Source organism: Equus caballus, chromosome 16 (genome assembly GCF_041296265.1).
Source record: "Equus caballus isolate H_3958 breed thoroughbred chromosome 16, TB-T2T, whole genome shotgun sequence".
NCBI classification, from domain to species: Eukaryota; Metazoa; Chordata; class Mammalia; order Perissodactyla; family Equidae; genus Equus; species Equus caballus.
This window is the reverse complement of record NC_091699.1, coordinates 665,182-733,641: the sequence shown is the minus strand read 5'-3', so window position 1 is coordinate 733,641 and position 68,460 is coordinate 665,182.

Here is a 68,460-nt window from a genome sequence, read left to right as displayed (position 1 = left end):
ACGTTGTGCCTTTCAGCTCTAGGGCAAAGTAGCACACCCAGAGCAGAAGTCCTACTTCAGCCATATCAGGCCTGCAGAGAAACTGCGTTTCACAGGCCTTTGGAAGACATGTTCCCGGTAGGCTGTAAGAGCACTGTGCGGAGCGAGTTGTTTCTTAGCTTCCCAAAGAGCTGGAAGCAAGATGCTGTGGGGCCCAACTCGCCCTTTGGAAAGAAGCCTGCACGTTGTGCCTTTCAGCTCTAGGGCAAAGTAGCACACCCAGAGCAGAAGTCCTACTTCAGCCAGATCAGGCCTGCAAAGAAACTGCGTTTCACAGGCCTTTGGAAGAGATGTTCCCACTGGGCTGTAAGAGCACTGTGCAGAGCGAGTTGTTTCTTAGCTTCCCAAAGAGCTGGAAGCAAGATGCTGTGGGGCCCAACTCGCCCTTTGGAAAGAAGCCCGCACGTTGTGCCTTTCAGCTCTAGGGCAAAGTAGCACACCCAGAGCAGAAGTCCTACTTCAGCCAGATCAGGCCTGCAAAGAAACTGCGTTTCACAGGCCTTTGGAAGAGATGTCCCCACTAGGCTGTAAGAGCACTGTGCAGAGCGAGTTGTTTCTTAGCTTCCCAAAGAGCTGGAAGCAAGATGCTGTGGGGCCCAACTCGCCCTTTGGAAAGAAGCCTGCACGTTGTGCCTTTCAGCTCTAGGGCAAAGTAGCACACCCAGAGCAGAAGTCCTACTTCAGCCAGATCAGGCCTGCAAAGAAACTGCGTTTCACAGGCCTTTGGAAGACATGTTCCCGGTAGGCTGTAAGAGCACTGTGCAGAGCGAGTTGTTTCTTAGCTTCCCAAAGAGCTGGAAGCAAGATGCTGTGGGGCCCAACTCGCCCTTTGGAAAGAAGCCTGCACGTTGTGCCTTTCAGCTCTAGGGCAAAGTAGCACACCCAGAGCAGAAGTCCTACTTCAGCCAGATCAGGCCTGCAAAGAAACTGCGTTTCACAGGCCTTTGGAAGAGATGTTCCCACTGGGCTGTAAGAGCACTGTGCAGAGCGAGTTGTTTCTTAGCTTCCCAAAGAGCTGGAAGCAAGATGCTGTGGGGCCCAACTCGCCCTTTGGAAAGAAGCCTGCACGTTGTGCCTTTCAGCTCTAGGGCAAAGTAGCACACCCACAGCAGAAGTCCTACTTCAGCCAGATCAGGCCTGCAAAGAAACTGCGTTTCACAGGCCTTTGGAAGACATGTTCCCGGTAGGCTGTAAGAGCACTGTGCAGAGCGAGTTGTTTCTTAGCTTCCCAAAGAGCTGGAAGCAAGATGCTGTGGGGCCCAACTCGCCCTTTGGAAAGAAGCCTGCACGTTGTGCCTTTCAGCTCTAGGGCAAAGTAGCACACCCAGAGCAGAAGTCCTACTTCAGCCAGATCAGGCCTGCAAAGAAACTGCGTTTCACAGGCCTTTGGAAGAGATGTTCCCACTAGGCTGTAAGAGCACTGTGCAGAGCGTGTTGTTTCTTAGCTTCCCAAAGAGCTGGAAGCAAGATGCTGTGGGGCCCAACTCGCCCTTTGGAAAGAAGCCTGCACGTTGTGCCTTTCAGCTCTAGGGCAAAGTAGCACACCCAGAGCAGAAGTCCTACTTCAGCCAGATCAGGCCTGCAGAGAAACTGCGTTTCACAGGCCTTTGGAAGACATGTTCCCGGTAGGCTGTAAGAGCACTGTGCGGAGCGAGTTGTTTCTTAGCTTCCCAAAGAGCTGGAAGCAAGATGCTGTGGGGCCCAACTCGCCCTTTGGAAAGAAGCCTGCACGTTGTGCCTTTCAGCTCTAGGGCAAAGTAGCACACCCAGAGCAGAAGTCCTACTTCAGCCAGATCAGGCCTGCAAAGAAACTGCGTTTCACAGGCCTTTGGAAGAGATGTTCCCACTAGGCTGTAAGAGCACTGTGCAGAGCGAGTTGTTTCTTAGCTTCCCAAAGAGCTGGAAGCAAGATGCTGTGGGGCCCAACTCGCCCTTTGGAAAGAAGCCTGCACGTTGTGCCTTTCAGCTCTAGGGCAAAGTAGCACACCCAGAGCAGAAGTCCTACTTCAGCCAGATCAGGCCTGCAGAGAAACTGCGTTTCACAGGCCTTTGGAAGAGATGTCCCCACTAGGCTGTAAGAGCACTGTGCAGAGCGTGTTGTTTCTTAGCTTCCCAAAGAGCTGGAAGCAAGATGCTGTGGGGCCCAACTCGCCCTTTGGAAAGAAGCCTGCACGTTGTGCCTTTCAGCTCTAGGGCAAAGTAGCACACCCAGAGCAGAAGTCCTACTTCAGCCATATCAGGCCTGCAGAGAAACTGCGTTTCACAGGCCTTTGGAAGACATGTTCCCGGTAGGCTGTAAGAGCACTGTGCGGAGCGAGTTGTTTCTTAGCTTCCCAAAGAGCTGGAAGCAAGATGCTGTGGGGCCCAACTCGCCCTTTGGAAAGAAGCCTGCACGTTGTGCCTTTCAGCTCTAGGGCAAAGTAGCACACCCAGAGCAGAAGTCCTACTTCAGCCAGATCAGGCCTGCAAAGAAACTGCGTTTCACAGGCCTTTGGAAGAGATTTTCCCACTAGGCTGTAAGAGCACTGTGCAGAGCGAGTTGTTTCTTAGCTTCCCAAAGAGCTGGAAGCAAGATGCTGTGGGTCCCAACTCGCCCTTTGGAAAGAAGCCTGCACGTTGTGCCTTTCAGCTCTAGGGCAAAGGAGCACACCCAGAGCAGAAGTCCTACTTCAGCCAGATCAGGCCTGCAGAGAAACTGCGTTTCACAGGCCTTTGGAAGACATGTTCCCGGTAGGCTGTAAGAGCACTGTGCAGAGCGAGTTGTTTCTTAGCTTCCCAAAGAGCTGGAAGCAAGATGCTGTGGGGCCCAACTCGCCCTTTGGAAAGAAGCCTGCACGTTGTGCCTTTCAGCTCTAGGGCAAAGTAGCACACCCAGAGCAGAAGTCCTACTTCAGCCAGATCAGGCCTGCAAAGAAACTGCGTTTCACAGGCCTTTGGAAGAGATGTTCCCACTGGGCTGTAAGAGCACTGTGCAGAGCGAGTTGTTTCTTAGCTTCCCAAAGAGCTGGAAGCAAGATGCTGTGGGGCCCAACTCGCCCTATGGAAAGAAGCCTGCACGTTGTGCCTTTCAGCTCTAGGGCAAAGTAGCACACCCAGAGCAGAAGTCCTACTTCAGCCAGATCAGGCCAGCAGAGAAACTGCGTTTCACAGGCCTTTGGAAGACATGTTCCCGGTAGGCTGTAAGAGCACTGTGCAGAGCGAGTTGTTTCTTAGCTTCCCAAAGAGCTGGAAGCAAGATGCTGTGGGGCCCAACTCGCCCTTTGGAAAGAAGCCTGCTCGTTGTTCCTTTCAGCTCTAGGTCAAAGTAGCACACCCAGAGCAGAAGTCCTACTTCAGCCAGACCAGGCATGCAAAGAAACTGCGTTTCACTGGCCTTTGGAAGAGATATTCCCACTAGGCTGTAAGAGCACTGTGCAGAGCGAGTTGTTTCTTAGCTTCCCAAAGAGCTGGAAGCAAGATGCTGTGGGGCCCAACTCGCCCTTTGGAAAGAAGCCTGCACGTTGTGCCTTTCAGCTCTAGGGCAAAGTAGCACACCCACAGCAGAAGTCCTACTTCAGCCAGATCAGGCCTGCAAAGAAACTGCGTTTCACAGGCCTTTGGAAGACATGTTCCCGGTAGGCTGTAAGAGCACTGTGCAGAGCGAGTTGTTTCTTAGCTTCCCAAAGAGCTGGAAGCAAGATGCTGTGGGGCCCAACTCGCCCTTTGGAAAGAAGCCTGCACGTTGTGCCTTTCAGCTCTAGGGCAAAGTAGCACACCCAGAGCAGAAGTCCTACTTCAGCCAGATCAGGCCTGCAAAGAAACTGCGTTTCACAGGCCTTTGGAAGAGATGTTCCCACTAGGCTGTAAGAGCACTGTGCAGAGCGAGTTGTTTCTTAGCTTCCCAAAGAGCTGGAAGCAAGATGCTGTGGGGCCCAACTCGCCCTTTGGAAAGAAGCCCGCACGTTGTGCCTTTCAGCTCTAGGGCAAAGTAGCACACCCAGAGCAGAAGTCCTACTTCAGCCAGATCAGGCCTGCAAAGAAACTGCGATTCACAGGCCTTTGGAAGAGATGTCACCACTAGGCTGTGAGAGCACTGTGCAGAGCGTGTTGTTTCTTAGCTTCCCAAAGAGCTGGAAGCAAGATGCTGTGGGGCCCAACTCGCCCTTTGGAAAGAAGCCTGCACGTTGTGCCTTTCAGCTCTAGGGCAAAGTAGCACACCCAGAGCAGAAGTCCTACTTCAGCCAGATCAGGCCTGCAAAGAAACTGCGTTTCACAGGCCTTTGGAAGACATGTTCACGGTAGGCTGTAAGAGCACTGTGCAGAGCGAGTTGTTTCTTAGCTTCCCAAAGAGCTGGAAGCAAGATGCTGTGGGGCCCAACTCGCCCTTTGGAAAGAAGCCTGCACGTTGTGCCTTTCAGCTCTAGGGCAAAGTAGCACACCCAGAGCAGAAGTCCTACTTCAGCCAGATCAGGCCTGCAAAGAAACTGCGTTTCACAGGCCTTTGGAAGAGATGTTCCCACTAGGCTGTAAGAGCACTGTGCAGAGCGTGTTGTTTCTTAGCTTCCCAAAGAGCTGGAAGCAAGATGCTGTGGGTCCCAACTCGCCCTTTGGAAAGAAGCCTGCACGTTGTGCCTTTCAGCTCTAGGGCAAAGTAGCACACCCAGAGCAGAAGTCCTACTTCAGCCAGATCAGGCCTGCAAAGAAACTGCGTTTCACAGGCCTTTGGAAGACATGTTCCCGGTAGGCTGTAAGAGCACTGTGCAGAGCGAGTTGTTTCTTAGCTTCCCAAAGAGCTGGAAGCAAGATGCTGTGGGGCCCAACTCGCCCTTTGGAAAGAAGCCTGCACGTTGTGCCTTTCAGCTCTAGGGCAAAGGAGCACACCCAGAGCAGAAGTCCTACTTCAGCCAGATCAGGCCTGCAAAGAAACTGCGTTTCACAGGCCTTTGGAAGAGATGTTCCCACTAGGCTGTAAGAGCACTGTGCAGAGCGAGTTGTTTCTTAGCTTCCCAAAGAGCTGGAAGCAAGATGCTGTGGGGCTCAACTCGCCCTTTGGAAAGAAGCCTGCACGTTGTGCCTTTCAGCTCTAGGGCAAAGTAGCACACCCAGAGCAGAAGTCCTTCTTCAGCCAGATCAGGCCTGCAAAGAAACTGCGTTTCACAGGCCTTTGGAAGACATGTTCCCGGTTGGCTGTAAGAGCACTGTGCAGAGCGAGTTGTTTCTTAGCTTCCCAAAGAGCTGGAAGCAAGATGCTGTGGGGCCCAACTCGCCCTTTGGAAAGAAGCCTGCACGTTGTGCCTTTCAGCTCTAGGGCAAAGTAGCACACCCAGAGCAGAAGTCCTACTTCAGCCAGATCAGGCCTGCAAAGAAACTGCGTTTCACAGGCCTTTGGAAGAGATGTTCCCACTGGGCTGTAAGAGCACTGTGCAGAGCGAGTTGTTTCTTAGCTTCCCAAAGAGCTGGAAGCAAGATGCTGTGGGGCCCAACTCGCCCTTTGGAAAGAAGCCTGCACGTTGTGCCTTTCAGCTCTAGGGCAAAGGAGCACACCCAGAGCAGAAGTCCTACTTCAGCCAGATCAGGCCTGCAGAGAAACTGCGTTTCACAGGCCTTTGGAAGACATGTTCCCGGTAGGCTGTAAGAGCACTGTGCGGAGCGAGTTGTTTCTTAGCTTCCCAAAGAGCTGGAAGCAAGATGCTGTGGGGCCCAACTCGCCCTTGGGAAAGAAGCCTGCACGTTGTGCCTTTCAGCTCTAGGGCAAAGTAGCACACCCAGAGCAGAAGTCCTACTTCAGCCAGATCAGGCCTGCAAAGAAACTGCGTTTCACAGGCCTTTGGAAGAGATGTTCCCACTAGGCTGTAAGAGCACTGTGCAGAGCGAGTTGTTTCTTAGCTTCCCAAAGAGCTGGAAGCAAGATGCTGTGGGGCCCAACTCGCCCTTTGGAAAGAAGCCTGCACGTTGTGCCTTTCAGCTCTAGGGCAAAGTAGCACACCCAGAGCAGAAGTCCTACTTCAGCCAGATCAGGCCTGCAAAGAAACTGCGTTTCACAGGCCTTTGGAAGAGATGTTCCCACTGGGCTGTAAGAGCACTGTGCAGAGCGAGTTGTTTCTTAGCTTCCCAAAGAGCTGGAAGCAAGATGCTGTGGGGCCCAACTCGCCCTATGGAAAGAAGCCTGCACGTTGTGCCTTTCAGCTCTAGGGCAAAGTAGCACACCCAGAGCAGAAGTCCTACTTCAGCCAGATCAGGCCTGCAGAGAAACTGCGTTTCACAGGCCTTTGGAAGAGATGTTCCCGGTAGGCTGTAAGAGCACTGTGCAGAGCGAGTTGTTTCTTAGCTTCCCAAAGAGCTGGAAGCAAGATGCTGTGGGGCCCAACTCGCCCCTTGGAAAGAAGCCTGCACGTTGTGCCTTTCAGCTCTAGGGCAAAGTAGCACACCCAGAGCAGAAGTCCTACTTCAGCCAGATCAGGCCTGCAAAGAAACTGCGTTTCACAGGCCTTTGGAAGTGATGTTCCCACAAGGCTGTAAGAGCACTGTGCAGAGCGAGTTGTTTCTTAGCTTCCCAAAGAGCTGGAAGCAAGATGCTGTGGGGCCCAACTCGCCCTTTGGAAAGAAGCCTGCACGTTGTGCCTTTCAGCTTTAGGGCAAAGTAGCACACCCAGAGCAGAAGTCCTACTTCAGCCAGATCAGGCCTGCAAAGAAACTGCGTTTCACAGGCCTTTGGAAGACATGTTCACGGTAGGCTGTAAGAGCACTGTGCAGAGCGAGTTGTTTCTTAGCTTCCCAAAGAGCTGGAAGCAAGATGCTGTGGGGCCCAACTCGCCCTTTGGAAAGAAGCCTGCACGTTGTGCCTTTCAGCTCTAGGGCAAAGTAGCACACCCAGAGCAGAAGTCCTACTTCAGCCAGATCAGGCCTGCAAAGAAACTGCGTTTCACAGGCCTTTGGAAGAGATGTTCCCCGTAGGCTGTAAGAGCACTGTGCAGAGCGAGTTGTTTCTTAGCTTCCCAAAGAGCTGGAAGCAAGATGCTGTGGGGCCCAACTCGCCCTTTGGAAAGAAGCCTGCACGTTGTGCCTTTCAGCTCTAGGGCAAAGTAGCACACCCAGAGCAGAAGTCCTACTTCAGCCAGATCAGGCCTGCAAAGAAACTGCGTTTCACAGGCCTTTGGAAGAGATGTTCCCACTAGGCTGTAAGAGCACTGTGCAGAGCGAGTTGTTTCTTAGCTTCCCAAAGAGCTGGAAGCAAGATGCTGTGGGGCCCAACTCGCCCTTTGGAAAGAAGCCTGCACGTTGTGCCTTTCAGCTCTAGGGCAAAGTAGCACACCCAGAGCAGAAGTCCTACTTCAGCCAGATCAGGCCTGCAAAGAAACTGCGTTTCACAGGCCTTTGGAAGAGATGTTCCCACTAGGCTGTAAGAGCACTGTGCAGAGCGAGTTGTTTCTTAGCTTCCCAAAGAGCTGGAAGCAAGATGCTGTGGGGCCCAACTCGCCCTTTGGAAAGAAGCCTGCACGTTGTGCCTTTCAGCTCTAGGGCAAAGTAGCACACCCAGAGCAGAAGTCCTACTTCAGCCAGATCAGGCCTGCAAAGAAACTGCGTTTCACAGGCCTTTGGAAGACATGTTCCCGGTAGGCTGTACGAGCACTGTGCAGAGCGAGTTGTTTCTTAGCTTCCCAAAGAGCTGGAAGCAAGATGCTGTGGGGCCCAACTCGCCCTTTGGAAAGAAGCCTGCACGTTGTGCCTTTCAGCTCTAGGGCAAAGTAGCACACCCAGAGCAGAAGTCCTACTTCAGCCAGATCAGGCCTGCAAAGAAACTGCGTTTCACAGGCCTTTGGAAGACATGTTCCCGGTAGGCTGTAAGAGCACTGTGCAGAGCGAGTTGTTTCTTAGCTTCCCAAAGAGCTGGAAGCAAGATGCTGTGGGGCCCAACTCGCCCTTTGGAAAGAAGCCTGCACGTTGTGCCTTTCAGCTCTAGGGCAAAGGAGCACACCCAGAGCAGAAGTCCTACTTCAGCCAGATCAGGCCTGCAAAGAAACTGCGTTTCACAGGCCTTTGGAAGAGATGTTCCCACTAGGCTGTAAGAGCACTGTGCAGAGCGAGTTGTTTCTTAGCTTCCCAAAGAGCTGGAAGCAAGATGCTGTGGGGCCCAACTCGCCCTTTGGAAAGAAGCCTGCACGTTGTGCCTTTCAGCTCTAGGGCAAAGTAGCACACCCAGAGCAGAAGTCCTTCTTCAGCCAGATCAGGCCTGCAAAGAAACTGCGTTTCACAGGCCTTTGGAAGACATGTTCCCGGTTGGCTGTAAGAGCACTGTGCAGAGCGAGTTGTTTCTTAGCTTCCCAAAGAGCTGGAAGCAAGATGCTGTGGGGCCCAACTCGCCCTTTGGAAAGAAGCCTGCACGTTGTGCCTTTCAGCTCTAGGGCAAAGTAGCACACCCAGAGCAGAAGTCCTACTTCAGCCAGATCAGGCCTGCAAAGAAACTGCGTTTCACAGGCCTTTGGAAGAGATGTTCCCACTGGGCTGTAAGAGCACTGTGCAGAGCGAGTTGTTTCTTAGCTTCCCAAAGAGCTGGAAGCAAGATGCTGTGGGGCCCAACTCGCCCTTTGGAAAGAAGCCTGCACGTTGTGCCTTTCAGCTCTAGGGCAAAGGAGCACACCCAGAGCAGAAGTCCTACTTCAGCCAGATCAGGCCTGCAGAGAAACTGCGTTTCACAGGCCTTTGGAAGACATGTTCCCGGTAGGCTGTAAGAGCACTGTGCGGAGCGAGTTGTTTCTTAGCTTCCCAAAGAGCTGGAAGCAAGATGCTGTGGGGCCCAACTCGCCCTTGGGAAAGAAGCCTGCACGTTGTGCCTTTCAGCTCTAGGGCAAAGTAGCACACCCAGAGCAGAAGTCCTACTTCAGCCAGATCAGGCCTGCAAAGAAACTGCGTTTCACAGTCCTTTGGAAGAGATGTTCCCACTAGGCTGTAAGAGCACTGTGCAGAGCGAGTTGTTTCTTAGCTTCCCAAAGAGCTGGAAGCAAGATGCTGTGGGGCCCAACTCGCCCTTTGGAAAGAAGCCTGCACGTTGTGCCTTTCAGCTCTAGGGCAAAGTAGCACACCCAGAGCAGAAGTCCTACTTCAGCCAGATCAGGCCTGCAAAGAAACTGCGTTTCACAGGCCTTTGGAAGAGATGTTCCCACTAGGCTGTAAGAGCACTGTGCAGAGCGTGTTGTTTCTTAGCTTCCCAAAGAGCTGGAAGCAAGATGCTGTGGGGCCCAACTCGCCCTTTGGAAAGAAGCCTGCACGTTGTGCCTTTCAGCTCTAGGGCAAAGTAGCACACCCAGAGCAGAAGTCCTACTTCAGCCAGATCAGGCCTGCAGAGAAACTGCGTTTCACAGGCCTTTGGAAGACATGTTCCCGGTAGGCTGTAAGAGCACTGTGCGGAGCGAGTTGTTTCTTAGCTTCCCAAAGAGCTGGAAGCAAGATGCTGTGGGGCCCAACTCGCCCTTTGGAAAGAAGCCTGCACGTTGTGCCTTTCAGCTCTAGGGCAAAGTAGCACACCCAGAGCAGAAGTCCTACTTCAGCCAGATCAGGCCTGCAAAGAAACTGCGTTTCACAGGCCTTTGGAAGAGATGTTCCCACTAGGCTGTAAGAGCACTGTGCAGAGCGAGTTGTTTCTTAGCTTCCCAAAGAGCTGGAAGCAAGATGCTGTGGGGCCCAACTCGCCCTTTGGAAAGAAGCCTGCACGTTGTGCCTTTCAGCTCTAGGGCAAAGTAGCACACCCAGAGCAGAAGTCCTACTTCAGCCAGATCAGGCCTGCAGAGAAACTGCGTTTCACAGGCCTTTGGAAGAGATGTCCCCACTAGGCTGTAAGAGCACTGTGCAGAGCGTGTTGTTTCTTAGCTTCCCAAAGAGCTGGAAGCAAGATGCTGTGGGGCCCAACTCGCCCTTTGGAAAGAAGCCTGCACGTTGTGCCTTTCAGCTCTAGGGCAAAGTAGCACACCCAGAGCAGAAGTCCTACTTCAGCCATATCAGGCCTGCAGAGAAACTGCGTTTCACAGGCCTTTGGAAGACATGTTCCCGGTAGGCTGTAAGAGCACTGTGCGGAGCGAGTTGTTTCTTAGCTTCCCAAAGAGCTGGAAGCAAGATGCTGTGGGGCCCAACTCGCCCTTTGGAAAGAAGCCTGCACGTTGTGCCTTTCAGCTCTAGGGCAAAGTAGCACACCCAGAGCAGAAGTCCTACTTCAGCCAGATCAGGCCTGCAAAGAAACTGCGTTTCACAGGCCTTTGGAAGAGATTTTCCCACTAGGCTGTAAGAGCACTGTGCAGAGCGAGTTGTTTCTTAGCTTCCCAAAGAGCTGGAAGCAAGATGCTGTGGGTCCCAACTCGCCCTTTGGAAAGAAGCCTGCACGTTGTGCCTTTCAGCTCTAGGGCAAAGGAGCACACCCAGAGCAGAAGTCCTACTTCAGCCAGATCAGGCCTGCAGAGAAACTGCGTTTCACAGGCCTTTGGAAGACATGTTCCCGGTAGGCTGTAAGAGCACTGTGCAGAGCGAGTTGTTTCTTAGCTTCCCAAAGAGCTGGAAGCAAGATGCTGTGGGGCCCAACTCGCCCTTTGGAAAGAAGCCTGCACGTTGTGCCTTTCAGCTCTAGGGCAAAGTAGCACACCCAGAGCAGAAGTCCTACTTCAGCCAGATCAGGCCTGCAAAGAAACTGCGTTTCACAGGCCTTTGGAAGAGATGTTCCCACTGGGCTGTAAGAGCACTGTGCAGAGCGAGTTGTTTCTTAGCTTCCCAAAGAGCTGGAAGCAAGATGCTGTGGGGCCCAACTCGCCCTATGGAAAGAAGCCTGCACGTTGTGCCTTTCAGCTCTAGGGCAAAGTAGCACACCCAGAGCAGAAGTCCTACTTCAGCCAGATCAGGCCAGCAGAGAAACTGCGTTTCACAGGCCTTTGGAAGACATGTTCCCGGTAGGCTGTAAGAGCACTGTGCAGAGCGAGTTGTTTCTTAGCTTCCCAAAGAGCTGGAAGCAAGATGCTGTGGGGCCCAACTCGCCCTTTGGAAAGAAGCCTGCTCGTTGTTCCTTTCAGCTCTAGGTCAAAGTAGCACACCCAGAGCAGAAGTCCTACTTCAGCCAGACCAGGCATGCAAAGAAACTGCGTTTCACTGGCCTTTGGAAGAGATATTCCCACTAGGCTGTAAGAGCACTGTGCAGAGCGAGTTGTTTCTTAGCTTCCCAAAGAGCTGGAAGCAAGATGCTGTGGGGCCCAACTCGCCCTTTGGAAAGAAGCCTGCACGTTGTGCCTTTCAGCTCTAGGGCAAAGTAGCACACCCACAGCAGAAGTCCTACTTCAGCCAGATCAGGCCTGCAAAGAAACTGCGTTTCACAGGCCTTTGGAAGACATGTTCCCGGTAGGCTGTAAGAGCACTGTGCAGAGCGAGTTGTTTCTTAGCTTCCCAAAGAGCTGGAAGCAAGATGCTGTGGGGCCCAACTCGCCCTTTGGAAAGAAGCCTGCACGTTGTGCCTTTCAGCTCTAGGGCAAAGTAGCACACCCAGAGCAGAAGTCCTACTTCAGCCAGATCAGGCCTGCAAAGAAACTGCGTTTCACAGGCCTTTGGAAGAGATGTTCCCACTAGGCTGTAAGAGCACTGTGCAGAGCGAGTTGTTTCTTAGCTTCCCAAAGAGCTGGAAGCAAGATGCTGTGGGGCCCAACTCGCCCTTTGGAAAGAAGCCCGCACGTTGTGCCTTTCAGCTCTAGGGCAAAGTAGCACACCCAGAGCAGAAGTCCTACTTCAGCCAGATCAGGCCTGCAAAGAAACTGCGATTCACAGGCCTTTGGAAGAGATGTCACCACTAGGCTGTGAGAGCACTGTGCAGAGCGAGTTGTTTCTTAGCTTCCCAAAGAGCTGGAAGCAAGATGCTGTGGGGCCCAACTCGCCCTTTGGAAAGAAGCCTGCACGTTGTGCCTTTCAGCTCTAGGGCAAAGTAGCACACCCAGAGCAGAAGTCCTACTTCAGCCAGATCAGGCCTGCAGAGAAACTGCGTTTCACAGGCCTTTGGAAGAGATGTTCCCACTAGGCTGTAAGAGCACTGTGCAGAGCGTGTTGTTTCTTAGCTTCCCAAAGAGCTGGAAGCAAGATGCTGTGGGTCCCAACTCGCCCTTTGGAAAGAAGCCTGCACGTTGTGCCTTTCAGCTCTAGGGCAAAGTAGCACACCCAGAGCAGAAGTCCTACTTCAGCCATATCAGGCCTGCAGAGAAACTGCGTTTCACAGGCCTTTGGAAGACATGTTCCCGGTAGGCTGTAAGAGCACTGTGCGGAGCGAGTTGTTTCTTAGCTTCCCAAAGAGCTGGAAGCAAGATGCTGTGGGGCCCAACTCGCCCTTTGGAAAGAAGCCTGCACGTTGTGCCTTTCAGCTCTAGGGCAAAGTAGCACACCCAGAGCAGAAGTCCTACTTCAGCCAGATCAGGCCTGCAAAGAAACTGCGTTTCACAGGCCTTTGGAAGAGATTTTCCCACTAGGCTGTAAGAGCACTGTGCAGAGCGAGTTGTTTCTTAGCTTCCCAAAGAGCTGGAAGCAAGATGCTGTGGGTCCCAACTCGCCCTTTGGAAAGAAGCCTGCACGTTGTGCCTTTCAGCTCTAGGGCAAAGGAGCACACCCAGAGCAGAAGTCCTACTTCAGCCAGATCAGGCCTGCAGAGAAACTGCGTTTCACAGGCCTTTGGAAGACATGTTCCCGGTAGGCTGTAAGAGCACTGTGCAGAGCGAGTTGTTTCTTAGCTTCCCAAAGAGCTGGAAGCAAGATGCTGTGGGGCCCAACTCGCCCTTTGGAAAGAAGCCTGCACGTTGTGCCTTTCAGCTCTAGGGCAAAGTAGCACACCCAGAGCAGAAGTCCTACTTCAGCCAGATCAGGCCTGCAAAGAAACTGCGTTTCACAGGCCTTTGGAAGAGATGTTCCCACTGGGCTGTAAGAGCACTGTGCAGAGCGAGTTGTTTCTTAGCTTCCCAAAGAGCTGGAAGCAAGATGCTGTGGGGCCCAACTCGCCCTATGGAAAGAAGCCTGCACGTTGTGCCTTTCAGCTCTAGGGCAAAGTAGCACACCCAGAGCAGAAGTCCTACTTCAGCCAGATCAGGCCTGCAGAGAAACTGCGTTTCACAGGCCTTTGGAAGACATGTTCCCGGTAGGCTGTAAGAGCACTGTGCAGAGCGAGTTGTTTCTTAGCTTCCCAAAGAGCTGGAAGCAAGATGCTGTGGGGCCCAACTCGCCCTTTGGAAAGAAGCCTGCTCGTTGTTCCTTTCAGCTCTAGGTCAAAGTAGCACACCCAGAGCAGAAGTCCTACTTCAGCCAGACCAGGCATGCAAAGAAACTGCGTTTCACTGGCCTTTGGAAGAGATATTCCCACTAGGCTGTAAGAGCACTGTGCAGAGCGAGTTGTTTCTTAGCTTCCCAAAGAGCTGGAAGCAAGATGCTGTGGGGCCCAACTCGCCCTTTGGAAAGAAGCCTGCACGTTGTGCCTTTCAGCTCTAGGGCAAAGTAGCACACCCACAGCAGAAGTCCTACTTCAGCCAGATCAGGCCTGCAAAGAAACTGCGTTTCACAGGCCTTTGGAAGACATGTTCCCGGTAGGCTGTAAGAGCACTGTGCAGAGCGAGTTGTTTCTTAGCTTCCCAAAGAGCTGGAAGCAAGATGCTGTGGGGCCCAACTCGCCCTTTGGAAAGAAGCCTGCACGTTGTGCCTTTCAGCTCTAGGGCAAAGTAGCACACCCAGAGCAGAAGTCCTACTTCAGCCAGATCAGGCCTGCAAAGAAACTGCGTTTCACAGGCCTTTGGAAGACATGTTCCCGGTAGGCTGTAAGAGCACTGTGCAGAGCGAGTTGTTTCTTAGCTTCCCAAAGAGCTGGAAGCAAGATGCTGTGGGGCCCAACTTGCCCTTTGGAAAGAAGCCTGCACGTTGTGCCTTTCAGCTCTAGGGCAAAGTAGCACACCCAGAGCAGAAGTCCTACTTCAGCCAGATCAGGCCTGCAAAGAAACTGCGTTTCACAGTCCTTTGGAAGAGATGTTCCCGGTAGGCTGTAAGAGCACTGTGCAGAGCGAGTTGTTTCTTAGCTTCCCAAAGAGCTGGAAGCAAGATGCTGTGGGGTCCAACTCGCCCTTTGGAAAGAAGCCTGCACGTTGTGCCTTTCAGCTCTAGGGCAAAGTAGCACACCCAGAGCAGAAGTCCTTCTTCAGCCAGATCAGGCCTGCAAAGAAACTGCGTTTCACAGGCCTTTGGAAGACATGTTCCCGGTAGGCTGTAAGAGCACTGTGCAGAGCGAGTTGTTTCTTAGCTTCCCAAAGAGCTGGAAGCAAGATGCTGTGGGGCCCAACTCGCCCTTTGGAAAGAAGCCTGCACGTTGTGCCTTTCAGCTCTAGGGCAAAGTAGCACACCCAGAGCAGAAGTCCTACTTCAGCCAGATCAGGCCTGCAGAGAAACTGCGTTTCACAGGCCTTTGGAAGAGATGTCCCCACTAGGCTGTAAGAGCACTGTGCAGAGCGAGTTGTTTCTTAGCTTCCCAAAGAGCTGGAAGCAAGATGCTGTGGGGCCCAACTCGCCCTTTGGAAAGAAGCCTGCACGTTGTGCCTTTCAGCTCTAGGGCAAAGTAGCACACCCAGAGCAGAAGTCCTACTTCAGCCAGATCAGGCCTGCAAAGAAACTGCGTTTCACAGGCCTTTGGAAGAGATGTTCCCACTAGGCTGTAAGAGCACTGTGCAGAGCGAGTTGTTTCTTAGCTTCCCAAAGAGCTGGAAGCAAGATGCTGTGGGGCCCAACTCGCCCTTTGGAAAGAAGCCTGCACGTTGTGCCTTTCAGCTCTAGGGCAAAGTAGCACACCCAGAGCAGAAGTCCTACTTCAGCCAGATCAGGCCTGCAAAGAAACTGCGTTTCACAGGCCTTTGGAAGAGATGTTCCCACTAGGCTGTAAGAGCACTGTGCAGAGCGAGTTGTTTCTTAGCTTCCCAAAGAGCTGGAAGCAAGATGCTGTGGGGCCCAACTCGCCCTTTGGAAAGAAGCCTGCACGTTGTGCCTTTCAGCTCTAGGGCAAAGTAGCACACCCAGAGCAGAAGTCCTACTTCAGCCAGATCAGGCCTGCAGAGAAACTGCGTTTCACAGGCCTTTGGAAGAGATGTCCCCACTAGGCTGTAAGAGCACTGTGCAGAGCGAGTTGTTTCTTAGCTTCCCAAAGAGCTGGAAGCAAGATGCTGTGGGGCCCAACTCGCCCTTTGGAAAGAAGCCTGCACGTTGTGCCTTTCAGCTCTAGGGCAAAGTAGCACACCCAGAGCAGAAGTCCTACTTCAGCCAGATCAGGCCTGCAAAGAAACTGCGTTTCACAGGCCTTTGGAAGACATGTTCCCGGTAGGCTGTAAGAGCACTGTGCAGAGCGAGTTGTTTCTTAGCTTCTCAAAGAGCTGGAAGCAAGATGCTGTGGGGCCCAACTCGCCCTTTGGAAAGAAGCCTGCACGTTGTGCCTTTCAGCTCTAGGGCAAAGTAGCACACCCAGAGCAGAAGTCCTACTTCAGCCAGATCAGGCCTGCAAAGAAACTGCGTTTCACAGGCCTTTGGAAGAGATGTTCCCACTAGGCTGTAAGAGCACTGTGCAGAGCGTGTTGTTTCTTAGCTTCCCAAAGAGCTGGAAGCAAGATGCTGTGGGGCCCAACTCGCCCTTTGGAAAGAAGCCTGCACGTTGTTCCTTTCAGCTCTAGGGCAAAGTAGCACACCCAGAGCAGAAGTCCTACTTCAGCCATATCAGGCCTGCAGAGAAACTGCGTTTCACAGGCCTTTGGAAAACATGTTCCCGGTAGGCTGTAAGAGCACTGTGCGGAGCGAGTTGTTTCTTAGCTTCCCAAAGAGCTGGAAGCAAGATGCTGTGGGGCCCAACTCGCCCTTTGGAAAGAAGCCTGCACGTTGTGCCTTTCAGCTCTAGGGCAAAGTAGCACACCCAGAGCAGAAGTCCTACTTCAGCCAGATCAGGCCTGCAAAGAAACTGCGTTTCACAGGCCTTTGGAAGAGATGTTCCCACTAGGCTGTAAGAGCACTGTGCAGAGCGAGTTGTTTCTTAGCTTCCCAAAGAGCTGGAAGCAAGATGCTGTGGGGCCCAACTCGCCCTTAGGAAAGAAGCCTGCACGTTGTGCCTTTCAGCTCTAGGGCAAAGTAGCACACCCAGAGCAGAAGTCCTACTTCAGCCAGATCAGGCCTGCAGAGAAACTGCGTTTCACAGGCCTTTGGAAGAGATGTCCCCACTAGGCTGTAAGAGCACTGTGCAGAGCGAGTTGTTTCTTAGCTTCCCAAAGAGCTGGAAGCAAGATGCTGTGGGGCCCAACTCGCCCTTTGGAAAGAAGCCTGCACGTTGTGCCTTTCAGCTCTAGGGCAAAGTAGCACCCCCAGAGCAGAAGTCCTACTTCAGCCAGATCAGGCCTGCAAAGAAACTGCGTTTCACAGGCCTTTGGAAGAGATGTTCCCACTAGGCTGTAAGAGCACTGTGCAGAGCGAGTTGTTTCTTAGCTTCCCAAAGAGCTGGAAGCAAGATGCTGTGGGGCCCAACTCGCCCTTTGGAAAGAAGCCTGCACGTTGTGCCTTTCAGCTCTAGGGCAAAGTAGCACACCCAGAGCAGAAGTCCTACTTCAGCCAGATCAGGCCTGCAAAGAAACTGCGTTTCACAGGCCTTTGGAAGACATGTTCCCGGTAGGCTGTACGAGCACTGTGCAGAGCGAGTTGTTTCTTAGCTTCCCAAAGAGCTGGAAGCAAGATGCTGTGGGGCCCAACTCGCCCTTTGGAAAGAAGCCTGCACGTTGTGCCTTTCAGCTCTAGGGCAAAGTAGCACACCCAGAGCAGAAGTCCTACTTCAGCCAGATCAGGCCTGCAAAGAAACTGCGTTTCACAGGCCTTTGGAAGACATGTTCCCGGTAGGCTGTAAGAGCACTGTGCAGAGCGAGTTGTTTCTTAGCTTCCCAAAGAGCTGGAAGCAAGATGCTGTGGGGCCCAACTCGCCCTTTGGAAAGAAGCCTGCACGTTGTGCCTTTCAGCTCTAGGGCAAAGGAGCACACCCAGAGCAGAAGTCCTACTTCAGCCAGATCAGGCCTGCAAAGAAACTGCGTTTCACAGGCCTTTGGAAGAGATGTTCCCACTAGGCTGTAAGAGCACTGTGCAGAGCGAGTTGTTTCTTAGCTTCCCAAAGAGCTGGAAGCAAGATGCTGTGGGGCCCAACTCGCCCTTTGGAAAGAAGCCTGCACGTTGTGCCTTTCAGCTCTAGGGCAAAGTAGCACACCCAGAGCAGAAGTCCTTCTTCAGCCAGATCAGGCCTGCAAAGAAACTGCGTTTCACAGGCCTTTGGAAGACATGTTCCCGGTTGGCTGTAAGAGCACTGTGCAGAGCGAGTTGTTTCTTAGCTTCCCAAAGAGCTGGAAGCAAGATGCTGTGGGGCCCAACTCGCCCTTTGGAAAGAAGCCTGCACGTTGTGCCTTTCAGCTCTAGGGCAAAGTAGCACACCCAGAGCAGAAGTCCTACTTCAGCCAGATCAGGCCTGCAAAGAAACTGCGTTTCACAGGCCTTTGGAAGAGATGTTCCCACTGGGCTGTAAGAGCACTGTGCAGAGCGAGTTGTTTCTTAGCTTCCCAAAGAGCTGGAAGCAAGATGCTGTGGGGCCCAACTCGCCCTTTGGAAAGAAGCCTGCACGTTGTGCCTTTCAGCTCTAGGGCAAAGGAGCACACCCAGAGCAGAAGTCCTACTTCAGCCAGATCAGGCCTGCAGAGAAACTGCGTTTCACAGGCCTTTGGAAGACATGTTCCCGGTAGGCTGTAAGAGCACTGTGCGGAGCGAGTTGTTTCTTAGCTTCCCAAAGAGCTGGAAGCAAGATGCTGTGGGGCCCAACTCGCCCTTGGGAAAGAAGCCTGCACGTTGTGCCTTTCAGCTCTAGGGCAAAGTAGCACACCCAGAGCAGAAGTCCTACTTCAGCCAGATCAGGCCTGCAAAGAAACTGCGTTTCACAGTCCTTTGGAAGAGATGTTCCCACTAGGCTGTAAGAGCACTGTGCAGAGCGAGTTGTTTCTTAGCTTCCCAAAGAGCTGGAAGCAAGATGCTGTGGGGCCCAACTCGCCCTTTGGAAAGAAGCCTGCACGTTGTGCCTTTCAGCTCTAGGGCAAAGTAGCACACCCAGAGCAGAAGTCCTACTTCAGCCAGATCAGGCCTGCAAAGAAACTGCGTTTCACAGGCCTTTGGAAGAGATGTTCCCACTGGGCTGTAAGAGCACTGTGCAGAGCGAGTTGTTTCTTAGCTTCCCAAAGAGCTGGAAGCAAGATGCTGTGGGGCCCAACTCGCCCTATGGAAAGAAGCCTGCACGTTGTGCCTTTCAGCTCTAGGGCAAAGTAGCACACCCAGAGCAGAAGTCCTACTTCAGCCAGATCAGGCCTGCAGAGAAACTGCGTTTCACAGGCCTTTGGAAGACATGTTCCCGGTAGGCTGTAAGAGCACTGTGCAGAGCGAGTTGTTTCTTAGCTTCCCAAAGAGCTGGAAGCAAGATGCTGTGGGGCCCAACTCGCCCTTTGGAAAGAAGCCTGCTCGTTGTTCCTTTCAGCTCTAGGTCAAAGTAGCACACCCAGAGCAGAAGTCCTACTTCAGCCAGACCAGGCATGCAAAGAAACTGCGTTTCACTGGCCTTTGGAAGAGATATTCCCACTAGGCTGTAAGAGCACTGTGCAGAGCGAGTTGTTTCTTAGCTTCCCAAAGAGCTGGAAGCAAGATGCTGTGGGGCCCAACTCGCCCTTTGGAAAGAAGCCTGCACGTTGTGCCTTTCAGCTCTAGGGCAAAGTAGCACACCCACAGCAGAAGTCCTACTTCAGCCAGATCAGGCCTGCAAAGAAACTGCGTTTCACAGGCCTTTGGAAGACATGTTCCCGGTAGGCTGTAAGAGCACTGTGCAGAGCGAGTTGTTTCTTAGCTTCCCAAAGAGCTGGAAGCAAGATGCTGTGGGGCCCAACTCGCCCTTTGGAAAGAAGCCTGCACGTTGTGCCTTTCAGCTCTAGGGCAAAGTAGCACACCCAGAGCAGAAGTCCTACTTCAGCCAGATCAGGCCTGCAAAGAAACTGCGTTTCACAGGCCTTTGGAAGACATGTTCCCGGTAGGCTGTAAGAGCACTGTGCAGAGCGAGTTGTTTCTTAGCTTCCCAAAGAGCTGGAAGCAAGATGCTGTGGGGCCCAACTCGCCCTTTGGAAAGAAGCCTGCACGTTGTGCCTTTCAGCTCTAGGGCAAAGTAGCACACCCAGAGCAGAAGTCCTACTTCAGCCAGATCAGGCCTGCAAAGAAACTGCGTTTCACAGGCCTTTGGAAGAGATGTTCCCACTAGGCTGTAAGAGCACTGTGCAGAGCGTGTTGTTTCTTAGCTTCCCAAAGAGCTGGAAGCAAGATGCTGTGGGGCCCAACTCGCCCTTTGGAAAGAAGCCTGCACGTTGTGCCTTTCAGCTCTAGGGCAAAGTAGCACACCCAGAGCAGAAGTCCTACTTCAGCCATATCAGGCCTGCAGAGAAACTGCGTTTCACAGGCCTTTGGAAGACATGTTCCCGGTAGGCTGTAAGAGCACTGTGCGGAGCGAGTTGTTTCTTAGCTTCCCAAAGAGCTGGAAGCAAGATGCTGTGGGGCCCAACTCGCCCTTTGGAAAGAAGCCTGCACGTTGTGCCTTTCAGCTCTAGGGCAAAGTAGCACACCCAGAGCAGAAGTCCTACTTCAGCCAGATCAGGCCTGCAAAGAAACTGCGTTTCACAGGCCTTTGGAAGAGATGTTCCCACTGGGCTGTAAGAGCACTGTGCAGAGCGAGTTGTTTCTTAGCTTCCCAAAGAGCTGGAAGCAAGATGCTGTGGGGCCCAACTCGCCCTTTGGAAAGAAGCCCGCACGTTGTGCCTTTCAGCTCTAGGGCAAAGTAGCACACCCAGAGCAGAAGTCCTACTTCAGCCAGATCAGGCCTGCAAAGAAACTGCGTTTCACAGGCCTTTGGAAGAGATGTCCCCACTAGGCTGTAAGAGCACTGTGCAGAGCGAGTTGTTTCTTAGCTTCCCAAAGAGCTGGAAGCAAGATGCTGTGGGGCCCAACTCGCCCTTTGGAAAGAAGCCTGCACGTTGTGCCTTTCAGCTCTAGGGCAAAGTAGCACACCCAGAGCAGAAGTCCTACTTCAGCCAGATCAGGCCTGCAAAGAAACTGCGTTTCACAGGCCTTTGGAAGACATGTTCCCGGTAGGCTGTAAGAGCACTGTGCAGAGCGAGTTGTTTCTTAGCTTCCCAAAGAGCTGGAAGCAAGATGCTGTGGGGCCCAACTCGCCCTTTGGAAAGAAGCCTGCACGTTGTGCCTTTCAGCTCTAGGGCAAAGTAGCACACCCAGAGCAGAAGTCCTACTTCAGCCAGATCAGGCCTGCAAAGAAACTGCGTTTCACAGGCCTTTGGAAGAGATGTTCCCACTGGGCTGTAAGAGCACTGTGCAGAGCGAGTTGTTTCTTAGCTTCCCAAAGAGCTGGAAGCAAGATGCTGTGGGGCCCAACTCGCCCTTTGGAAAGAAGCCCGCACGTTGTGCCTTTCAGCTCTAGGGCAAAGTAGCACACCCAGAGCAGAAGTCCTACTTCAGCCAGATCAGGCCTGCAAAGAAACTGCGTTTCACAGGCCTTTGGAAGAGATGTCCCCACTAGGCTGTAAGAGCACTGTGCAGAGCGAGTTGTTTCTTAGCTTCCCAAAGAGCTGGAAGCAAGATGCTGTGGGGCCCAACTCGCCCTTTGGAAAGAAGCCTGCACGTTGTGCCTTTCAGCTCTAGGGCAAAGTAGCACACCCACAGCAGAAGTCCTACTTCAGCCAGATCAGGCCTGCAAAGAAACTGCGTTTCACAGGCCTTTGGAAGACATGTTCCCGGTAGGCTGTAAGAGCACTGTGCAGAGCGAGTTGTTTCTTAGCTTCCCAAAGAGCTGGAAGCAAGATGCTGTGGGGCCCAACTCGCCCTTTGGAAAGAAGCCTGCACGTTGTGCCTTTCAGCTCTAGGGCAAAGTAGCACACCCAGAGCAGAAGTCCTACTTCAGCCAGATCAGGCCTGCAAAGAAACTGCGTTTCACAGGCCTTTGGAAGAGATGTTCCCACTAGGCTGTAAGAGCACTGTGCAGAGCGTGTTGTTTCTTAGCTTCCCAAAGAGCTGGAAGCAAGATGCTGTGGGGCCCAACTCGCCCTTTGGAAAGAAGCCTGCACGTTGTGCCTTTCAGCTCTAGGGCAAAGTAGCACACCCAGAGCAGAAGTCCTACTTCAGCCAGATCAGGCCTGCAGAGAAACTGCGTTTCACAGGCCTTTGGAAGACATGTTCCCGGTAGGCTGTAAGAGCACTGTGCGGAGCGAGTTGTTTCTTAGCTTCCCAAAGAGCTGGAAGCAAGATGCTGTGGGGCCCAACTCGCCCTTTGGAAAGAAGCCTGCACGTTGTGCCTTTCAGCTCTAGGGCAAAGTAGCACACCCAGAGCAGAAGTCCTACTTCAGCCAGATCAGGCCTGCAAAGAAACTGCGTTTCACAGGCCTTTGGAAGAGATGTTCCCACTAGGCTGTAAGAGCACTGTGCAGAGCGAGTTGTTTCTTAGCTTCCCAAAGAGCTGGAAGCAAGATGCTGTGGGGCCCAACTCGCCCTTTGGAAAGAAGCCTGCACGTTGTGCCTTTCAGCTCTAGGGCAAAGTAGCACACCCAGAGCAGAAGTCCTACTTCAGCCAGATCAGGCCTGCAGAGAAACTGCGTTTCACAGGCCTTTGGAAGAGATGTCCCCACTAGGCTGTAAGAGCACTGTGCAGAGCGTGTTGTTTCTTAGCTTCCCAAAGAGCTGGAAGCAAGATGCTGTGGGGCCCAACTCGCCCTTTGGAAAGAAGCCTGCACGTTGTGCCTTTCAGCTCTAGGGCAAAGTAGCACACCCAGAGCAGAAGTCCTACTTCAGCCATATCAGGCCTGCAGAGAAACTGCGTTTCACAGGCCTTTGGAAGACATGTTCCCGGTAGGCTGTAAGAGCACTGTGCGGAGCGAGTTGTTTCTTAGCTTCCCAAAGAGCTGGAAGCAAGATGCTGTGGGGCCCAACTCGCCCTTTGGAAAGAAGCCTGCACGTTGTGCCTTTCAGCTCTAGGGCAAAGTAGCACACCCAGAGCAGAAGTCCTACTTCAGCCAGATCAGGCCTGCAAAGAAACTGCGTTTCACAGGCCTTTGGAAGAGATTTTCCCACTAGGCTGTAAGAGCACTGTGCAGAGCGAGTTGTTTCTTAGCTTCCCAAAGAGCTGGAAGCAAGATGCTGTGGGTCCCAACTCGCCCTTTGGAAAGAAGCCTGCACGTTGTGCCTTTCAGCTCTAGGGCAAAGGAGCACACCCAGAGCAGAAGTCCTACTTCAGCCAGATCAGGCCTGCAGAGAAACTGCGTTTCACAGGCCTTTGGAAGACATGTTCCCGGTAGGCTGTAAGAGCACTGTGCAGAGCGAGTTGTTTCTTAGCTTCCCAAAGAGCTGGAAGCAAGATGCTGTGGGGCCCAACTCGCCCTTTGGAAAGAAGCCTGCACGTTGTGCCTTTCAGCTCTAGGGCAAAGTAGCACACCCAGAGCAGAAGTCCTACTTCAGCCAGATCAGGCCTGCAAAGAAACTGCGTTTCACAGGCCTTTGGAAGAGATGTTCCCACTGGGCTGTAAGAGCACTGTGCAGAGCGAGTTGTTTCTTAGCTTCCCAAAGAGCTGGAAGCAAGATGCTGTGGGGCCCAACTCGCCCTATGGAAAGAAGCCTGCACGTTGTGCCTTTCAGCTCTAGGGCAAAGTAGCACACCCAGAGCAGAAGTCCTACTTCAGCCAGATCAGGCCAGCAGAGAAACTGCGTTTCACAGGCCTTTGGAAGACATGTTCCCGGTAGGCTGTAAGAGCACTGTGCAGAGCGAGTTGTTTCTTAGCTTCCCAAAGAGCTGGAAGCAAGATGCTGTGGGGCCCAACTCGCCCTTTGGAAAGAAGCCTGCTCGTTGTTCCTTTCAGCTCTAGGTCAAAGTAGCACACCCAGAGCAGAAGTCCTACTTCAGCCAGACCAGGCATGCAAAGAAACTGCGTTTCACTGGCCTTTGGAAGAGATATTCCCACTAGGCTGTAAGAGCACTGTGCAGAGCGAGTTGTTTCTTAGCTTCCCAAAGAGCTGGAAGCAAGATGCTGTGGGGCCCAACTCGCCCTTTGGAAAGAAGCCTGCACGTTGTGCCTTTCAGCTCTAGGGCAAAGTAGCACACCCACAGCAGAAGTCCTACTTCAGCCAGATCAGGCCTGCAAAGAAACTGCGTTTCACAGGCCTTTGGAAGACATGTTCCCGGTAGGCTGTAAGAGCACTGTGCAGAGCGAGTTGTTTCTTAGCTTCCCAAAGAGCTGGAAGCAAGATGCTGTGGGGCCCAACTCGCCCTTTGGAAAGAAGCCTGCACGTTGTGCCTTTCAGCTCTAGGGCAAAGTAGCACACCCAGAGCAGAAGTCCTACTTCAGCCAGATCAGGCCTGCAAAGAAACTGCGTTTCACAGGCCTTTGGAAGAGATGTTCCCACTAGGCTGTAAGAGCACTGTGCAGAGCGAGTTGTTTCTTAGCTTCCCAAAGAGCTGGAAGCAAGATGCTGTGGGGCCCAACTCGCCCTTTGGAAAGAAGCCCGCACGTTGTGCCTTTCAGCTCTAGGGCAAAGTAGCACACCCAGAGCAGAAGTCCTACTTCAGCCAGATCAGGCCTGCAAAGAAACTGCGATTCACAGGCCTTTGGAAGAGATGTCACCACTAGGCTGTGAGAGCACTGTGCAGAGCGAGTTGTTTCTTAGCTTCCCAAAGAGCTGGAAGCAAGATGCTGTGGGGCCCAACTCGCCCTTTGGAAAGAAGCCTGCACGTTGTGCCTTTCAGCTCTAGGGCAAAGTAGCACACCCAGAGCAGAAGTCCTACTTCAGCCAGATCAGGCCTGCAAAGAAACTGCGTTTCACAGGCCTTTGGAAGACATGTTCACGGTAGGCTGTAAGAGCACTGTGCAGAGCGAGTTGTTTCTTAGCTTCCCAAAGAGCTGGAAGCAAGATGCTGTGGGGCCCAACTCGCCCTTTGGAAAGAAGCCTGCACGTTGTGCCTTTCAGCTCTAGGGCAAAGTAGCACACCCAGAGCAGAAGTCCTACTTCAGCCAGATCAGGCCTGCAAAGAAACTGCGTTTCACAGGCCTTTGGAAGAGATGTTCCCACTAGGCTGTAAGAGCACTGTGCAGAGCGTGTTGTTTCTTAGCTTCCCAAAGAGCTGGAAGCAAGATGCTGTGGGTCCCAACTCGCCCTTTGGAAAGAAGCCTGCACGTTGTGCCTTTCAGCTCTAGGGCAAAGTAGCACACCCAGAGCAGAAGTCCTACTTCAGCCATATCAGGCCTGCAGAGAAACTGCGTTTCACAGGCCTTTGGAAGACATGTTCCCGGTAGGCTGTAAGAGCACTGTGCGGAGCGAGTTGTTTCTTAGCTTCCCAAAGAGCTGGAAGCAAGATGCTGTGGGGCCCAACTCGCCCTTTGGAAAGAAGCCTGCACGTTGTGCCTTTCAGCTCTAGGGCAAAGTAGCACACCCAGAGCAGAAGTCCTACTTCAGCCAGATCAGGCCTGCAAAGAAACTGCGTTTCACAGGCCTTTGGAAGAGATTTTCCCACTAGGCTGTAAGAGCACTGTGCAGAGCGAGTTGTTTCTTAGCTTCCCAAAGAGCTGGAAGCAAGATGCTGTGGGTCCCAACTCGCCCTTTGGAAAGAAGCCTGCACGTTGTGCCTTTCAGCTCTAGGGCAAAGGAGCACACCCAGAGCAGAAGTCCTACTTCAGCCAGATCAGGCCTGCAGAGAAACTGCGTTTCACAGGCCTTTGGAAGACATGTTCCCGGTAGGCTGTAAGAGCACTGTGCAGAGCGAGTTGTTTCTTAGCTTCCCAAAGAGCTGGAAGCAAGATGCTGTGGGGCCCAACTCGCCCTTTGGAAAGAAGCCTGCACGTTGTGCCTTTCAGCTCTAGGGCAAAGTAGCACACCCAGAGCAGAAGTCCTACTTCAGCCAGATCAGGCCTGCAAAGAAACTGCGTTTCACAGGCCTTTGGAAGAGATGTTCCCACTGGGCTGTAAGAGCACTGTGCAGAGCGAGTTGTTTCTTAGCTTCCCAAAGAGCTGGAAGCAAGATGCTGTGGGGCCCAACTCGCCCTATGGAAAGAAGCCTGCACGTTGTGCCTTTCAGCTCTAGGGCAAAGTAGCACACCCAGAGCAGAAGTCCTACTTCAGCCAGATCAGGCCTGCAGAGAAACTGCGTTTCACAGGCCTTTGGAAGACATGTTCCCGGTAGGCTGTAAGAGCACTGTGCAGAGCGAGTTGTTTCTTAGCTTCCCAAAGAGCTGGAAGCAAGATGCTGTGGGGCCCAACTCGCCCTTTGGAAAGAAGCCTGCTCGTTGTTCCTTTCAGCTCTAGGTCAAAGTAGCACACCCAGAGCAGAAGTCCTACTTCAGCCAGACCAGGCATGCAAAGAAACTGCGTTTCACTGGCCTTTGGAAGAGATATTCCCACTAGGCTGTAAGAGCACTGTGCAGAGCGAGTTGTTTCTTAGCTTCCCAAAGAGCTGGAAGCAAGATGCTGTGGGGCCCAACTCGCCCTTTGGAAAGAAGCCTGCACGTTGTGCCTTTCAGCTCTAGGGCAAAGTAGCACACCCACAGCAGAAGTCCTACTTCAGCCAGATCAGGCCTGCAAAGAAACTGCGTTTCACAGGCCTTTGGAAGACATGTTCCCGGTAGGCTGTAAGAGCACTGTGCAGAGCGAGTTGTTTCTTAGCTTCCCAAAGAGCTGGAAGCAAGATGCTGTGGGGCCCAACTCGCCCTTTGGAAAGAAGCCTGCACGTTGTGCCTTTCAGCTCTAGGGCAAAGTAGCACACCCAGAGCAGAAGTCCTACTTCAGCCAGATCAGGCCTGCAAAGAAACTGCGTTTCACAGGCCTTTGGAAGACATGTTCCCGGTAGGCTGTAAGAGCACTGTGCAGAGCGAGTTGTTTCTTAGCTTCCCAAAGAGCTGGAAGCAAGATGCTGTGGGGCCCAACTTGCCCTTTGGAAAGAAGCCTGCACGTTGTGCCTTTCAGCTCTAGGGCAAAGTAGCACACCCAGAGCAGAAGTCCTACTTCAGCCAGATCAGGCCTGCAAAGAAACTGCGTTTCACAGTCCTTTGGAAGAGATGTTCCCGGTAGGCTGTAAGAGCACTGTGCAGAGCGAGTTGTTTCTTAGCTTCCCAAAGAGCTGGAAGCAAGATGCTGTGGGGTCCAACTCGCCCTTTGGAAAGAAGCCTGCACGTTGTGCCTTTCAGCTCTAGGGCAAAGTAGCACACCCAGAGCAGAAGTCCTTCTTCAGCCAGATCAGGCCTGCAAAGAAACTGCGTTTCACAGGCCTTTGGAAGACATGTTCCCGGTAGGCTGTAAGAGCACTGTGCAGAGCGAGTTGTTTCTTAGCTTCCCAAAGAGCTGGAAGCAAGATGCTGTGGGGCCCAACTCGCCCTTTGGAAAGAAGCCTGCACGTTGTGCCTTTCAGCTCTAGGGCAAAGTAGCACACCCAGAGCAGAAGTCCTACTTCAGCCAGATCAGGCCTGCAGAGAAACTGCGTTTCACAGGCCTTTGGAAGAGATGTCCCCACTAGGCTGTAAGAGCACTGTGCAGAGCGAGTTGTTTCTTAGCTTCCCAAAGAGCTGGAAGCAAGATGCTGTGGGGCCCAACTCGCCCTTTGGAAAGAAGCCTGCACGTTGTGCCTTTCAGCTCTAGGGCAAAGTAGCACACCCAGAGCAGAAGTCCTACTTCAGCCAGATCAGGCCTGCAAAGAAACTGCGTTTCACAGGCCTTTGGAAGAGATGTTCCCACTAGGCTGTAAGAGCACTGTGCAGAGCGAGTTGTTTCTTAGCTTCCCAAAGAGCTGGAAGCAAGATGCTGTGGGGCCCAACTCGCCCTTTGGAAAGAAGCCTGCACGTTGTGCCTTTCAGCTCTAGGGCAAAGTAGCACACCCAGAGCAGAAGTCCTACTTCAGCCAGATCAGGCCTGCAAAGAAACTGCGTTTCACAGGCCTTTGGAAGAGATGTTCCCACTAGGCTGTAAGAGCACTGTGCAGAGCGAGTTGTTTCTTAGCTTCCCAAAGAGCTGGAAGCAAGATGCTGTGGGGCCCAACTCGCCCTTTGGAAAGAAGCCTGCACGTTGTGCCTTTCAGCTCTAGGGCAAAGTAGCACACCCAGAGCAGAAGTCCTACTTCAGCCAGATCAGGCCTGCAGAGAAACTGCGTTTCACAGGCCTTTGGAAGAGATGTCCCCACTAGGCTGTAAGAGCACTGTGCAGAGCGAGTTGTTTCTTAGCTTCCCAAAGAGCTGGAAGCAAGATGCTGTGGGGCCCAACTCGCCCTTTGGAAAGAAGCCTGCACGTTGTGCCTTTCAGCTCTAGGGCAAAGTAGCACACCCAGAGCAGAAGTCCTACTTCAGCCAGATCAGGCCTGCAAAGAAACTGCGTTTCACAGGCCTTTGGAAGACATGTTCCCGGTAGGCTGTAAGAGCACTGTGCAGAGCGAGTTGTTTCTTAGCTTCTCAAAGAGCTGGAAGCAAGATGCTGTGGGGCCCAACTCGCCCTTTGGAAAGAAGCCTGCACGTTGTGCCTTTCAGCTCTAGGGCAAAGTAGCACACCCAGAGCAGAAGTCCTACTTCAGCCAGATCAGGCCTGCAAAGAAACTGCGTTTCACAGGCCTTTGGAAGAGATGTTCCCACTAGGCTGTAAGAGCACTGTGCAGAGCGTGTTGTTTCTTAGCTTCCCAAAGAGCTGGAAGCAAGATGCTGTGGGGCCCAACTCGCCCTTTGGAAAGAAGCCTGCACGTTGTTCCTTTCAGCTCTAGGGCAAAGTAGCACACCCAGAGCAGAAGTCCTACTTCAGCCATATCAGGCCTGCAGAGAAACTGCGTTTCACAGGCCTTTGGAAAACATGTTCCCGGTAGGCTGTAAGAGCACTGTGCGGAGCGAGTTGTTTCTTAGCTTCCCAAAGAGCTGGAAGCAAGATGCTGTGGGGCCCAACTCGCCCTTTGGAAAGAAGCCTGCACGTTGTGCCTTTCAGCTCTAGGGCAAAGTAGCACACCCAGAGCAGAAGTCCTACTTCAGCCAGATCAGGCCTGCAAAGAAACTGCGTTTCACAGGCCTTTGGAAGAGATGTTCCCACTAGGCTGTAAGAGCACTGTGCAGAGCGAGTTGTTTCTTAGCTTCCCAAAGAGCTGGAAGCAAGATGCTGTGGGGCCCAACTCGCCCTTAGGAAAGAAGCCTGCACGTTGTGCCTTTCAGCTCTAGGGCAAAGTAGCACACCCAGAGCAGAAGTCCTACTTCAGCCAGATCAGGCCTGCAGAGAAACTGCGTTTCACAGGCCTTTGGAAGAGATGTCCCCACTAGGCTGTAAGAGCACTGTGCAGAGCGAGTTGTTTCTTAGCTTCCCAAAGAGCTGGAAGCAAGATGCTGTGGGGCCCAACTCGCCCTTTGGAAAGAAGCCTGCACGTTGTGCCTTTCAGCTCTAGGGCAAAGTAGCACACCCAGAGCAGAAGTCCTACTTCAGCCAGATCAGGCCTGCAAAGAAACTGCGTTTCACAGGCCTTTGGAAGAGATGTTCCCACTAGGCTGTAAGAGCACTGTGCAGAGCGAGTTGTTTCTTAGCTTCCCAAAGAGCTGGAAGCAAGATGCTGTGGGGTCCAACTCGCCCTTTGGAAAGAAGCCTGCACGTTGTGCCTTTCAGCTCTAGGGCAAAGTAGCACACCCAGAGCAGAAGTCCTTCTTCAGCCAGATCAGGCCTGCAAAGAAACTGCGTTTCACAGGCCTTTGGAAGACATGTTCCCGGTAGGCTGTAAGAGCACTGTGCAGAGCGAGTTGTTTCTTAGCTTCCCAAAGAGCTGGAAGCAAGATGCTGTGGGGCCCAACTTGCCCTTTGGAAAGAAGCCTGCACGTTGTGCCTTTCAGCTCTAGGGCAAAGTAGCACACCCAGAGCAGAAGTCCTACTTCAGCCAGATCAGGCCTGCAAAGAAACTGCGTTTCACAGGCCTTTGGAAGAGATGTTCCCGGTAGGCTGTAAGAGCACTGTGCAGAGCGAGTTGTTTCTTAGCTTCCCAAAGAGCTGGAAGCATGATGCTGTGGGGCCCAACTCGCCCTTTGGAAAGAAGCCTGCACGTTGTGCCTTTCAGCTCTAGGGCAAAGTAGCACACCCAGAGCAGAAGTCCTACTTCAGCCAGATCAGGCCTGCAAAGAAACTGCGTTTCACAGGCCTTTGGAAGAGATGTTCCCGGTAGGCTGTAAGAGCACTGTGCAGAGCGAGTTGTTTCTTAGCTTCCCAAAGAGCTGGAAGCAAGATGCTGTGGGGCCCAACTCGCCCTTTGGAAAGAAGCCTGCACGTTGTGCCTTTCAGCTCTAGGGCAAAGTAGCACACCCAGAGCAGAAGTCCTACTTCAGCCAGATCAGGCCTTCAAAGAAACTGCGTTTCACAGGCCTTTGGAAGACATGTTCCCGGTAGGCTGTAAGAGCACTGTGCAGAGCGAGTTGTTTCTTAGCTTCCCAAAGAGCTGGAAGCAAGATGCTGTGGGGCCCAACTCGCCCTTTGGAAAGAAGCCTGCACGTTGTGCCTTTCAGCTCTAGGGCAAAGTAGCACACCCAGAACAGAAGTCCTACTTCAGCCAGATCAGGCCTGCAAAGAAACTGCGTTTCACAGGCCTTTGGAAGAGATGTTCCCACTAGGCTGTAAGAGCACTGTGCAGAGCGAGTTGTTTCTTAGCTTCCCAAAGAGCTGGAAGCAAGATGCTGTGGGGCCCAACTCGCCCTTTGGAAAGAAGCCTGCACGTTGTGCCTTTCAGCTCTAGGGCAAAGTAGCACACCCAGAGCAGAAGTCCTACTTCAGCCAGATCAGGCCTGCAAAGAAACTGCGTTTCACAGGCCTTTGGAAGAGATGTTCCCACTAGGCTGTAAGAGCACTGTGCAGAGCGAGTTGTTTCTTAGCTTCCCAAAGAGCTGGAAGCAAGATGCTGTGGGGCCCAACTCGCCCTTTGGAAAGAAGCCCGCACGTTGTGCCTTTCAGCTCTAGGGCAAAGTAGCACACCCAGAGCAGAAGTCCTACTTCAGCCAGATCAGGCCTGCAAAGAAACTGCGATTCACAGGCCTTTGGAAGAGATGTCCCCACTAGGCTGTGAGAGCACTGTGCAGAGCGAGTTGTTTCTTAGCTTCCCAAAGAGCTGGAAGCAAGATGCTGTGGGGCCCAACTCGCCCTTTGGAAAGAAGCCTGCACGTTGTGCCTTTCAGCTCTAGGGCAAAGTAGCACACCCAGAGCAGAAGTCCTACTTCAGCCAGATCAGGCCTGCAAAGAAACTGCGTTTCACAGGCCTTTGGAAGACATGTTCCCGGTAGGCTGTAAGAGCACTGTGCAGAGCGAGTTGTTTCTTAGCTTCCCAAAGAGCTGGAAGCAAGATGCTGTGGGGCCCAACTCGCCCTTTGGAAAGAAGCCTGCACGTTGTGCCTTTCAGCTCTAGGGCAAAGTAGCACACCCAGAGCAGAAGTCCTACTTCAGCCAGATCAGGCCTGCAAAGAAACTGCGTTTCACAGGCCTTTGGAAGAGATGTTCCCACTAGGCTGTAAGAGCACTGTGCAGAGCGTGTTGTTTCTTAGCTTCCCAAAGAGCTGGAAGCAAGATGCTGTGGGGCCCAACTCGCCCTTTGGAAAGAAGCCTGCACGTTGTGCCTTTCAGCTCTAGGGCAAAGTAGCACACCCAGAGCAGAAGTCCTACTTCAGCCATATCAGGCCTGCAGAGAAACTGCGTTTCACAGGCCTTTGGAAGACATGTTCCCGGTAGGCTGTAAGAGCACTGTGCAGAGCGAGTTGTTTCTTAGCTTCCCAAAGAGCTGGAAGCAAGATTCCTTGGGGCCCAACTCGCTTTTTGGAAAGGAGAGTGCACGTTGTGCCTTTCAGCTCTAGGACAATGTAGCACACCCAGAGCAGAAGTTCTACTTCAGGCAAATCATGCCTGCAAAGAAACTGCGATTCACAGGCCTTTGTAAGAGATGTTCCCTGTAGGCTGTAAGAGCACTGTGCAGAGCGAGTTGTTTCTTAGCTTCCCAAAGAGCTGGAAGCAAGATGCTTTGGGGCCCAACTCGCCCTTTGGAAAGAAGCTTGCACCTTGTGCCTTTCAGGTCTAGGGCAATATGGCACACCCAGAGCAGAAGTTCTACTTCAGCCAGATCAGGCCTGCAAAGAAACTGCGTTTCACAGGCCTTTGGAAGAGATGTTCCCGGTAGGCTGTAAGAGCACTATGCAGAGCGAGTTGTTTCTTAGCTTCCCAAAGAGCTGGAAGCAAGATTCTTTGGGGCCCAACTCGCTTTTTGGAAAGGAGACTGCGGGTTGTGCCTTTCAGCTCCAGGGCAATGTAGCACACCCAGAGCAGAAGTTCTACTTCAGCCAGATCAGGCCTGCAAAGAAACTGCGTTTAACAGGCCTTTGGAAGAGATGTTCCCTGTAGGCTGTAAGAGCACTGTGCAGAGCGAGTTGTTTCTTCGCTTCCCAAAGAGCTGGAAGCAACATGCTCTGGGGCCCAACACGCCCTTTGGAAAGAAGCCTGCACGTTGCGCCTTTCAGCTCTAGGGCAATAAGGCACACCCAGAGCAGAAGTTCTACTTCAGCCACATCAGGCCTGCAAAGAAACTGCGTTTCACAGGCCTTTGTAAGACATGTTCTAGGTAGGCTGGAAGAGCCCTGTGCACAGCAAGCTGTTTCTTAGCTGCTCCAACAGCTGGAAGCTGGACGCTGAGGTGCTAGTCTCCCCTTGGGGAAACAAGGCAGGACTTTGTGCCTTGCATCTCTAGGGCCATGTCGCACACGGCAGAGCAGAAGTTCTACTTCAGCCAGATCAGGGCTGGGAAGAAACTGCGTTTCACAGTCCGTTTTAAGACATGTTCCCGGTAGGCTGTAAGAGCCCTATGCAGAGCGAGTTGTTTCTTAGCTGCCGAAAGAGCTGGATGCTGGACTTGAGGGACTTGTCTACCCTTGTGGAATCAAGGCAGGACTTTGTGCCTTGCAGCTCTAGCGCCATGTAGGACCCAGCAGAGCAGAAGTTCTACTTCAGCCAGGTCAGGCCTGCAAAGAAACTGCGTTTCACAGGCCTTTGTAAGAGATGATCCCGGTAGGCTGTAAGAGCACTGTGCAGAGCGAGTTGTTTCTTCACTTCCCAAAGAGCTGGAAGCAAGAGGCTCTGGGGCCCAACTCGCCCTTTGGAAAGAAGCTTGCACGTTGTGCCTTTCATCTCTAGGGCCATGTGACACACCCAGAGCAGAAGTTCTACTTCAGCCAGATCAGGCCTGCAAAGAAACTGCCTTTCACAGGCCTTTGGAAGAGATGTTCCCGGTAGGCTGTAAGAGCACTGTGCAGAGCGAGTTGTTTCTTAGCTTCCCAAAGAGCTGGAAGCAAGATGCTTTGGGGCCCAACTCGCCCTTTGGAAACAAGCCTGCACGTTGTACATTTCAGCTCTAGGGCCATGTGGCACAGCCAGAGCAGAAGTTCTACTTCAGCCAGATCAGGGCTGGGAAGAAACTGCGTTTCACAGTCCGTTTTAAGACATGTTCCCGGTAGGCTGTAAGAGCCCTATGCAGAGCGAGTTGTTTCTTAGCTGCCGAAAGAGCTGGATGCTGGACTTGAGGGACTTGTCTACCCTTGTGGAATCAAGGCAGGACTTTGTGCCTTGCAGCTCTAGCGCCATGTAGGACCCGGCAGAGCAGAAGTTCTACTTCAGCCAGATCAGGCCTGCAAAGAAATTGCGTTTCACAGGCCTTTGTAAGAGATGTTCCCTGTAGGCTGTAAGAGCACTGGCCAGAGCGATTTGTTTCTCAGCTTCCCAAAGAGCTGGAATCAAGATGCTTTGGGTCCCAACTCGCCCTTTGGAAAGAAGCCTGCACGTTGTGCCTTTCAGCTCTAGGGCCATGTGACACACCCAGAGCAGAAGTTCTACTTCAGCCAGATCAGGCCTGCAAAGAAACTGCGTTTCACAGGCCTTTGTAAGACATGGTCCAGGTAGGCTGGACGAGCCCTGTGCACAGCAAGCTGTTTCTTAGCTGCTCCAAGAGCTGGAAGCTGGACGCTGAGGTACTAGTCTCCCCTTGGGGAAACAAGGCAGGACTTTGTGCCTTGCATCTCTAGGGCCATGTTGCACACGGCAGAGCAGAAGTTCTACTTCAGCCAGATCAGGCCTGCAAACAAACTGCGTTTCACAGGCCTTTGTAAGAGATGTTCCCGGTAGGCTGTAAGTGCACTGTGCAGAGCGAGTTGTTTCTTAGCTTCCCAAAGAGCTGGAAGCAAGATGCTTTGGGGCCCAACTCGCCCTTTGAAAGAAGACTGCGTGTTGTGCCTCTCAGCTCCAGGGCAATGTAGCACACCCAGAGCAGAAGTTCTACTTCAGCCAGATCTGGCCTGCAAACAAACTGCGTTTCACAGGCCTTTGTAAGAGATGATCCCGGTAGGCTGTAAGAGCACTGGTCAGAGCGAGTTGTTTCTTCGCTTCCCAAAGAGCTGGAAGCAAGAGGCTCTGGGGCCCAACTCGCCCTTTGGAAAGAAGCTTGCACGTTGTGCCTTTCAGCTCTAGGGCCATGTGACACACCCAGAGCAGAAGTTCTACTTCCGCCAGATCAGGCCTGCAAAGAAACTGCGTTTCACAGGCCTTTGGAAGACATGTTCCTGGTAGGCTGTAAGAGCACTGTGCAGAGCGAGTTGTTTCTTAGCTTCCCAAAGAGCTGGAAGCAAGATGCTTTGGGGCCCAACTCACCCTTTGGAAACAAGCCTGCACGTTGTACATTCAAGATCTAGGGCCATGTGGCACACCCAGAGCAGAAGTTCTACTTCAGCCAGATCAGGGCTGGGAAGAAACTGCGTTTCACAGTCCGTTTTAAGACATGTTCCCGGTAGGCTGTAAGAGCCCTATGCAGAGCGAGTTGTTTCTTAGCTGCCGAAAGAGCTGGATGCTGGACTTGAGGGACTTGTCTACCCTTGTGGAATCAAGGCAGGACTTTGTGCCTTGCAGCTCTAGCGCCATGTAGGACCCGGCAGAGCAGAAGTTCTACTTCAGCCAGACCAGGCCTGCAAAGAAACTGCGTTTCACAGGCCTTTGTAAGAGATGATCCCGGTAGGCTGTAAGAGCACTGTGCAGAGCGAGTTGTTTCTTCGCTTCCCAAAGAGCTGGAAGCAAGATGCTCTGGGGCCCAACTCGCCCTTTGGAAAGAAGCCTGCACGTTGTGCCTTTCAGCTCTAGGGCAATGTGGCACACCCAGAGCAGAAGTTCTACTTCAGCCAGATCAGGCCTGCAATGAAATTGCGTTTCACAGGCCTTTGTAAGAGATGTTCCCGGTAGGCTGTAAGAGCACTGGGCAGAGCGAATTGTTTCTCAGCTTCCCAAAGAGCTGGAATCAAGATGCTTTGGGTCCTAACTCGCCCTTTGGAAAGAAGCCTGCACGTTGTGCCTTTCAGCTCTAGGGCCATGTGACACACCCAGAGCAGAAGTTCTACTTCAGCCAGATCAGGGCTGCGAAGAAACTGCGTTTAACAGGCCTTTGGAAGAGATGTTCCCGGTAGGCTGTAAGAGCACTGTGCTGAGCCAGTTGTTTCTTAGCTGCCGAAAGAGCTGGAAGCTGGACCTGAGGGACTTGTCTACCCTTGTGGAAACAAGGCCGGACTTTGTGCCTTGCAGCTCTAGCGCCATGTAGGACCCGGCAGAGCAGAAGTTCTACTTCAGCCAGATCAGGGCTGGGAAGAAACTGCGTTTCACAGGCCTTTGTAAGACTCGTTCCCTGTAGGCTGTAAAACACCAGTGCAGAGCAAGTTGTTTCTTAGCTGCCCAAAGAGGTGGAAGCCCCACGCTGTGGGGCCTGTCTGCCCTTGAGGAGTCAAGGCAGGACTTTGAGCCTTGCAACTCTAGGCCGATGAAGGACACGGCATAGCAGCAGTTCTACCTCAGCGAGATAAGGCCTGCAAGGAAACTGTATTTCTCAGGCCTTTGCAAGAGATGTTCCCGGTTGGCTGTAAGAGAGGTCTGCAGAGCGAGTTGTTTCTTAGCTTCCCAAAGAGCTGGAAGCAAGATGCTTTGGGGCCCAACTCGCCCTTTGGAAAGAAGACTGGGGGTTGTGCCTCTCAGCTCCAGGGCAATTTAGCACACCCAGAGCAGAAGTTCTACTTCAGCCAGATCAGGCCTGCAAAAAAACTGCGTTTCACAGGCCTTTGTAAGACATGCTCCCGGTAGGCTGTAAGAGCACTGTGCAGAGCGAGTTGTTTCTTACCTTCCCAAAGAGCTGGAAGCAAGATTCTTTGGGGCCCAACTCGCTTTTTGGAAAGGAGTGTGCACGGTGTGCCTTTCAGCTCTAGGACAATGTAGCACACCCAGAGCAGAAGTTCTACTTCAGGCAAATCATGCCTGCAAAGAAACTGCGATTCACAGGCCTTTGTAAGAGATGTTCCCTGTAGGCTGTAAGAGCACTGTGCAGAGCGAGTTGTTTCTTAGCTTCCCAAAGAGCTGGAAGCAAGATGCTTTGGGGCCCAACTCGCCCTTTGGAAAGAAGCTTGCACCTTGTGCCTTTCAGGTCTAGGGCAATATGGCACACCCAGAGCAGAAGTTCTACTTCAGCCAGATCAGGCCTGCAAAGAAACTGCGTTTCACAGGCCTTTGTAAGAGATGTTCCCGGTAGGCTGTAAGAGCACTATGCAGAGCGAGTTGTTTCTTAGCTTCCCAAAGAGCTGGAAGCAAGATTCTTTGGGGCCCAACTCGCTTTTTGGAAAGGAGACTGCGGGTTGTGCCTTTCAGCTCCAGGGCAATGTAGCACACCCAGAGCAGAAGTTCTACTTCAGCCAGATCAGGCCTGCAAAGAAACTGCGTTTAACAGGCCTTTGGAAGAGATGTTCCCTGTAGGCTGTAAGAGCACTGTGCAGAGCGAGTTGTTTCTTCGCTTCCCAAAGAGCTGGAAGCAACATGCTCTGGGGCCCAACACGCCCTTTGGAAAGAAGCCTGCACGTTGCGCCTTTCAGCTCTAGGGCAATGTGGCACACCCAGAGCAGAAGTTCTACTTCAGCCACATCAGGCCTGCAAAGAAACTGCGTTTCACAGGCCTTTGTAAGACATGTTCTAGGTAGGCTGGAAGAGCCCTGTGCACAGCAAGCTGTTTCTTAGCTGCTCCAAGAGCTGGAAGCTGGACGCTGAGGTGCTAGTCTCCCCTTGGGGAAACAAGGCAGGACTTTGTGCCTTGCATCTCTAGGGCCATGTCGCACACGGCAGAGCAGAAGTTCTACTTCAGCCAGATCAGGGCTGGGAAGAAACTGCGTTTCACAGTCCGTTTTAAGACATTTTTCCGGTAGGCTGTAAGAGCCCTATGCAGAGCGAGTTGTTTCTTAGCTGCCGAAAGAGCTGGATGCTGGACTTGAGGGACTTGTCTACCCTTGTGGAATCAAGGCAGGACTTTGTGCCTTGCAGCTCTAGCGCCATGTAGGACCCAGCAGAGCAGAAGTTCTACTTCAGCCAGGTCAGGCCTGCAAAGAAACTGCGTTTCACAGGCCTTTGTAAGAGATGATCCCGGTAGGCTGTAAGAGCACTGTGCAGAGCGAGTTGTTTCTTCACTTCCCAAAGAGCTGGAAGCAAGAGGCTCTGGGGCCCAACTCGCCCTTTGGAAAGAAGCTTGCACGTTGTGCCTTTCATCTCTAGGGTCATGTGACACACCCAGAGCAGAAGTTCTACTTCAGCCAGATCAGGCCTGCAAAGAAACTGCCTTTCACAGGCCTTTGGAAGAGATGTTCCCGGTAGGCTGTAAGAGCACTGTGCAGAGCGAGTTGTTTCTTAGCTTCCCAAAGAGCTGGAAGCAAGATGCTTTGGGGCCCAACTCGCCCTTTGGAAACAAGCCTGCACGTTGTACATTTCAGCTCTAGGGCCATGTGGCACAGCCAGAGCAGAAGTTCTACTTCAGCCAGATCAGGGCTGGGAAGAAACTGCGTTTCACAGTCCGTTTTAAGACATGTTCCCGGTAGGCTGTAAGAGCCCTATGCAGAGCGAGTTGTTTCTTAGCTGCCGAAAGAGCTGGATGCTGGACTTGAGGGACTTGTCTACCCTTGTGGAATCAAGGCAGGACTTTGTGCCTTGCAGCTCTAGCGCCATGTAGGACCCGGCAGAGCAGAAGTTCTACTTCAGCCAGAGCAGGCCTGCAAAGAAATTGCGTTTCACAGGCCTTTGTAAGAGATGTTCCCTGTAGGCTGTAAGAGCACTGGCCAGAGCGAATTGTTTCTCAGCTTCCCAAAGAGCTGGAATCAAGATGCTCTGGGGCCCAACTCGCCCTTTGGAAAGAAGCCTGCACGTTGTGCCTTTCAGCTCTAGGGCAATGTGGCACACCCAGAGCAGAAGTTCTACTTCAGCCAGATCAGGCCTGCAATGAAATTGCGTTTCACAGGCCTTTGTAAGAGATGTTCCCGGTAGGCTGTAAGAGCACTGGGCAGAGCGAATTGTTTCTCAGCTTCCCAAAGAGCTGGAATCAAGATGCTTTGGGTCCTAACTCGCCCTTTGGAAAGAAGCCTGCACGTTGTGCCTTTCAGCTCTAGGGCCATGTGACACACCCAGAGCAGAAGTTCTACTTCAGCCAGATCAGGGCTGGGAAGAAACTGCGTTTAACAGGCCTTTGGAAGAGATGTTCCCGGTAGGCTGTAAGAGCACTGTGCTGAGCCAGTTGTTTCTTAGCTGCCGAAAGAGCTGGAAGCTGGACCTGAGGGACTTGTCTACCCTTGTGGAAACAAGGCCGGACTTTGTGCCTTGCAGCTCTAGCGCCATGTAGGACCCGGCAGAGCAGAAGTTCTACTTCAGCCAGATCAGGGCTGGGAAGAAACTGCGTTTCACAGGCCTTTGTAAGACTCGTTCCCTGTAGGCTGTAAAACACCAGTGCAGAGCAAGTTGTTTCTTAGCTGCCCAAAGAGGTGGAAGCCCCACGCTGTGGGGCCTGTCTGCCCTTGAGGAGTCAAGGCAGGACTTTGAGCCTTGCAACTCTAGGCCGATGAAGGACACGGCATAGCAGCAGTTCTACCTCAGCGAGATAAGGCCTGCAAGGAAACTGTATTTCTCAGGCCTTTGCAAGAGATGTTCCCGGTTGGCTGTAAGAGAGGTCTGCAGAGCGAGTTGTTTCTTAGCTTCCCAAAGAGCTGGAAGCAAGATGCTTTGGGGCCCAACTCGCCCTTTGGAAAGAAGACTGGGGGTTGTGCCTCTCAGCTCCAGGGCAATTTAGCACACCCAGAGCAGAAGTTCTACTTCAGCCAGATCAGGCCTGCAAAAAAACTGCGTTTCACAGGCCTTTGTAAGACATGTTCCCGGTAGGCTGTAAGAGCACTGTGCAGAGCGAGTTGTTTCTTAGCTTCCCAAAGAGCTGGAAGCAAGATTCCTTGGGGCCCAACTCGCTTTTTGGAAAGGAGAGTGCACGTTGTGCCTTTCAGCTCTAGGACAATGTAGCACACCCAGAGCAGAAGTTCTACTTCAGGCAAATCATGCCTGCAAAGAAACTGCGATTCACAGGCCTTTGTAAGAGATGTTCCCTGTAGGCTGTAAGAGCACTGTGCAGAGCGAGTTGTTTCTTAGCTTCCCAAAGAGCTGGAAGCAAGATGCTTTGGGGCCCAACTCGCCCTTTGGAAAGAAGCTTGCACCTTGTGCCTTTCAGGTCTAGGGCAATATGGCACACCCAGAGCAGAAGTTCTACTTCAGCCAGATCAGGCCTGCAAAGAAACTGCGTTTCACAGGCCTTTGGAAGAGATGTTCCCGGTAGGCTGTAAGAGCACTATGCAGAGCGAGTTGTTTCTTAGCTTCCCAAAGAGCTGGAAGCAAGATTCTTTGGGGCCCAACTCGCTTTTTGGAAAGGAGACTGCGGGTTGTGCCTTTCAGCTCCAGGGCAATGTAGCACACCCAGAGCAGAAGTTCTACTTCAGCCAGATCAGGCCTGCAAAGAAACTGCGTTTCACAGGCCTTTGGAAGAGATGTTCCCTGTAGGCTGTAAGAGCACTGTGCAGAGCGAGTTGTTTCTTCGCTTCCCAAAGAGCTGGAAGCAACATGCTCTGGGGCCCAACACGCCCTTTGGAAAGAAGCCTGCACGTTGCGCCTTTCAGCTCTAGGGCAATAAGGCACACCCAGAGCAGAAGTTCTACTTCAGCCACATCAGGCCTGCAAAGAAACTGCGTTTCACAGGCCTTTGTAAGACATGTTCTAGGTAGGCTGGAAGAGCCCTGTGCACAGCAAGCTGTTTCTTAGCTGCTCCAACAGCTGGAAGCTGGACGCTGAGGTGCTAGTCTCCCCTTGGGGAAACAAGGCAGGACTTTGTGCCTTGCATCTCTAGGGCCATGTCGCACACGGCAGAGCAGAAGTTCTACTTCAGCCAGATCAGGGCTGGGAAGAAACTGCGTTTCACAGTCCGTTTTAAGACATGTTCCCGGTAGGCTGTAAGAGCCCTATGCAGAGCGAGTTGTTTCTTAGCTGCCGAAAGAGCTGGATGCTGGACTTGAGGGACTTGTCTACCCTTGTGGAATCAAGGCAGGACTTTGTGCCTTGCAGCTCTAGCGCCATGTAGGACCCAGCAGAGCAGAAGTTCTACTTCAGCCAGGTCAGGCCTGCAAAGAAACTGCGTTTCACAGGCCTTTGTAAGAGATGATCCCGGTAGGCTGTAAGAGCACTGTGCAGAGCGAGTTGTTTCTTCACTTCCCAAAGAGCTGGAAGCAAGAGGCTCTGGGGCCCAACTCGCCCTTTGGAAAGAAGCTTGCACGTTGTGCCTTTCAGCTCTAGGGCCATGTGACACACCCAGAGCAGAAGTTCTACTTCAGCCAGATCAGGCCTGCAAAGAAACTGCCTTTCACAGGCCTTTGGAAGAGATGTTCCCGGTAGGCTGTAAGAGCACTGTGCAGAGCGAGTTGTTTCTTAGCTTCCCAAAGAGCTGGAAGCAAGATGCTTTGGGGCCCAACTCGCCCTTTGGAAACAAGCCTGCACGTTGTACATTTCAGCTCTAGGGCCATGTGGCACAGCCAGAGCAGAAGTTCTACTTCAGCCAGATCAGGGCTGGGAAGAAACTGCGTTTCACAGTCCGTTTTAAGACATGTTCCCGGTAGGCTGTAAGAGCCCTATGCAGAGCGAGTTGTTTCTTAGCTGCCGAAAGAGCTGGATGCTGGACTTGAGGGACTTGTCTACCCTTGTGGAATCAAGGCAGGACTTTGTGCCTTGCAGCTCTAGCGCCATGTAGGACCCGGCAGAGCAGAAGTTCTACTTCAGCCAGAGCAGGCCTGCAAAGAAATTGCGTTTCACAGGCCTTTGTAAGAGATGTTCCCTGTAGGCTGTAAGAGCACTGGCCAGAGCGAATTGTTTCTCAGCTTCCCAAAGAGCTGGAATCAAGATGCTCTGGGGCCCAACTCGCCCTTTGGAAAGAAGCCTGCACGTTGTGCCTTTCAGCTCTAGGGCAATGTGGCACACCCAGAGCAGAAGTTCTACTTCAGCCAGATCAGGCCTGCAATGAAATTGCGTTTCACAGGCCTTTGTAAGAGATGTTCCCGGTAGGCTGTAAGAGCACTGGGCAGAGCGAATTGTTTCTCAGCTTCCCAAAGAGCTGGAATCAAGATGCTTTGGGTCCTAACTCGCCCTTTGGAAAGAAGCCTGCACGTTGTGCCTTTCAGCTCTAGGGCCATGTGACACACCCAGAGCAGAAGTTCTACTTCAGCCAGATCAGGGCTGGGAAGAAACTGCGTTTAACAGGCCTTTGGAAGAGATGTTCCCGGTAGGCTGTAAGAGCACTGTGCTGAGCCAGTTGTTTCTTAGCTGCCGAAAGAGCTGGAAGCTGGACCTGAGGGACTTGTCTACCCTTGTGGAAACAAGGCCGGACTTTGTGCCTTGCAGCTCTAGCGCCATGTAGGACCCGGCAGAGCAGAAGTTCTACTTCAGCCAGATCAGGGCTGGGAAGAAACTGCGTTTCACAGGCCTTTGTAAGACTCGTTCCCTGTAGGCTGTAAAACACCAGTGCAGAGCAAGTTGTTTCTTAGCTGCCCAAAGAGGTGGAAGCCCCACGCTGTGGGGCCTGTCTGCCCTTGAGGAGTCAAGGCAGGACTTTGAGCCTTGCAACTCTAGGCCGATGAAGGACACGGCATAGCAGCAGTTCTACCTCAGCGAGATAAGGCCTGCAAGGAAACTGTATTTCTCAGGCCTTTGCAAGAGATGTTCCCGGTTGGCTGTAAGAGAGGTCTGCAGAGCGAGTTGTTTCTTAGCTTCCCAAAGAGCTGGAAGCAAGATGCTTTGGGGCCCAACTCGCCCTTTGGAAAGAAGACTGGGGGTTGTGCCTCTCAGCTCCAGGGCAATTTAGCACACCCAGAGCAGAAGTTCTACTTCAGCCAGATCAGGCCTGCAAAAAAACTGCGTTTCACAGGCCTTTGTAAGACATGTTCCCGGTAGGCTGTAAGAGCACTGTGCAGAGCGAGTTGTTTCTTAGCTTCCCAAAGAGCTGGAAGCAAGATTCCTTGGGGCCCAACTCGCTTTTTGGAAAGGAGAGTGCACGTTGTGCCTTTCAGCTCTAGGACAATGTAGCACACCCAGAGCAGAAGTTCTACTTCAGGCAAATCATGCCTGCAAAGAAACTGCGATTCACAGGCCTTTGTAAGAGATGTTCCCTGTAGGCTGTAAGAGCACTGTGCAGAGCGAGTTGTTTCTTAGCTTCCCAAAGAGCTGGAAGCAAGATGCTTTGGGGCCCAACTCGCCCTTTGGAAAGAAGCTTGCACCTTGTGCCTTTCAGGTCTAGGGCAATATGGCACACCCAGAGCAGAAGTTCTACTTCAGCCAGATCAGGCCTGCAAAGAAACTGCGTTTCACAGGCCTTTGGAAGAGATGTTCCCGGTAGGCTGTAAGAGCACTATGCAGAGCGAGTTGTTTCTTAGCTTCCCAAAGAGCTGGAAGCAAGATTCTTTGGGGCCCAACTCGCTTTTTGGAAAGGAGACTGCGGGTTGTGCCTTTCAGCTCCAGGGCAATGTAGCACACCCAGAGCAGAAGTTCTACTTCAGCCAGATCAGGCCTGCAAAGAAACTGCGTTTAACAGGCCTTTGGAAGAGATGTTCCCTGTAGGCTGTAAGAGCACTGTGCAGAGCGAGTTGTTTCTTCGCTTCCCAAAGAGCTGGAAGCAACATGCTCTGGGGCCCAACACGCCCTTTGGAAAGAAGCCTGCACGTTGCGCCTTTCAGCTCTAGGGCAATAAGGCACACCCAGAGCAGAAGTTCTACTTCAGCCACATCAGGCCTGCAAAGAAACTGCGTTTCACAGGCCTTTGTAAGACATGTTCTAGGTAGGCTGGAAGAGCCCTGTGCACAGCAAGCTGTTTCTTAGCTGCTCCAAGAGCTGGAAGCTGGACGCTGAGGTGCTAGTCTCCCCTTGGGGAAACAAGGCAGGACTTTGTGCCTTGCATCTCTAGGGCCATGTCGCACACGGCAGAGCAGAAGTTCTACTTCAGCCAGATCAGGGCTGGGAAGAAACTGCGTTTCACAGTCCGTTTTAAGACATGTTCCCGGTAGGCTGTAAGAGCCCTATGCAGAGCGAGTTGTTTCTTAGCTGCCGAAAGAGCTGGATGCTGGACTTGAGGGACTTGTCTACCCTTGTGGAATCAAGGCAGGACTTTGTGCCTTGCAGCTCTAGCGCCATGTAGGACCCAGCAGAGCAGAAGTTCTACTTCAGCCAGGTCAGGCCTGCAAAGAAACTGCGTTTCACAGGCCTTTGTAAGAGATGATCCCGGTAGGCTGTAAGAGCACTGTGCAGAGCGAGTTGTTTCTTCACTTCCCAAAGAGCTGGAAGCAAGAGGCTCTGGGGCCCAACTCGCCCTTTGGAAAGAAGCTTGCACGTTGTGCCTTTCAGCTCTAGGGCCATGTGACACACCCAGAGCAGAAGTTCTACTTCAGCCAGATCAGGCCTGCAAAGAAACTGCCTTTCACAGGCCTTTGGAAGAGATGTTCCCGGTAGGCTGTAAGAGCACTGTGCAGAGCGAGTTGTTTCTTAGCTTCCCAAAGAGCTGGAAGCAAGATGCTTTGGGGCCCAACTCGCCCTTTGGAAACAAGCCTGCACGTTGTACATTTCAGCTCTAGGGCCATGTGGCACAGCCAGAGCAGAAGTTCTACTTCAGCCAGATCAGGGCTGGGAAGAAACTGCGTTTCACAGTCCGTTTTAAGACATGTTCCCGGTAGGCTGTAAGAGCCCTATGCAGAGCGAGTTGTTTCTTAGCTGCCGAAAGAGCTGGATGCTGGACTTGAGGGACTTGTCTACCCTTGTGGAATCAAGGCAGGACTTTGTGCCTTGCAGCTCTAGCGCCATGTAGGACCCGGCAGAGCAGAAGTTCTACTTCAGCCAGAGCAGGCCTGCAAAGAAATTGCGTTTCACAGGCCTTTGTAAGAGATGTTCCCTGTAGGCTGTAAGAGCACTGGCCAGAGCGAATTGTTTCTCAGCTTCCCAAAGAGCTGGAATCAAGATGCTCTGGGGCCCAACTCGCCCTTTGGAAAGAAGCCTGCACGTTGTGCCTTTCAGCTCTAGGGCAATGTGGCACACCCAGAGCAGAAGTTCTACTTCAGCCAGATCAGGCCTGCAATGAAATTGCGTTTCACAGGCCTTTGTAAGAGATGTTCCCGGTAGGCTGTAAGAGCACTGGGCAGAGCGAATTGTTTCTCAGCTTCCCAAAGAGCTGGAATCAAGATGCTTTGGGTCCTAACTCGCCCTTTGGAAAGAAGCCTGCACGTTGTGCCTTTCAGCTCTAGGGCCATGTGACACACCCAGAGCAGAAGTTCTACTTCAGCCAGATCAGGGCTGGGAAGAAACTGCGTTTAACAGGCCTTTGGAAGAGATGTTCCCGGTAGGCTGTAAGAGCACTGTGCTGAGCCAGTTGTTTCTTAGCTGCCGAAAGAGCTGGAAGCTGGACCTGAGGGACTTGTCTACCCTTGTGGAAACAAGGCCGGACTTTGTGCCTTGCAGCTCTAGCGCCATGTAGGACCCGGCAGAGCAGAAGTTCTACTTCAGCCAGATCAGGGCTGGGAAGAAACTGCGTTTCACAGGCCTTTGTAAGACTCGTTCCCTGTAGGCTGTAAAACACCAGTGCAGAGCAAGTTGTTTCTTAGCTGCCCAAAGAGGTGGAAGCCCCACGCTGTGGGGCCTGTCTGCCCTTGAGGAGTCAAGGCAGGACTTTGAGCCTTGCAACTCTAGGCCGATGAAGGACACGGCATAGCAGCAGTTCTACCTCAGCGAGATAAGGCCTGCAAGGAAACTGTATTTCTCAGGCCTTTGCAAGAGATGTTCCCGGTTGGCTGTAAGAGAGGTCTGCAGAGCGAGTTGTTTCTTAGCTTCCCAAAGAGCTGGAAGCAAGATGCTTTGGGGCCCAACTCGCCCTTTGGAAAGAAGACTGGGGGTTGTGCCTCTCAGCTCCAGGGCAATTTAGCACACCCAGAGCAGAAGTTCTACTTCAGCCAGATCAGGCCTGCAAAAAAACTGCGTTTCACAGGCCTTTGTAAGACATGTTCCCGGTAGGCTGTAAGAGCACTGTGCAGAGCGAGTTGTTTCTTAGCTTCCCAAAGAGCTGGAAGCAAGATTCCTTGGGGCCCAACTCGCTTTTTGGAAAGGAGAGTGCACGTTGTGCCTTTCAGCTCTAGGACAATGTAGCACACCCAGAGCAGAAGTTCTACTTCAGGCAAATCATGCCTGCAAAGAAACTGCGATTCACAGGCCTTTGTAAGAGATGTTCCCTGTAGGCTGTAAGAGCACTGTGCAGAGCGAGTTGTTTCTTAGCTTCCCAAAGAGCTGGAAGCAAGATGCTTTGGGGCCCAACTCGCCCTTTGGAAAGAAGCTTGCACCTTGTGCCTTTCAGGTCTAGGGCAATATGGCACACCCAGAGCAGAAGTTCTACTTCAGCCAGATCAGGCCTGCAAAGAAACTGCGTTTCACAGGCCTTTGGAAGAGATGTTCCCGGTAGGCTGTAAGAGCACTATGCAGAGCGAGTTGTTTCTTAGCTTCCCAAAGAGCTGGAAGCAAGATTCTTTGGGGCCCAACTCGCTTTTTGGAAAGGAGACTGCGGGTTGTGCCTTTCAGCTCCAGGGCAATGTAGCACACCCAGAGCAGAAGTTCTACTTCAGCCAGATCAGGCCTGCAAAGAAACTGCGTTTAACAGGCCTTTGGAAGAGATGTTCCCTGTAGGCTGTAAGAGCACTGTGCAGAGCGAGTTGTTTCTTCGCTTCCCAAAGAGCTGGAAGCAACATGCTCTGGGGCCCAACACGCCCTTTGGAAAGAAGCCTGCACGTTGTGCCTTTCAGCTCTAGGGCAATGTGGCACACCCAGAGCAGAAGTTCTACTTCAGCCACATCAGGCCTGCAAAGAAACTGCGTTTCACAGGCCTTTGTAAGACATGTTCTAGGTAGGCTGGAAGAGCCCTGTGCACAGCAAGCTGTTTCTTAGCTGCTCCAAGAGCTGGAAGCTGGACGCTGAGGTGCTAGTCTCCCCTTGGGGAAACAAGGCAGGACTTTGTGCCTTGCATCTCTAGGGCCATGTCGCACACGGCAGAGCAGAAGTTCTACTTCAGCCAGATCAGGGCTGGGAAGAAACTGCGTTTCACAGTCCGTTTTAAGACATGTTCCCGGTAGGCTGTAAGAGCCCTATGCAGAGCGAGTTGTTTCTTAGCTGCCGAAAGAGCTGGATGCTGGACTTGAGGGACTTGTCTACCCTTGTGGAATCAAGGCAGGACTTTGTGCCTTGCAGCTCTAGCGCCATGTAGGACCCAGCAGAGCAGAAGTTCTACTTAAGCCAGATCAGGGCTGGGAAGAAACTGCGTTTCACAGGCCTTTGTAAGACTCGTTCCCTGTAGGCTGTAAAACACCAGTGCAGAGCAAGTTGTTTCTTAGCTGCCCAAAGAGGTGGAAGCCCCACGCTGTGGGGCCTGTCTGCCCTTGAGGAGTCAAGGCATGGCTTTGAGCCTTGCAACTCTAGGCCGATGTAGGACACGGCATAGCAGCAGTTCTACCTCAGCGAGATAAGGCCTGCAAGGAAACTGTATTTCTCAGGCCTTTGGAAGACATGTTCCCGTTAGGCTGTAAGAGCACTGTGCAGAGCGAGTTGTTTCTTAGCTTCCCAAAGAGCTGGAAGAAAGATGCTTTGGGGCCCAACTCGCCCTTTGGAAAGAAGACTGCGGGTTGTGCCTTTCAGCTCCAGGGCAATGTAGCACACCCAGAGCAGAAGTTCTACTTCAGCCAGATCAGGCCTGCAAAGAAACTGCGTTTCACAGGCCTTTGTAAGAGATGTTCCCGGTTGGCTGTAAGAGCACTGTGCAGAGCGAGTTGTTTCTTAGCTTAACAAAGAGCTGGAAGCAAGATGCTCTGGGGCCCAACTCGCCCTTTGGAAAGAAGCCTGCACGTTGTGCCTTTCAGCTCTAGGGCAATGTGGCACACCCAGAGCAGAAGTTCTACTTCAGCCACATCAGGCCTGCAAAGAAACTGCGTTTCACAGGCCTTTGTAAGACATGGTCCAGGTAGGCTGGAAGAGCCCTGTGCACAGCAAGCTGTTTCTTAGCTGCTCCAAGAGCTGGAAGTTGGACGCTGAGGTACTAGTCTCCCCTTGGGGAAACAAGGCAGGACTTTGTGCCTTGCATCTCTAGGGCCATGTTGCACACGGCAGAGCAGAAGTTCTACTTCAGCCAGATCAGGCCTGCAAACAAACTGCGTTTCACAGGCCTTTGGAAGACATGTTCCCGGTAGGCTGTAAGAGCACTGTGCAGAGCGAGTTGTTTCTTAGCTTCCCAAAGAGCTGGAAGCAAGATGCTTTGGGGCCCAACTCGCCCTTTGGAAACAAGCCTGCACGTTGTACATTCCAGCTCTAGGGCTATGTGGCACACCCAGAGCAGAAGTTCTACTTCAGCCAGATCAGGGCTGGGAAGAAACTGCGTTTCACAGTCCGTTTTAAGACATGTTCCCGGTAGGCTGTTAGAGCCCTATGCAGAGCGAGTTGTTTCTTAGCTGCCGAAAGAGCTGGATGCTGAACGCTGAGGTGCTAGTCTCCCCTTGGGGAAACAAGGCAGGACTTTGTGCCTTGCATCTCTAGGGCCATGTCGCACACGGCAGAGCAGAAGTTCTACTTCAGCCAGATCAGGGCTGGGAAGAAACTGCGTTTCACAGTCCGTTTTAAGACATGTTCCCGGTAGGCTGTAAGAGCCCTATGCAGAGCGAGTTGTTTCTTAGCTGCCGAAAGAGCTGGATGCTGGACTTGAGGGACTTGTCTACCCTTGTGGAATCAAGGCAGGACTTTGTGCCTTGCAGCTCTAGCGCCATGTAGGACCCAGCAGAGCAGAAGTTCTACTTCAGCCAGGTCAGGCCTGCAAAGAAACTGCGTTTCACAGGCCTTTGTAAGAGATGATCCCGGTAGGCTGTAAGAGCACTGTGCAGAGCGAGTTGTTTCTTCACTTCCCAAAGAGCTGGAAGCAAGAGGCTCTGGGGCCCAACTCGCCCTTTGGAAAGAAGCTTGCACGTTGTGCCTTTCAGCTCTAGGGCCATGTGACACACCCAGAGCAGAAGTTCTACTTCAGCCAGATCAGGCCTGCAAAGAAACTGCCTTTCACAGGCCTTTGTAAGAGATGTTCCCGGTAGGCTGTAAGAGCACTGTGCAGAGCGAGTTGTTTCTTAGCTTCCCAAAGAGCTGGAAGCAAGATGCTTTGGGGCCCAACTTGCCCTTTGGAAACAAGCCTGCACGTTGTACATTTCAGCTCTAGGGCCATGTGGCACAGCCAGAGCAGAAGTTCTACTTCAGCCAGATCAGGGCTGGGAAGAAACTGCGTTTCACAGTCCGTTTTAAGACATGTTCCCGGTAGGCTGTAAGAGCACTATGCAGAGCGAGTTGTTTCTTAGCTGCCGAAAGAGCTGGATGCTGGACTTGAGGGACTTGTCTACCCTTGTGGAATCAAGGCAGGACTTTGTGCCTTGCAGCTCTAGCGCCATGTAGGACCCGGCAGAGCAGAAGTTCTACTTCAGCCAGATCAGGCCTGCAAAGAAATTGCGTTTCACAGGCCTTTGTAAGAGATGTTCCCTGTAGGCTGTAAGAGCACTGGCCAGAGCGATTTGTTTCTCAGCTTCCCAAAGAGCTGGAATCAAGATGCTTTGAGTCCCAACTCGCCCTTTGGAAAGAAGCCTGCACGTTGTGCCTTTCAGCTCTAGGGCCATGTGACACACCCAGAGCAGAAGTTCTACTTCAGCCAGATCAGGCCTGCAAAGAAACTGCGTTTCACAGGCCTTTGTAAGACATGGTCCAGGTAGGCGGGAAGAGCCCTGTGCACAGCAAGCTGTTTCTTAGCTGCTCCAAGAGCTGGAATCTGGACGCTGAGGTACTAGTCTCCCCTTGGGGAAACAAGGCAGGACTTTGTGCCTTGCATCTCTAGGGCCATGTTGCACACGGCAGAGCAGAAGTTCTACTTCAGCCAGATCAGGCCTGCAAACAAACTGCGTTTCACAGGCCTTTGTAAGAGATGTTCCCGGTAGGCTGTAAGTGCACTGTGCAGAGCGAGTTGTTTCTTAGCTTCCCAAAGAGCTGGAAGCAAGATGCTTTGGGGCCCAACTCGCCCTTTGAAAGAAGACTGCGTGTTGTGCCTCTCAGCTCCAGGGCAATGTAGCACACCCAGAGCAGAAGTTCTACTTCAGCCAGATCTGGCCTGCAAACAAACTGCGTTTCACAGGCCTTTGTAAGAGATGATCCCGGTAGGCTGTAAGAGCACTGTGCAGAGCGAGTTGTTTCTTCGCTTCCCAAAGAGCTGGAAGCAAGAGGCTCTGGGGCCCAACTCGCCCTTTGGAAAGAAGCTTGCACGTTGTGCCTTTCAGCTCTAGGGCCATGTGACACACCCAGAGCAGAAGTTCTACTTCCGCCAGATCAGGCCTGCAAAGAAACTGCGTTTCACAGGCCTTTGGAAGACATGTTCCCTGTAGGCTGTAAGAGCACTGTGCAGAGCGAGTTGTTTCTTAGCTTCCCAAAGAGCTGGAAGCAAGATGCTTTGGGGCCCAACTCGCCCTTTGGAAACAAGCCTGCACGTTGTACATTCCAGATCTAGGGCCATGTGGCACACCCAGAGCAGAAGTTCTACTTCAGCCAGATCAGGGCTGGGAAGAAACTGCGTTTCACAGTCCGTTTTAAGACATGTTCCCGGTAGGCTGTAAGAGCCCTATGCAGAGCGAGTTGTTTCTTAGCTGCCGAAAGAGCTGGATGCTGGACTTGAGGGACTTGTCTACCCTTGTGGAATCAAGGCAGGACTTTGTGCCTTGCAGCTCTAGCGCCATGTAGGACCCAGCAGAGCAGAAGTTCTACTTCAGCCAGGTCAGGCCTGCAAAGAAACTGCGTTTCACAGGCCTTTGTAAGAGATGATCCCGGTAGGCTGTAAGAGCACTGTGCAGAGCGAGTTGTTTCTTCACTTCCCAAAGAGCTGGAAGCAAGAGGCTCTGGGGCCCAACTCGCCCTTTGGAAAGAAGCTTGCACGTTGTGCCTTTCAGCTCTAGGGCCATGTGACACACCCAGAGCAGAAGTTCTACTTCAGCCAGATCAGGCCTGCAAAGAAACTGCCTTTCACAGGCCTTTGTAAGAGATGTTCCCGGTAGGCTGTAAGAGCACTGTGCAGAGCGAGTTGTTTCTTAGCTTCCCAAAGAGCTGGAAGCAAGATGCTTTGGGGCCCAACTCGCCCTTTGGAAAGAAGCCTGCACGTTGCGCCTTTCAGCTCTAGGGCCATGTGACACACCCAGAGCAGAAGTTCTACTTCAGCCAGATCAGGCCTGCAAAGAAACTGCGTTTCACAGGCCTTTGTAAGACATGGTCCAGGTAGGCTGGAAGAGCCCTGTGCACAGCAAGCTGTTTCTTAGCTGCTCCAAGAGCTGGAAGCTGGACGCTGAGGTACTAGTCTCCCCTTGGGGAAACAAGGCAGGACTTTGTGCCTTGCATCTCTAGGGCCATGTTGCACACGGCAGAGCAGAAGTTCTACTTCAGCCAGATCAGGCCTGCAAACAAACTGCGTTTCACAGGCCTTTGTAAGAGATGTTCCCGGTAGGCTGTAAGTGCACTGTGCAGAGCGAGTTGTTTCTTAGCTTCCCAAAGAGCTGGAAGCAAGATGCTTTGGGGCCCAACTCGCCCTTTGAAAGAAGACTGCGTGTTGTGCCTCTCAGCTCCAGGGCAATGTAGCACACCCAGAGCAGAAGTTCTACTTCAGCCAGATCTGGCCTGCAAACAAACTGCGTTTCACAGGCCTTTGTAAGAGATGATCCCGGTAGGCTGTAAGAGCACTGTGCAGAGCGAGTTGTTTCTTCGCTTCCCAAAGAGCTGGAAGCAAGAGGCTCTGGGGCCCAACTCGCCCTTTGGAAAGAAGCTTGCACGTTGTGCCTTTCAGCTCTAGGGCCATGTGACACACCCAGAGCAGAAGTTCTACTTCCGCCAGATCAGGCCTGCAAAGAAACTGCGTTTCACAGGCCTTTGGAAGACATGTTCCTGGTAGGCTGTAAGAGCACTGTGCAGAGCGAGTTGTTTCTTAGCTTCCCAAAGAGCTGGAAGCAAGATGCTTTGGGGCCCAACTCGCCCTTTGGAAACAAGCCTGCACGTTGTACATTCCAGATCTAGGGCCATGTGGCACACCCAGAGCAGAAGTTCTACTTCAGCCAGATCAGGGCTGGGAAGAAACTGCGTTTCACAGTCCGTTTTAAGACATGTTCCCGGTAGGCTGTAAGAGCCCTATGCAGAGCGAGTTGTTTCTTAGCTGCCGAAAGAGCTGGATGCTGGACTTGAGGGACTTGTCTACCCTTGTGGAATCAAGGCAGGACTTTGTGCCTTGCAGCTCTAGCGCCATGTAGGACCCGGCAGAGCAGAAGTTCTACTTCAGCCAGACCAGGCCTGCAAAGAAACTGCGTTTCACAGGCCTTTGTAAGAGATGATCCCGGTAGGCTGTAAGAGCACTGTGCAGAGCGAGTTGTTTTTCGCTTCCCAAAGAGCTGGAAGCAAGAGGCTCTGGGGCCCAACTCGCCCTTTGGAAAGAAGCTTGTACGTTGTGCCTTTCAGCTCTAGGGCCATGTGACACACCCAGAGCAGAAGTTCTACTTCAGCCAGATCAGGCCTGCAAAGAAACTGCCTTTCACAGGCCTTTGGAAGAGATGTTCCCGGTAGGCTGTAAGAGCACTGTGCAGAGCGAGTTGTTTCTTAGCTTCCCAAAGAGCTGGAAGCAAGATGCTTTGGGGCCCAACTCGCCCTTTGGAAAGAAGCCTGCACGTTGTGCCTTTCAGCTCTAGGGCAAAGTAGCACACCCAGAGCAGAAGTCCTACTTCAGCCAGATCAGGCCTGCAAAGAAACTGCGTTTCACAGGCCTTTGGAAGAGATGTTCCCACTGGGCTGTAAGAGCACTGTGCAGAGCGAGTTGTTTCTTAGCTTCCCAAAGAGCTGGAAGCAAGATGCTGTGGGGCCCAACTCGCCCTATGGAAAGAAGCCTGCACGTTGTGCCTTTCAGCTCTAGGGCAAAGTAGCACACCCAGAGCAGAAGTCCTACTTCAGCCAGATCAGGCCTGCAGAGAAACTGCGTTTCACAGGCCTTTGGAAGACATGTTCCCGGTAGGCTGTAAGAGCACTGTGCAGAGCGAGTTGTTTCTTAGCTTCCCAAAGAGCTGGAAGCAAGATGCTGTGGGGCCCAACTCGCCCTTTGGAAAGAAGCCTGCTCGTTGTTCCTTTCAGCTCTAGGTCAAAGTAGCACACCCAGAGCAGAAGTCCTACTTCAGCCAGACCAGGCATGCAAAGAAACTGCGTTTCACTGGCCTTTGGAAGAGATATTCCCACTAGGCTGTAAGAGCACTGTGCAGAGCGAGTTGTTTCTTAGCTTCCCAAAGAGCTGGAAGCAAGATGCTGTGGGGCCCAACTCGCCCTTTGGAAAGAAGCCTGCACGTTGTGCCTTTCAGCTCTAGGGCAAAGTAGCACACCCACAGCAGAAGTCCTACTTCAGCCAGATCAGGCCTGCAAAGAAACTGCGTTTCACAGGCCTTTGGAAGACATGTTCCCGGTAGGCTGTAAGAGCACTGTGCAGAGCGAGTTGTTTCTTAGCTTCCCAAAGAGCTGGAAGCAAGATGCTGTGGGGCCCAACTCGCCCTTTGGAAAGAAGCCTGCACGTTGTGCCTTTCAGCTCTAGGGCAAAGTAGCACACCCAGAGCAGAAGTCCTACTTCAGCCAGATCAGGCCTGCAAAGAAACTGCGTTTCACAGGCCTTTGGAAGACATGTTCCCGGTAGGCTGTAAGAGCACTGTGCAGAGCGAGTTGTTTCTTAGCTTCCCAAAGAGCTGGAAGCAAGATGCTGTGGGGCCCAACTTGCCCTTTGGAAAGAAGCCTGCACGTTGTGCCTTTCAGCTCTAGGGCAAAGTAGCACACCCAGAGCAGAAGTCCTACTTCAGCCAGATCAGGCCTGCAAAGAAACTGCGTTTCACAGTCCTTTGGAAGAGATGTTCCCGGTAGGCTGTAAGAGCACTGTGCAGAGCGAGTTGTTTCTTAGCTTCCCAAAGAGCTGGAAGCAAGATGCTGTGGGGTCCAACTCGCCCTTTGGAAAGAAGCCTGCACGTTGTGCCTTTCAGCTCTAGGGCAAAGTAGCACACCCAGAGCAGAAGTCCTTCTTCAGCCAGATCAGGCCTGCAAAGAAACTGCGTTTCACAGGCCTTTGGAAGACATGTTCCCGGTAGGCTGTAAGAGCACTGTGCAGAGCGAGTTGTTTCTTAGCTTCCCAAAGAGCTGGAAGCAAGATGCTGTGGGGCCCAACTCGCCCTTTGGAAAGAAGCCTGCACGTTGTGCCTTTCAGCTCTAGGGCAAAGTAGCACACCCAGAGCAGAAGTCCTACTTCAGCCAGATCAGGCCTGCAGAGAAACTGCGTTTCACAGGCCTTTGGAAGAGATGTCCCCACTAGGCTGTAAGAGCACTGTGCAGAGCGAGTTGTTTCTTAGCTTCCCAAAGAGCTGGAAGCAAGATGCTGTGGGGCCCAACTCGCCCTTTGGAAAGAAGCCTGCACGTTGTGCCTTTCAGCTCTAGGGCAAAGTAGCACACCCAGAGCAGAAGTCCTACTTCAGCCAGATCAGGCCTGCAAAGAAACTGCGTTTCACAGGCCTTTGGAAGAGATGTTCCCACTAGGCTGTAAGAGCACTGTGCAGAGCGAGTTGTTTCTTAGCTTCCCAAAGAGCTGGAAGCAAGATGCTGTGGGGCCCAACTCGCCCTTTGGAAAGAAGCCTGCACGTTGTGCCTTTCAGCTCTAGGGCAAAGTAGCACACCCAGAGCAGAAGTCCTACTTCAGCCAGATCAGGCCTGCAAAGAAACTGCGTTTCACAGGCCTTTGGAAGAGATGTTCCCACTAGGCTGTAAGAGCACTGTGCAGAGCGAGTTGTTTCTTAGCTTCCCAAAGAGCTGGAAGCAAGATGCTGTGGGGCCCAACTCGCCCTTTGGAAAGAAGCCTGCACGTTGTGCCTTTCAGCTCTAGGGCAAAGTAGCACACCCAGAGCAGAAGTCCTACTTCAGCCAGATCAGGCCTGCAGAGAAACTGCGTTTCACAGGCCTTTGGAAGAGATGTCCCCACTAGGCTGTAAGAGCACTGTGCAGAGCGAGTTGTTTCTTAGCTTCCCAAAGAGCTGGAAGCAAGATGCTGTGGGGCCCAACTCGCCCTTTGGAAAGAAGCCTGCACGTTGTGCCTTTCAGCTCTAGGGCAAAGTAGCACACCCAGAGCAGAAGTCCTACTTCAGCCAGATCAGGCCTGCAAAGAAACTGCGTTTCACAGGCCTTTGGAAGACATGTTCCCGGTAGGCTGTAAGAGCACTGTGCAGAGCGAGTTGTTTCTTAGCTTCTCAAAGAGCTGGAAGCAAGATGCTGTGGGGCCCAACTCGCCCTTTGGAAAGAAGCCTGCACGTTGTGCCTTTCAGCTCTAGGGCAAAGTAGCACACCCAGAGCAGAAGTCCTACTTCAGCCAGATCAGGCCTGCAAAGAAACTGCGTTTCACAGGCCTTTGGAAGAGATGTTCCCACTAGGCTGTAAGAGCACTGTGCAGAGCGTGTTGTTTCTTAGCTTCCCAAAGAGCTGGAAGCAAGATGCTGTGGGGCCCAACTCGCCCTTTGGAAAGAAGCCTGCACGTTGTTCCTTTCAGCTCTAGGGCAAAGTAGCACACCCAGAGCAGAAGTCCTACTTCAGCCATATCAGGCCTGCAGAGAAACTGCGTTTCACAGGCCTTTGGAAAACATGTTCCCGGTAGGCTGTAAGAGCACTGTGCGGAGCGAGTTGTTTCTTAGCTTCCCAAAGAGCTGGAAGCAAGATGCTGTGGGGCCCAACTCGCCCTTTGGAAAGAAGCCTGCACGTTGTGCCTTTCAGCTCTAGGGCAAAGTAGCACACCCAGAGCAGAAGTCCTACTTCAGCCAGATCAGGCCTGCAAAGAAACTGCGTTTCACAGGCCTTTGGAAGAGATGTTCCCACTAGGCTGTAAGAGCACTGTGCAGAGCGAGTTGTTTCTTAGCTTCCCAAAGAGCTGGAAGCAAGATGCTGTGGGGCCCAACTCGCCCTTAGGAAAGAAGCCTGCACGTTGTGCCTTTCAGCTCTAGGGCAAAGTAGCACACCCAGAGCAGAAGTCCTACTTCAGCCAGATCAGGCCTGCAGAGAAACTGCGTTTCACAGGCCTTTGGAAGAGATGTCCCCACTAGGCTGTAAGAGCACTGTGCAGAGCGAGTTGTTTCTTAGCTTCCCAAAGAGCTGGAAGCAAGATGCTGTGGGGCCCAACTCGCCCTTTGGAAAGAAGCCTGCACGTTGTGCCTTTCAGCTCTAGGGCAAAGTAGCACACCCAGAGCAGAAGTCCTACTTCAGCCAGATCAGGCCTGCAAAGAAACTGCGTTTCACAGGCCTTTGGAAGAGATGTTCCCACTAGGCTGTAAGAGCACTGTGCAGAGCGAGTTGTTTCTTAGCTTCCCAAAGAGCTGGAAGCAAGATGCTGTGGGGTCCAACTCGCCCTTTGGAAAGAAGCCTGCACGTTGTGCCTTTCAGCTCTAGGGCAAAGTAGCACACCCAGAGCAGAAGTCCTTCTTCAGCCAGATCAGGCCTGCAAAGAAACTGCGTTTCACAGGCCTTTGGAAGACATGTTCCCGGTAGGCTGTAAGAGCACTGTGCAGAGCGAGTTGTTTCTTAGCTTCCCAAAGAGCTGGAAGCAAGATGCTGTGGGGCCCAACTTGCCCTTTGGAAAGAAGCCTGCACGTTGTGCCTTTCAGCTCTAGGGCAAAGTAGCACACCCAGAGCAGAAGTCCTACTTCAGCCAGATCAGGCCTGCAAAGAAACTGCGTTTCACAGGCCTTTGGAAGAGATGTTCCCGGTAGGCTGTAAGAGCACTGTGCAGAGCGAGTTGTTTCTTAGCTTCCCAAAGAGCTGGAAGCATGATGCTGTGGGGCCCAACTCGCCCTTTGGAAAGAAGCCTGCACGTTGTGCCTTTCAGCTCTAGGGCAAAGTAGCACACCCAGAGCAGAAGTCCTACTTCAGCCAGATCAGGCCTGCAAAGAAACTGCGTTTCACAGGCCTTTGGAAGACATGTTCCCGGTAGGCTGTAAGAGCACTGTGCAGAGCGAGTTGTTTCTTAGCTTCCCAAAGAGCTGGAAGCAAGATGCTGTGGGGCCCAACTCGCCCTTTGGAAAGAAGCCTGCACGTTGTGCCTTTCAGCTCTAGGGCAAAGTAGCACACCCAGAGCAGAAGTCCTACTTCAGCCAGATCAGGCCTTCAAAGAAACTGCGTTTCACAGGCCTTTGGAAGACATGTTCCCGGTAGGCTGTAAGAGCACTGTGCAGAGCGAGTTGTTTCTTAGCTTCCCAAAGAGCTGGAAGCAAGATGCTGTGGGGCCCAACTCGCCCTTTGGAAAGAAGCCTGCACGTTGTGCCTTTCAGCTCTAGGGCAAAGTAGCACACCCAGAACAGAAGTCCTACTTCAGCCAGATCAGGCCTGCAAAGAAACTGCGTTTCACAGGCCTTTGGAAGAGATGTTCCCACTAGGCTGTAAGAGCACTGTGCAGAGCGAGTTGTTTCTTAGCTTCCCAAAGAGCTGGAAGCAAGATGCTGTGGGGCCCAACTCGCCCTTTGGAAAGAAGCCTGCACGTTGTGCCTTTCAGCTCTAGGGCAAAGTAGCACACCCAGAGCAGAAGTCCTACTTCAGCCAGATCAGGCCTGCAAAGAAACTGCGTTTCACAGGCCTTTGGAAGAGATGTTCCCACTAGGCTGTAAGAGCACTGTGCAGAGCGAGTTGTTTCTTAGCTTCCCAAAGAGCTGGAAGCAAGATGCTGTGGGGCCCAACTCGCCCTTTGGAAAGAAGCCCGCACGTTGTGCCTTTCAGCTCTAGGGCAAAGTAGCACACCCAGAGCAGAAGTCCTACTTCAGCCAGATCAGGCCTGCAAAGAAACTGCGATTCACAGGCCTTTGGAAGAGATGTCCCCACTAGGCTGTGAGAGCACTGTGCAGAGCGAGTTGTTTCTTAGCTTCCCAAAGAGCTGGAAGCAAGATGCTGTGGGGCCCAACTCGCCCTTTGGAAAGAAGCCTGCACGTTGTGCCTTTCAGCTCTAGGGCAAAGTAGCACACCCAGAGCAGAAGTCCTACTTCAGCCAGATCAGGCCTGCAAAGAAACTGCGTTTCACAGGCCTTTGGAAGACATGTTCCCGGTAGGCTGTAAGAGCACTGTGCAGAGCGAGTTGTTTCTTAGCTTCCCAAAGAGCTGGAAGCAAGATGCTGTGGGGCCCAACTCGCCCTTTGGAAAGAAGCCTGCACGTTGTGCCTTTCAGCTCTAGGGCAAAGTAGCACACCCAGAGCAGAAGTCCTACTTCAGCCAGATCAGGCCTGCAAAGAAACTGCGTTTCACAGGCCTTTGGAAGAGATGTTCCCACTAGGCTGTAAGAGCACTGTGCAGAGCGTGTTGTTTCTTAGCTTCCCAAAGAGCTGGAAGCAAGATGCTGTGGGGCCCAACTCGCCCTTTGGAAAGAAGCCTGCACGTTGTGCCTTTCAGCTCTAGGGCAAAGTAGCACACCCAGAGCAGAAGTCCTACTTCAGCCATATCAGGCCTGCAGAGAAACTGCGTTTCACAGGCCTTTGGAAGACATGTTCCCGGTAGGCTGTAAGAGCACTGTGCAGAGCGAGTTGTTTCTTAGCTTCCCAAAGAGCTGGAAGCAAGATTCCTTGGGGCCCAACTCGCTTTTTGGAAAGGAGAGTGCACGTTGTGCCTTTCAGCTCTAGGACAATGTAGCACACCCAGAGCAGAAGTTCTACTTCAGGCAAATCATGCCTGCAAAGAAACTGCGATTCACAGGCCTTTGTAAGAGATGTTCCCTGTAGGCTGTAAGAGCACTGTGCAGAGCGAGTTGTTTCTTAGCTTCCCAAAGAGCTGGAAGCAAGATGCTTTGGGGCCCAACTCGCCCTTTGGAAAGAAGCTTGCACCTTGTGCCTTTCAGGTCTAGGGCAATATGGCACACCCAGAGCAGAAGTTCTACTTCAGCCAGATCAGGCCTGCAAAGAAACTGCGTTTCACAGGCCTTTGGAAGAGATGTTCCCGGTAGGCTGTAAGAGCACTATGCAGAGCGAGTTGTTTCTTAGCTTCCCAAAGAGCTGGAAGCAAGATTCTTTGGGGCCCAACTCGCTTTTTGGAAAGGAGACTGCGGGTTGTGCCTTTCAGCTCCAGGGCAATGTAGCACACCCAGAGCAGAAGTTCTACTTCAGCCAGATCAGGCCTGCAAAGAAACTGCGTTTAACAGGCCTTTGGACGAGATGTTCCCTGTAGGCTGTAAGAGCACTGTGCAGAGCGAGTTGTTTCTTCGCTTCCCAAAGAGCTGGAAGCAACATGCTCTGGGGCCCAACACGCCCTTTGGAAAGAAGCCTGCACGTTGCGCCTTTCAGCTCTAGGGCAATAAGGCACACCCAGAGCAGAAGTTCTACTTCAGCCACATCAGGCCTGCAAAGAAACTGCGTTTCACAGGCCTTTGTAAGACATGTTCTAGGTAGGCTGGAAGAGCCCTGTGCACAGCAAGCTGTTTCTTAGCTGCTCCAACAGCTGGAAGCTGGACGCTGAGGTGCTAGTCTCCCCTTGGGGAAACAAGGCAGGACTTTGTGCCTTGCATCTCTAGGGCCATGTCGCACACGGCAGAGCAGAAGTTCTACTTCAGCCAGATCAGGGCTGGGAAGAAACTGCGTTTCACAGTCCGTTTTAAGACATGTTCCCGGTAGGCTGTAAGAGCCCTATGCAGAGCGAGTTGTTTCTTAGCTGCCGAAAGAGCTGGATGCTGGACTTGAGGGACTTGTCTACCCTTGTGGAATCAAGGCAGGACTTTGTGCCTTGCAGCTCTAGCGCCATGTAGGACCCAGCAGAGCAGAAGTTCTACTTCAGCCAGGTCAGGCCTGCAAAGAAACTGCGTTTCACAGGCCTTTGTAAGAGATGATCCCGGTAGGCTGTAAGAGCACTGTGCAGAGCGAGTTGTTTCTTCACTTCCCAAAGAGCTGGAAGCAAGAGGCTCTGGGGCCCAACTCGCCCTTTGGAAAGAAGCTTGCACGTTGTGCCTTTCATCTCTAGGGCCATGTGACACACCCAGAGCAGAAGTTCTACTTCAGCCAGATCAGGCCTGCAAAGAAACTGCCTTTCACAGGCCTTTGGAAGAGATGTTCCCGGTAGGCTGTAAGAGCACTGTGCAGAGCGAGTTGTTTCTTAGCTTCCCAAAGAGCTGGAAGCAAGATGCTTTGGGGCCCAACTCGCCCTTTGGAAACAAGCCTGCACGTTGTACATTTCAGCTCTAGGGCCATGTGGCACAGCCAGAGCAGAAGTTCTACTTCAGCCAGATCAGGGCTGGGAAGAAACTGCGTTTCACAGTCCGTTTTAAGACATGTTCCCGGTAGGCTGTAAGAGCCCTATGCAGAGCGAGTTGTTTCTTAGCTGCCGAAAGAGCTGGATGCTGGACTTGAGGGACTTGTCTACCCTTGTGGAATCAAGGCAGGACTTTGTGCCTTGCAGCTCTAGCGCCATGTAGGACCCGGCAGAGCAGAAGTTCTACTTCAGCCAGATCAGGCCTGCAAAGAAATTGCGTTTCACAGGCCTTTGTAAGAGATGTTCCCTGTAGGCTGTAAGAGCACTGGCCAGAGCGATTTGTTTCTCAGCTTCCCAAAGAGCTGGAATCAAGATGCTTTGGGTCCCAACTCGCCCTTTGGAAAGAAGCCTGCACGTTGTGCCTTTCAGCTCTAGGGCCATGTGACACACCCAGAGCAGAAGTTCTACTTCAGCCAGATCAGGCCTGCAAAGAAACTGCGTTTCACAGGCCTTTGTAAGACATGGTCCAGGTAGGCTGGACGAGCCCTGTGCACAGCAAGCTGTTTCTTAGCTGCTCCAAGAGCTGGAAGCTGGACGCTGAGGTACTAGTCTCCCCTTGGGGAAACAAGGCAGGACTTTGTGCCTTGCATCTCTAGGGCCATGTTGCACACGGCAGAGCAGAAGTTCTACTTCAGCCAGATCAGGCCTGCAAACAAACTGCGTTTCACAGGCCTTTGTAAGAGATGTTCCCGGTAGGCTGTAAGTGCACTGTGCAGAGCGAGTTGTTTCTTAGCTTCCCAAAGAGCTGGAAGCAAGATGCTTTGGGGCCCAACTCGCCCTTTGAAAGAAGACTGCGTGTTGTGCCTCTCAGCTCCAGGGCAATGTAGCACACCCAGAGCAGAAGTTCTACTTCAGCCAGATCTGGCCTGCAAACAAACTGCGTTTCACAGGCCTTTGTAAGAGATGATCCCGGTAGGCTGTAAGAGCACTGGTCAGAGCGAGTTGTTTCTTCGCTTCCCAAAGAGCTGGAAGCAAGAGGCTCTGGGGCCCAACTCGCCCTTTGGAAAGAAGCTTGCACGTTGTGCCTTTCAGCTCTAGGGCCATGTGACACACCCAGAGCAGAAGTTCTACTTCCGCCAGATCAGGCCTGCAAAGAAACTGCGTTTCACAGGCCTTTGGAAGACATGTTCCTGGTAGGCTGTAAGAGCACTGTGCAGAGCGAGTTGTTTCTTAGCTTCCCAAAGAGCTGGAAGCAAGATGCTTTGGGGCCCAACTCACCCTTTGGAAACAAGCCTGCACGTTGTACATTCAAGATCTAGGGCCATGTGGCACACCCAGAGCAGAAGTTCTACTTCAGCCAGATCAGGGCTGGGAAGAAACTGCGTTTCACAGTCCGTTTTAAGACATGTTCCCGGTAGGCTGTAAGAGCCCTATGCAGAGCGAGTTGTTTCTTAGCTGCCGAAAGAGCTGGATGCTGGACTTGAGGGACTTGTCTACCCTTGTGGAATCAAGGCAGGACTTTGTGCCTTGCAGCTCTAGCGCCATGTAGGACCCGGCAGAGCAGAAGTTCTACTTCAGCCAGACCAGGCCTGCAAAGAAACTGCGTTTCACAGGCCTTTGTAAGAGATGATCCCGGTAGGCTGTAAGAGCACTGTGCAGAGCGAGTTGTTTCTTCGCTTCCCAAAGAGCTGGAAGCAAGATGCTCTGGGGCCCAACTCGCCCTTTGGAAAGAAGCCTGCACGTTGTGCCTTTCAGCTCTAGGGCAATGTGGCACACCCAGAGCAGAAGTTCTACTTCAGCCAGATCAGGCCTGCAATGAAATTGCGTTTCACAGGCCTTTGTAAGAGATGTTCCCGGTAGGCTGTAAGAGCACTGGGCAGAGCGAATTGTTTCTCAGCTTCCCAAAGAGCTGGAATCAAGATGCTTTGGGTCCTAACTCGCCCTTTGGAAAGAAGCCTGCACGTTGTGCCTTTCAGCTCTAGGGCCATGTGACACACCCAGAGCAGAAGTTCTACTTCAGCCAGATCAGGGCTGCGAAGAAACTGCGTTTAACAGGCCTTTGGAAGAGATGTTCCCGGTAGGCTGTAAGAGCACTGTGCTGAGCCAGTTGTTTCTTAGCTGCCGAAAGAGCTGGAAGCTGGACCTGAGGGACTTGTCTACCCTTGTGGAAACAAGGCCGGACTTTGTGCCTTGCAGCTCTAGCGCCATGTAGGACCCGGCAGAGCAGAAGTTCTACTTCAGCCAGATCAGGGCTGGGAAGAAACTGCGTTTCACAGGCCTTTGTAAGACTCGTTCCCTGTAGGCTGTAAAACACCAGTGCAGAGCAAGTTGTTTCTTAGCTGCCCAAAGAGGTGGAAGCCCCACGCTGTGGGGCCTGTCTGCCCTTGAGGAGTCAAGGCAGGACTTTGAGCCTTGCAACTCTAGGCCGATGAAGGACACGGCATAGCAGCAGTTCTACCTCAGCGAGATAAGGCCTGCAAGGAAACTGTATTTCTCAGGCCTTTGCAAGAGATGTTCCCGGTTGGCTGTAAGAGAGGTCTGCAGAGCGAGTTGTTTCTTAGCTTCCCAAAGAGCTGGAAGCAAGATGCTTTGGGGCCCAACTCGCCCTTTGGAAAGAAGACTGGGGGTTGTGCCTCTCAGCTCCAGGGCAATTTAGCACACCCAGAGCAGAAGTTCTACTTCAGCCAGATCAGGCCTGCAAAAAAACTGCGTTTCACAGGCCTTTGTAAGACATGCTCCCGGTAGGCTGTAAGAGCACTGTGCAGAGCGAGTTGTTTCTTACCTTCCCAAAGAGCTGGAAGCAAGATTCTTTGGGGCCCAACTCGCTTTTTGGAAAGGAGTGTGCACGGTGTGCCTTTCAGCTCTAGGACAATGTAGCACACCCAGAGCAGAAGTTCTACTTCAGGCAAATCATGCCTGCAAAGAAACTGCGATTCACAGGCCTTTGTAAGAGATGTTCCCTGTAGGCTGTAAGAGCACTGTGCAGAGCGAGTTGTTTCTTAGCTTCCCAAAGAGCTGGAAGCAAGATGCTTTGGGGCCCAACTCGCCCTTTGGAAAGAAGCTTGCACCTTGTGCCTTTCAGGTCTAGGGCAATATGGCACACCCAGAGCAGAAGTTCTACTTCAGCCAGATCAGGCCTGCAAAGAAACTGCGTTTCACAGGCCTTTGTAAGAGATGTTCCCGGTAGGCTGTAAGAGCACTATGCAGAGCGAGTTGTTTCTTAGCTTCCCAAAGAGCTGGAAGCAAGATTCTTTGGGGCCCAACTCGCTTTTTGGAAAGGAGACTGCGGGTTGTGCCTTTCAGCTCCAGGGCAATGTAGCACACCCAGAGCAGAAGTTCTACTTCAGCCAGATCAGGCCTGCAAAGAAACTGCGTTTAACAGGCCTTTGGAAGAGATGTTCCCTGTAGGCTGTAAGAGCACTGTGCAGAGCGAGTTGTTTCTTCGCTTCCCAAAGAGCTGGAAGCAACATGCTCTGGGGCCCAACACGCCCTTTGGAAAGAAGCCTGCACGTTGCGCCTTTCAGCTCTAGGGCAATGTGGCACACCCAGAGCAGAAGTTCTACTTCAGCCACATCAGGCCTGCAAAGAAACTGCGTTTCACAGGCCTTTGTAAGACATGTTCTAGGTAGGCTGGAAGAGCCCTGTGCACAGCAAGCTGTTTCTTAGCTGCTCCAAGAGCTGGAAGCTGGACGCTGAGGTGCTAGTCTCCCCTTGGGGAAACAAGGCAGGACTTTGTGCCTTGCATCTCTAGGGCCATGTCGCACACGGCAGAGCAGAAGTTCTACTTCAGCCAGATCAGGGCTGGGAAGAAACTGCGTTTCACAGTCCGTTTTAAGACATTTTTCCGGTAGGCTGTAAGAGCCCTATGCAGAGCGAGTTGTTTCTTAGCTGCCGAAAGAGCTGGATGCTGGACTTGAGGGACTTGTCTACCCTTGTGGAATCAAGGCAGGACTTTGTGCCTTGCAGCTCTAGCGCCATGTAGGACCCAGCAGAGCAGAAGTTCTACTTCAGCCAGGTCAGGCCTGCAAAGAAACTGCGTTTCACAGGCCTTTGTAAGAGATGATCCCGGTAGGCTGTAAGAGCACTGTGCAGAGCGAGTTGTTTCTTCACTTCCCAAAGAGCTGGAAGCAAGAGGCTCTGGGGCCCAACTCGCCCTTTGGAAAGAAGCTTGCACGTTGTGCCTTTCATCTCTAGGGTCATGTGACACACCCAGAGCAGAAGTTCTACTTCAGCCAGATCAGGCCTGCAAAGAAACTGCCTTTCACAGGCCTTTGGAAGAGATGTTCCCGGTAGGCTGTAAGAGCACTGTGCAGAGCGAGTTGTTTCTTAGCTTCCCAAAGAGCTGGAAGCAAGATGCTTTGGGGCCCAACTCGCCCTTTGGAAACAAGCCTGCACGTTGTACATTTCAGCTCTAGGGCCATGTGGCACAGCCAGAGCAGAAGTTCTACTTCAGCCAGATCAGGGCTGGGAAGAAACTGCGTTTCACAGTCCGTTTTAAGACATGTTCCCGGTAGGCTGTAAGAGCCCTATGCAGAGCGAGTTGTTTCTTAGCTGCCGAAAGAGCTGGATGCTGGACTTGAGGGACTTGTCTACCCTTGTGGAATCAAGGCAGGACTTTGTGCCTTGCAGCTCTAGCGCCATGTAGGACCCGGCAGAGCAGAAGTTCTACTTCAGCCAGAGCAGGCCTGCAAAGAAATTGCGTTTCACAGGCCTTTGTAAGAGATGTTCCCTGTAGGCTGTAAGAGCACTGGCCAGAGCGAATTGTTTCTCAGCTTCCCAAAGAGCTGGAATCAAGATGCTCTGGGGCCCAACTCGCCCTTTGGAAAGAAGCCTGCACGTTGTGCCTTTCAGCTCTAGGGCAATGTGGCACACCCAGAGCAGAAGTTCTACTTCAGCCAGATCAGGCCTGCAATGAAATTGCGTTTCACAGGCCTTTGTAAGAGATGTTCCCGGTAGGCTGTAAGAGCACTGGGCAGAGCGAATTGTTTCTCAGCTTCCCAAAGAGCTGGAATCAAGATGCTTTGGGTCCTAACTCGCCCTTTGGAAAGAAGCCTGCACGTTGTGCCTTTCAGCTCTAGGGCCATGTGACACACCCAGAGCAGAAGTTCTACTTCAGCCAGATCAGGGCTGGGAAGAAACTGCGTTTAACAGGCCTTTGGAAGAGATGTTCCCGGTAGGCTGTAAGAGCACTGTGCTGAGCCAGTTGTTTCTTAGCTGCCGAAAGAGCTGGAAGCTGGACCTGAGGGACTTGTCTACCCTTGTGGAAACAAGGCCGGACTTTGTGCCTTGCAGCTCTAGCGCCATGTAGGACCCGGCAGAGCAGAAGTTCTACTTCAGCCAGATCAGGGCTGGGAAGAAACTGCGTTTCACAGGCCTTTGTAAGACTCGTTCCCTGTAGGCTGTAAAACACCAGTGCAGAGCAAGTTGTTTCTTAGCTGCCCAAAGAGGTGGAAGCCCCACGCTGTGGGGCCTGTCTGCCCTTGAGGAGTCAAGGCAGGACTTTGAGCCTTGCAACTCTAGGCCGATGAAGGACACGGCATAGCAGCAGTTCTACCTCAGCGAGATAAGGCCTGCAAGGAAACTGTATTTCTCAGGCCTTTGCAAGAGATGTTCCCGGTTGGCTGTAAGAGAGGTCTGCAGAGCGAGTTGTTTCTTAGCTTCCCAAAGAGCTGGAAGCAAGATGCTTTGGGGCCCAACTCGCCCTTTGGAAAGAAGACTGGGGGTTGTGCCTCTCAGCTCCAGGGCAATTTAGCACACCCAGAGCAGAAGTTCTACTTCAGCCAGATCAGGCCTGCAAAAAAACTGCGTTTCACAGGCCTTTGTAAGACATGTTCCCGGTAGGCTGTAAGAGCACTGTGCAGAGCGAGTTGTTTCTTAGCTTCCCAAAGAGCTGGAAGCAAGATTCCTTGGGGCCCAACTCGCTTTTTGGAAAGGAGAGTGCACGTTGTGCCTTTCAGCTCTAGGACAATGTAGCACACCCAGAGCAGAAGTTCTACTTCAGGCAAATCATGCCTGCAAAGAAACTGCGATTCACAGGCCTTTGTAAGAGATGTTCCCTGTAGGCTGTAAGAGCACTGTGCAGAGCGAGTTGTTTCTTAGCTTCCCAAAGAGCTGGAAGCAAGATGCTTTGGGGCCCAACTCGCCCTTTGGAAAGAAGCTTGCACCTTGTGCCTTTCAGGTCTAGGGCAATATGGCACACCCAGAGCAGAAGTTCTACTTCAGCCAGATCAGGCCTGCAAAGAAACTGCGTTTCACAGGCCTTTGGAAGAGATGTTCCCGGTAGGCTGTAAGAGCACTATGCAGAGCGAGTTGTTTCTTAGCTTCCCAAAGAGCTGGAAGCAAGATTCTTTGGGGCCCAACTCGCTTTTTGGAAAGGAGACTGCGGGTTGTGCCTTTCAGCTCCAGGGCAATGTAGCACACCCAGAGCAGAAGTTCTACTTCAGCCAGATCAGGCCTGCAAAGAAACTGCGTTTCACAGGCCTTTGGAAGAGATGTTCCCTGTAGGCTGTAAGAGCACTGTGCAGAGCGAGTTGTTTCTTCGCTTCCCAAAGAGCTGGAAGCAACATGCTCTGGGGCCCAACACGCCCTTTGGAAAGAAGCCTGCACGTTGCGCCTTTCAGCTCTAGGGCAATAAGGCACACCCAGAGCAGAAGTTCTACTTCAGCCACATCAGGCCTGCAAAGAAACTGCGTTTCACAGGCCTTTGTAAGACATGTTCTAGGTAGGCTGGAAGAGCCCTGTGCACAGCAAGCTGTTTCTTAGCTGCTCCAACAGCTGGAAGCTGGACGCTGAGGTGCTAGTCTCCCCTTGGGGAAACAAGGCAGGACTTTGTGCCTTGCATCTCTAGGGCCATGTCGCACACGGCAGAGCAGAAGTTCTACTTCAGCCAGATCAGGGCTGGGAAGAAACTGCGTTTCACAGTCCGTTTTAAGACATGTTCCCGGTAGGCTGTAAGAGCCCTATGCAGAGCGAGTTGTTTCTTAGCTGCCGAAAGAGCTGGATGCTGGACTTGAGGGACTTGTCTACCCTTGTGGAATCAAGGCAGGACTTTGTGCCTTGCAGCTCTAGCGCCATGTAGGACCCAGCAGAGCAGAAGTTCTACTTCAGCCAGGTCAGGCCTGCAAAGAAACTGCGTTTCACAGGCCTTTGTAAGAGATGATCCCGGTAGGCTGTAAGAGCACTGTGCAGAGCGAGTTGTTTCTTCACTTCCCAAAGAGCTGGAAGCAAGAGGCTCTGGGGCCCAACTCGCCCTTTGGAAAGAAGCTTGCACGTTGTGCCTTTCAGCTCTAGGGCCATGTGACACACCCAGAGCAGAAGTTCTACTTCAGCCAGATCAGGCCTGCAAAGAAACTGCCTTTCACAGGCCTTTGGAAGAGATGTTCCCGGTAGGCTGTAAGAGCACTGTGCAGAGCGAGTTGTTTCTTAGCTTCCCAAAGAGCTGGAAGCAAGATGCTTTGGGGCCCAACTCGCCCTTTGGAAACAAGCCTGCACGTTGTACATTTCAGCTCTAGGGCCATGTGGCACAGCCAGAGCAGAAGTTCTACTTCAGCCAGATCAGGGCTGGGAAGAAACTGCGTTTCACAGTCCGTTTTAAGACATGTTCCCGGTAGGCTGTAAGAGCCCTATGCAGAGCGAGTTGTTTCTTAGCTGCCGAAAGAGCTGGATGCTGGACTTGAGGGACTTGTCTACCCTTGTGGAATCAAGGCAGGACTTTGTGCCTTGCAGCTCTAGCGCCATGTAGGACCCGGCAGAGCAGAAGTTCTACTTCAGCCAGAGCAGGCCTGCAAAGAAATTGCGTTTCACAGGCCTTTGTAAGAGATGTTCCCTGTAGGCTGTAAGAGCACTGGCCAGAGCGAATTGTTTCTCAGCTTCCCAAAGAGCTGGAATCAAGATGCTCTGGGGCCCAACTCGCCCTTTGGAAAGAAGCCTGCACGTTGTGCCTTTCAGCTCTAGGGCAATGTGGCACACCCAGAGCAGAAGTTCTACTTCAGCCAGATCAGGCCTGCAATGAAATTGCGTTTCACAGGCCTTTGTAAGAGATGTTCCCGGTAGGCTGTAAGAGCACTGGGCAGAGCGAATTGTTTCTCAGCTTCCCAAAGAGCTGGAATCAAGATGCTTTGGGTCCTAACTCGCCCTTTGGAAAGAAGCCTGCACGTTGTGCCTTTCAGCTCTAGGGCCATGTGACACACCCAGAGCAGAAGTTCTACTTCAGCCAGATCAGGGCTGGGAAGAAACTGCGTTTAACAGGCCTTTGGAAGAGATGTTCCCGGTAGGCTGTAAGAGCACTGTGCTGAGCCAGTTGTTTCTTAGCTGCCGAAAGAGCTGGAAGCTGGACCTGAGGGACTTGTCTACCCTTGTGGAAACAAGGCCGGACTTTGTGCCTTGCAGCTCTAGCGCCATGTAGGACCCGGCAGAGCAGAAGTTCTACTTCAGCCAGATCAGGGCTGGGAAGAAACTGCGTTTCACAGGCCTTTGTAAGACTCGTTCCCTGTAGGCTGTAAAACACCAGTGCAGAGCAAGTTGTTTCTTAGCTGCCCAAAGAGGTGGAAGCCCCACGCTGTGGGGCCTGTCTGCCCTTGAGGAGTCAAGGCAGGACTTTGAGCCTTGCAACTCTAGGCCGATGAAGGACACGGCATAGCAGCAGTTCTACCTCAGCGAGATAAGGCCTGCAAGGAAACTGTATTTCTCAGGCCTTTGCAAGAGATGTTCCCGGTTGGCTGTAAGAGAGGTCTGCAGAGCGAGTTGTTTCTTAGCTTCCCAAAGAGCTGGAAGCAAGATGCTTTGGGGCCCAACTCGCCCTTTGGAAAGAAGACTGGGGGTTGTGCCTCTCAGCTCCAGGGCAATTTAGCACACCCAGAGCAGAAGTTCTACTTCAGCCAGATCAGGCCTGCAAAAAAACTGCGTTTCACAGGCCTTTGTAAGACATGTTCCCGGTAGGCTGTAAGAGCACTGTGCAGAGCGAGTTGTTTCTTAGCTTCCCAAAGAGCTGGAAGCAAGATTCCTTGGGGCCCAACTCGCTTTTTGGAAAGGAGAGTGCACGTTGTGCCTTTCAGCTCTAGGACAATGTAGCACACCCAGAGCAGAAGTTCTACTTCAGGCAAATCATGCCTGCAAAGAAACTGCGATTCACAGGCCTTTGTAAGAGATGTTCCCTGTAGGCTGTAAGAGCACTGTGCAGAGCGAGTTGTTTCTTAGCTTCCCAAAGAGCTGGAAGCAAGATGCTTTGGGGCCCAACTCGCCCTTTGGAAAGAAGCTTGCACCTTGTGCCTTTCAGGTCTAGGGCAATATGGCACACCCAGAGCAGAAGTTCTACTTCAGCCAGATCAGGCCTGCAAAGAAACTGCGTTTCACAGGCCTTTGGAAGAGATGTTCCCGGTAGGCTGTAAGAGCACTATGCAGAGCGAGTTGTTTCTTAGCTTCCCAAAGAGCTGGAAGCAAGATTCTTTGGGGCCCAACTCGCTTTTTGGAAAGGAGACTGCGGGTTGTGCCTTTCAGCTCCAGGGCAATGTAGCACACCCAGAGCAGAAGTTCTACTTCAGCCAGATCAGGCCTGCAAAGAAACTGCGTTTAACAGGCCTTTGGAAGAGATGTTCCCTGTAGGCTGTAAGAGCACTGTGCAGAGCGAGTTGTTTC